We start from the raw sequence: 60,948 nt of genomic DNA, 5'->3' as shown, positions 1-60,948 counted from the left end.
CGATATTCCTTTATTCTCTATTATCAATCCTTTGTTACATCTGTATACCATTACATGGCCGGCTATAGCTCATACCATCTCAATTATCTATGATGACACTGTGATTATCCTTCACTCTATGCCGTCCTAAATAAGCTAACAGCTTATATGCACAGTGAAAGAGGATGAACTGTGATCCCCAAGTCTATAATTGTCCTTATAAAATTGTATTTTGAAGTAACTAAGCAGAGAAGTTGCTCCAAATATCTTGGAGAACTAGGCTAATGGAAATCCTTCTTGTAAATCTCATATAGACTCAATGATGTTGGGATCAGGGCTATGTGAGGCCATATCATCACTTCCAGGATTCCTTGTTCGTCTTTACACTGAAGAATGGTCTTAATGACATTGGCTGTACGTCTGGGGTCAGTATCCTGCTGCAGAATACATTTGGAGCAAATCAGATGTGCTTCAGTGTTTCCTGTACAATATTACACAACAGTACCTTGTATGATAAGATTAACCCCTTCATGACCATGGATATACTCATCAAAGTGGAATAAAACGCGATCAAAAAGACGAATGTAAATAAAAATGGTATCCATGAAAACTTCATCTTGCAAAAAAACAATCTGCCTTAGTGTATGTGCACACGTTACGGATTCTCTACGCACTGACGAGGGCCATCAGCCCGAAACACAGTGTCTGCGAATTGAGATATTGATTTAGCTTTAATCCTAAGTCATATTGCACTACTCGAGGGTTGATTCTGACTTGTAGGATCGCTACTTCCAACTGGTGGCGCTATAGAGTTTAAGTCGTCTTTTTCTCAGAAGAGGCAATTTGCATATTATATTTCCCAGAAGAGCATTGCACGGCGAATAAGCCTCCTTACCTTGACAAGCCAGAGATGGTATGTCACTCTCCATAAGGAGAAACGATACCCCTATGTGTAATATGCACCTTATCTATTAATCTTGTAATTACTGTAATTTCTAGGAAGGTTACCATTTGATCACATAGCTTACCCGAAGAGAAGCATATCAGAAATATATAGGAAGGAACAATTCAGTAAGGTAATGATATTTAATTGTATGTATATTGCGAGACCAATAACAGGATGAATTGAAAAACAAAAGTGTAGTATTACTTAAACTCTAATGTTTCCCACATTCCAGACATTAAATCAGGCTCATTAATGTGTGACTTCTGATGTCTACAAAGTTCTGATCTCCAGTTAAAACGTCTTCCACAGCTTGAACACAAAAATGGCTTGTTTCCTGTATGATTTCTCACATGTGTAACAAAAGACGATTTCTGGGCAAAGCATTTCCCACACTCTGAACATCTATATGGCTTCTCTCCTGTGTGAATTCTCTGATGTGTAATAAGATTTGATTCATCTCTGAAACATTTCCTACATTCTGTGCATGAAAATGGTTTTTCTCCTGTATGAGTCCTTTGATGTGAAATAAGAGTTCTTTTGTAGGAAAAACTTCTGCCACATTCTAGGCATAGAAATGGCTTCACTCCTGTGTGAATTCGCTGATGTATAACAAGTGCTGACTTAAGTATAAAACATTTCCCACATTCTAAACATGAAAAAGGCCTCTCACCTGTGTGAATTCTCCTATGTGCAACAAGATTTGATTTATTTGTAAAACATTTGCCACATTCTGAACATAAAAATGGTTTCTCCCCTGTGTGAATTCTTTGATGTGTGGCAAGGGTTGTTTTAAGGGCAAAACATTTCCCACATTCTGAACATGAAAAGGTCTTCTTGTTTGCATGCCTACTCTGCCCTGCAATAAGATTGGATTTTAGATGAAAAAAATTCTCACATTCTGAACATGAAAATAGTTTCTCATCACTTAGCCCAAGATACGATATATTTGTAAAACATTTTCCACATTTTGAACATGAAAATGGAATCACCTCTGTATGAATTTTATAATGTCTAACAAGATCTGATTTCTGATTAAAACATTTCCCACATTCCGAACATGAAAACGGCTTTTCTCCAGTGTGTCTGCTCAGATGTTTAATTAAATTAGATCTATCTGTAAAACTTCTCCCACATTCTGAACATGAATATGGCTTCTCCCCTGTGTGAGTTCTCTGATGTGTAGCAAAACTTGATTTATGACCAAAACATTTCCCACATTCTAAACATGAATATGGCTTTTTCACTGTGTGGGACCTTCGATGTTTAACACCAATTCTGTGATGTTTAATTTGTTTAACAGTATGTGATGAATCAGATCGGAAATGTGGAAAAAGATCTGATATCAGAAATTTGGTGTGAAGGGTTGAGTGTATATCTGGGATAATGGCATGATCTTCATATTTATCTTGTGTAATACCATCCTCTGCTTTAAATTCTAAACATACGAGATTTTCCTCTGGGTTCCATGCATAGTAATCTGTCAAGAATAAAACAACATTTTTAACAATTCTATTAAAATTTCCACACAAACTGCAAGGCATGTAACAAAATTCAATAATTACGAAGACAGTGACAAAACCGATCACAAGCTATCAGTAGACTTCAGAGCAAAGTAGGGTAGATCATAATAGGTCACTAGACTGTTCTCTTGTAGTTCCTATATTAAAGTCAGCACCTTTAGGCTTTATTCACACGTTGCGGTTTTTACCGCGGAACCGCAGCGATTTTGCCGCTGCGGGTCCGCTGCAGTTTCCACAGCGTTTACATTTACATGTAAACCTATGGAAACCGCAAACCGCTGTGCACATGCTGCGGGAAAAACCGCGCAGAAACGCAGCGGTTTTCATTCCGCAGCATGTCACTTCTTTTTGCGGAACTGCAGCGGTTCTGCACCCATTGACCTCCATTGTGAGGGTCAAACCCGCAGTAAAACCCGCAGATGAAAAAATATCTGCGGGTTTTCTGCGGTTTTGTGGTGCAGAAACCGCTACAGCCGGAAGTGCGGGGAAGCAGGAGGAAGTGCGTGGGCGGAAGTGCGTGGGCGGAGTGTGGCTGTCATGATGGAGGCATATCGTCGCATGGGGATCGATGTCGGTCGCTTGATCGATTTGGTATGTATGTGTATATGTGTGTAAAGTCTGTGTGTGTGTGTGTGTGTGTGTCCCCATGCGACGATAGTGCCACCCAATTGTGTTAAATCACCGTATGGGACTACTACTCCCATCCGATATTAGGATGGGAGAGTTGTCCCTGTGTCCGGCGACTTTAGCACAATTGTACGGTAAAACAAAACACAAAACACATCACACACAATACACACACAATAAACGTGACATACATGACACACAGTACATAAAACATAGAGTATATACTCACCAACACCACACTTGTAGGCGAAGCCCTCGTCCATAGAAAAAAATCCCAAAAAAATAAACCAAATTCATACTCCCTGTCCGCAGAATCCAAAACCGAGTGTCCCACGACGATCTCCTGCTCTCCGGTGATACACTGCCAGGAGCGAAGCTCCTAGCAGTGTATCGCGTACTGTTCCGGAGCTCAATGGCGCCGGCGTCTCGGTTAACGGCAGTACAGCTGCGTTGAACTTTCCCACGCAGCACTGCCGTTAAGCGAGAGTGCCGGGGTCAATGACCGCCGGTAAACTCGCTCGCGCATGCGCAGTGACACACCGACAGGAACTATGGCTCCTGTCAGTGTGTTGCTGCAGCCGTGGAGAGCAGACACATCTCTGGATGTGTCTGTTCTCCATGGAAGATCTTCGTGGGACCCTCGATGGATTTCTGCGGACAGGGCCAGGGAGTATGAATTTGTTTTTTTATTTTGCCTTTTTTTCAGGTCGAGGGTCTTCAGGATGGATTAAGCGTACAATAAAAAATGGTCAAAAAGTGGGTGTCTTTATTTCATTAAAATATTTTTTTCTAGTCTTTGTGGGTTTTTTTTAACCCTTTCATTGGCTTAATAATGGATAGGCGTCTCTGACGCCTCTCCATTATTAACCGGGCTTAATGCCACCTTACAATAGCAAGGTGGCATTAACCCCTCATTACCCCATATCCCACCGCTACACGGGAGTGGGAAGAGAGGGGCTAAGTGCCGGAATTGGCGCATCTTTTTGATGCGCCTTTTCCGGGGCGGCTGCGGGCTTATATTTGTAGCCAGGGGGGGGGGCAAATATCCATGGCCCCTTTCCTAGGCTATGAATATAAGCCCACGGCTGTCTGCGTAGCCTTTCTGGCCTAAAAATATAGGGGGACCCCAACACTTTTTTTTTTCGGGGCCCTCTATATTTTAGTGCCAGAAAGGCTACGCAGACAGCTGTGGGTTAATATTCATAGCCTGGGAACAGCCATGGGTATTTTAACCCCTTCCCGGGCCTCAAATATTGGCCCACGGCTGTCTGCCTAGCCTTTCTGGCCTAAAAATATAGGGGGACCCCAACACTTTTTTTTTTTCGGGGCCCCCTATATTTTAGGGCCAGAAAGGCTACGCAGACAGCTGTGGGTTAATATTCATAGCCTGGGAACAGCCATGGGTATTTTAACCCCTTCCCGGGCCTCAAATATTGGCCCACGGCTGTCTGCCTAGCCTTTCTGGCCTAAAAATATAGGGGGACCCTATGTATTTTTTTTTAGGGGGTCCACATATATTATAGTAACCCTTTAATAGGATTAATAATGGATAGGCGTCTTATTGACGCCTCTCCATTATTAACCGTGCTTAATGCCACCTTACAATAGCAACCCTATCATTAACCCTAGGATCCCTTTAGGGTTAGGGGTAGGGTTAGGATCCCTTTAGGGTTAGGGGTAGGGTTAGGAGTAGGATCCCTTTAGGGGTAGGGTTAGGGTTAGGATCCCTTTAGGATTAGGGTTAGGATCCCGTTAGGGGTAGGGTTAGGGGTAGGATCCCTTTAGGGTTAGGGGTAGGGTTAGGGGTAGGATCCCTTTAGGGGTAGGGTTAGGGGTAGGATCCCTTTAGGGGTAGGGTTAGGGTTAGGATCCCTTTAGGGTTAGGGGTAGGGTTAGGATCCCTTTAGGGTTAGGGGTAGGGTTAGGGGTAGGATCCCTTTAGGGTTAGGGGTAGGATCCCTTTAGGGTTAGGGGTAGGGTTAGGATCCCTGTAGGGGTAGGGTTAGGGCTAAGATCCCTTTAGGGTTAGGATCCCTTTAGGGTTAGGGGTAGGGTTAGGATCCCTTTAGGGGTAGGGCTAGGGTTAGGGCTAGGATCCCTTTAGGGTTAGGGGTAGGGTTAGGATCCCTTTAGGGTTAGGGGTAGGGTTAGGATCCCTTTAGGGGTAGGGGTAGGATCCCTTTAAGGTTAGGGGTAGGGTTAGGATCCCTTTAGGGTTAGGGGTAGGGTTAGGGTTAGGATCCCTTTAGGGTTAGGGGTAGGGTTAGGATCCCTTTAGGGTTAGGGGTAGGGTTAGGGGTAGGATCCCTTTAGGGTTAGGGTGCCCACGGCTGTCTGCCTAGCCTTTCAGGCCTAAAAATATAGGGGGACCCTACGTATTTTTATTTGGGAGGGATCCGTGTGATGTCCGTGTGTCTGCTTTTGTGTCTGTGTCCTTGCATTGCAACAATTTTTTCAATGTTAACACTATGACAGAAAAAATGCACGCGGATGGCACACAGACAACATCCGTGTGCGGTACGTGTTTACACGGACCCATTGACTTTAATGGGTCCGTGTAATCCGTGCGCTCCCACAAATACTGACATGTCTCCGTGTTTTGAAAACGGACACACGGTCCTTGAAAACACGCTGACATCTGTAGAGATACATTGATTTTAAAGTGTCTACGTGAGTCAGTGTCTCAGGTACGTGATAAAACTGTCACCTCACGTACCGGAGCCACTGACGTGTGAAATGCAATGTCAAATTTTTAAACATTTGTGCTGTAAGGAAACCTCTTAACTCCAACATGGAAGTTGAGCTAAGCCCACCGGCATCAGGGGCTTATCTACCCATTCTGGTATACTGTAGATAAGCCCCCGATGTATCCTCAAAGATGATTAAAAGAGGTTAGATTATACTCACCCAGGGTCGGTACCGGTCCAATGAGCGTGGCGGTCTGGTACAGCCCCTCCCATCTTCTTATGATGAAGTCCTCTTGTATTCACGCTGTGGCTCATCTCCCTGGTGAGGGCACAGCAACGTACTGCAGTAATGCAACGTAATGCCCTCAACAGGGCAGACAAAGTACGCCTGCGCAGGAGCCGCAGTGTGAATACAAGAGGACGTCATAACAACAAGATGGGAGAGGATGGACCGGACAGCAGCGCCCATCGGTCCGTTACCGCCCCTGTGTCACTATAATCTAACCTCTTTTGATCATCTTAGAGGAAACATCGAGGGCTTATCTACAGTTCCCATTTTGGGGGGTGACAGGTTCCCTTTTAGATTACTTATCATTTGGATATAGTATGTAATGACACTATTCTATTCATTGTAGGTTCGCGATATACCTTGTATATGGGATGCCGCTGATGTGTCCTACAAGGACAAATATTTCCGAGACCATTGCTGGACCAAGATTGTGAGGGACCTCTATCCGGAGTGGGATTCCCTGTCCATTGCAAACCAATTGGAAATTGGTAATTATATTGTTACCGATTATTATTAATATTATTATTATTAGAGTTTATGATACATTTACTTTGAAAATATATATATATATTTTTTTTTTCTTAGAAAAAAATGTCAAGCAGAGATGGAGGTCAGTTCGTGACCGGTACAATAAATTCATCAATACATGTGACCGGAGTGGATCTTCAAGTCGAATAACCTTTCCTTTTTACGATGAACTGCAGTTCCTGCTCACAAGCCGGACTTTGCGGAGGTAGGTTATAAACCACTAATATATATGTAGCCTCATCAATGTTGCCATGTGGTGTAGCACAGTTGACTGCGTATTGAACCCTGTGTCCTGCCGCAGCGTTCAATACACAGCATCCAGAATTTATACCATAGTGAAGAGAGCATTTTCCAAAATCCTGTCTGCGCTATCATTCCAAAGATGGAGTTGTGAGAGGTATGGCACTACACCGTGTCTATTTATCTTGTGTTGGCACTTTGACTGCGCAAGATAACTAGCACATTGTTTGGCTAGCATGTTGTGATAACGCATGTGTTAAATCAAAACATGCATTATCAGCACACATGCAAAAAAATAAACTGCGTTTAGGAGTAATCGGCCTTTATGCTGTTCCTAAAATGTTGCTCCTCCGCAGCGGTCATGATTAATAATTTTTTTCCTTTTCTCACACAGGACTGAGGGAAACCTTTCCAACCCGCCTCCTGTGGATGACCACTCCGAAGATGGAGCAGGCACTGATGGAGCAGGCACTTCCTCGGGAGCGGGAGGGACAATTTCTCCATCTCTTACCACAGCTTCTGCTGAAGCCGAATGTCCAGCAGCTGCTGCAGGCACATCAACTGCAGCAGCTGTTGGATCATCTGGTTCGTCAGAAGCTGTGGTAACAGAGAAGAGAGCTCCCTATCCGGTGGCAGGAGAGTCCATTAAAAAAAAAAAAAAAAAAAATGAGGATAAAACTGAGAAGATGGCCAGTGACACACTTGATTTACTGAAACAATCCTCAAGTGAGGACCAGTGTGACTTTTTTGCATTGACCATTGCCCGAAAGGCACGCTCACTGCCACCGGATAGGCAGTCTCTCTTCATGTCTCTGTGCCAAACATCCCTCACCGCTCTGGAGGACCCTGCTCCAATTGAGTCATATGAGAATGTTTTGACGGGGGTTTTCGGACTCTTTCGCCCACGACCGAAACCCAGTGAACCGCACTATAGAGCGTCTTCCTACACCCAACCGGCACAGAATTTTTCTGGAGGAGGAAACACAAGCCTGGGACCATCAGCAAGTCAATCTTTCATGACTGACATAAGTAGCTCATATGGGTGTTCCCAGGAATACACCTACTTGCATTAAGATGCAATTGTTTTTGAAAAAGTTAGTTCAGTTTTTCATATTGAAAAAATTTTTCTCAACTGTTTGGAAAAATTTAGTTGCTTGTTAAATAAATTAATGTTGATCAAATGTCATCTCTGATTTTTAGATACTTTACATACTTAGCTGACAGGTGTACGGTGTCATGGCTATATGGGGGCTGGACTATGGGATGGACATAGTGTGATGGCTGTATGCGCACTGGACAATGGGATGGAGAATAATCATTAGTTAAGAATTTTATATATACAATACTTATTCAATCCAAAAACAACCAAATTAAAATAAGAATTTTTTTATTAACCATAAATAAAAATTACAAATTATTTTGTTCCCCAAAAAAATACAACAAACAAAATTGAATATCGATGTTGATTTTGATTAATAGGGATCTTGACATCTTCTATCTTTTGGTATAGATCTTCCCATCTTGGTCAGTCAATGTTCTTCCATCCTTCTCTGCTGCTCAGGCTGCCCAACACCAGCACAGGAGTATTGCCAGTGCACGGCACCTTCTGGACTCATGAAGTAGTCAGTGAAGGATTCTCTCACACGCACACCCGAGTTGGACGGCCTTCCCAGACCCACGTTGACCACTGGATTAAATATTGGCTGCTGGTACTCCACATCTACGTCAGTGTTGTACTCACGAGCATAGTTGTGGAGCACACAGCAAGCCTTAATCACAGTGTCAACGGTGTCAGTATCCAGCTGGATGGGTGTGTGAAAGATCCTTCACTGACTACTCATGATCCCAAAGGTGCATTCCACATATCTGCGTGCACGACTCAGCCGATAATTAAAAATCCTTCGCCGGGCATTCAGTCCCCTTCGTGGGTATGGGTGCAGCAGGGTTGTCGTTAAGGGAAACGCCTCATCCGATACCATCACAAAGGGTACTGGATGTGTGGAACCCGGCAAAGGTCTTGGGGCTGGGAGCGTTCCGCCATCTTGAAGAATTTGCATCCCAATCTGTGACGTTCGCAACACCCGAGAATCCCCAGTACTACCATAGGCACCAACGTCAATGGCAACAAATTTGTAATGTGCATCAGCCACCGCCATCAGGACCACTGAAAAATACTTCTTATAATTAAAGAAGCGTGATCCTGATCGTGGTGGCTGCTGAACCCTTACATGTTTACCATCGACTGCACCTATGAAGTTTGGGAAATTGGCCACAGACTGAAAGCCTGCTGCAACCTGCAGCCAAGTCTCCTCGGTTGGGGAAGGCATCACTATAGGCTGCAACTTCTGCCAGATGACGGTACATGTGCACCTCACAATGTTAGAGATGGTGGATTTACCAACCCTAAATTGGAGGTGCAGGGATGTATAGCTCTCTCCTGTGGCCAAAAATCTGCAAAGAAACAAAAATGAATATTAGAAATGTCACACAAAAATACAATAAAACATGTCAGCAGTTATGGGCGCTATAATATGTGTTCAGCCCCTTTCATGTTTTATCTAAAGTATTCTATAATGCTGCCCTTAGTAACACGGCACAACACAAGGGTATCAATAAATAAACCACCAGTCACATCAGAAGGGACTTGCAGGTCCGTGTCCAGCCACTCCAATGTTTAGCCAACGACACCACCCTCCTACTTCCTTCAACGCACTAATCCGGCCTGTTGAGGGCAGAAGTCCTGCAGTGAGCGAAGGCAAGAAAAGGAGACAGGCCCAGCGCATGCACATCTGCGCACTTTGCTCTATCCTCATCAGGACCAGAAAGTACATCTGCGCAGAAGAGAGGTATCGCAAGAAGGGAGGCGCACAAACTGGACACAGCAAGATGGGATAACATTACAAAACACACACACGGGTATGATGTATCTCCACTGACCCAGGGCCCAAATTATAGAATTCTGCAGATAAGGCATAAAATACAGTGGGCACATCTGGTAGCACACAAAAATGTTTACAGTTTCCTGGCGTGTTCTAAACATGATATTTCCGGTAAAGCATTTGCCCGTAAAGTATTTGCCCGTAAAGCAGAGCACAGTGGTGATGTCACCGCTCTGCTTTCCGTCCAGCGCACTTACTGCAGGGAAGCTGACGCTGCGGGACGCGACAGGAATGGAAGTAGGTTTTTTTTTGTTTTTTTACAATTATACAATGGTAACTAGGGTAAACATCGGGTTACTAAGCATGGCCCTGCGCTTAGTAACCCGATGTTTACCCTGGTTACTCGGGGACTTCGGCATCATTGGTCACTGGAGAGCTGTCTGTGTGACAGCTCTCCAACGACCACACAGCGACGCTGCAGCGATGGACATCGTTGTCTAGATCGCTGCAGCGTCGCTTAATGTGACGGTACCTTTATTAGTTTGTCAGTGTCTCCGAGACATGTGAAAACTTTCATCACACATACCGGACACACGGACATGTGAAAGAGCCCTAATAACATTCAACCCAAAAATTATTTACTTACCGCAAGGTGATGAGCAGCCTTTCCTCAGCAGAGATGGCCTTCCTCATAAAAGTGTCTTGCAGTGTGAGATGGGGGGAAACTATTGCCAGAAGTCGGTCGAACGCCAGGATTGGCAGACGGCAAAATGAAACGAACTTTTCCGGGTATCTGAAAATGGAAAAAAAAAAAAATAAATAAAATTGTTACATAACATATCATAACATTTGTGGAAAAACATTACTTTGTATTTTCATGAATTTCTACTTACTTCCGCAAATCATTATAAAGCACATAAAAGTGGCCTTTTTGTGTACGTTCTGCAACAAGCGGGTGCACCCACAGTCTTTTCCGTCTTCTCTCCTGCTGCTGCCTCTAAAATAAAAAAAAATACATTTTTTTTACAACACAACACTGTGAAAATTAAGAAAAATCAAGATGTCGGTAAAGCGCTGTAGAATATGTTTAGCGTAAAAAAAAAAAAAAATGCACTTCAGCTTACCTGCTGTCTATGCATATTCAAGATTTGCAGCAGCAACCCCAGCATAAGTATCCGGTGCGGCCTGCGGACCTGTATCTGCGGCATATTTTGGTAACTTCCACTCATGTTTGCACAAAATGGAGGATGAAAGAAGAAGGGGATGGACAAGGAAATGACATCATTATTTTTTTTTTTTTGTAACTGAAGTTTGTCAAGTTTCCAGAGCTTTATTTAGGTAAAAAACGCAGACAATCTGCATAAAAAAACGCACTAAAAAACGCACTCAAAAACGCACCAAAAACGCACCTGCGTTTTCTGCCATGAGCTGCGGATTTTAGTGCAGAAAAAAAAGCTGGAAAATCTGCAATGTGTGAACATAGCCTTAGAATTCAGGTTACCAATCAGCAACATTTTCTAGTGAAATATTCAGCATAAACTCTCAAGGGACCAGTAAATTATGTGATTAGGTGATGTCACCAACACTTCCTGATAAGCACCTTAAGATAAAGCAGAAGGGGGAATGGTATGGCCATGTTCAAAAAATGTCATGACTTTGAGGCATCTGTAAAGCTGGGTTACCACATGCAGGGGACTCAAGAGAATTTGATAAGTAAAGTTGGTGTACAATAATGTATACCATGTTCCAACCAAGGCCAACATCGGCAAGGAGTTTATATGTTCTTGTGTTTAAATGGGTTTCCTATGGGTAATCCGGTTTCCTCTCACATTTCAAAGACATACAGATAGTGATTCTAGATTGTGAGTACCAATGGGGCCAATGATGTCAATGTCTGTACAGCGCTGTGGAATATGAAGGGGCTACATAAGTTAGCATAATAAATAAAAACTAGTCGAAGCTTGAAAGCCAGAATAAATGGTCGCCGAAATAAAACTATGTTTTAAGACTTAAACATGGACTTTTATTGAGATCATGTAATATCTATATACCGACTTAGGGCTAGCGGAAAGCACCGAATAAATATAGAGATAGTAAAAGGTGTGTTCGCAGCCCGGGGTCCACCATGCAGGGATGGAACCTGCTGCTAGGTAATGGCGGCACTATATGGCGGTACTACGCTGGAATAAACTCGGGTTCCATCACCCAGTATGAACTGATGCGAACTCTGTTGCTTCACAGAGTCGCAGGGAAACTAAGGAAACGCTGTGCCCTGTTAGAAGTCACAGGGTGCAGCAGATAAACGCTAGTGGGTTCCCTGAAATTCACCCCCACTGTGCTGGTGATTGATCCCGCTCTGACCCTCGGTGGCTTTTGAGCCCGCGCCTGAGGACGCCCTGAGTCAGATGCTGAGATCAAACGGAAGTTTCCACCCTACACTGACCGGTTGTCAGGACTAATCAAAGATTACTGCACAGAGTGCGTACAGCGCCGCTCTGGCGGACGCCACTAACCACCCTTACAAGGGTTAGGAAAGCACTCTATTTGCGCATGGCACCGCACTGGCGGTCATTGCTGGTTAGGCACAGTAAGTGCTCTTGTTTTAAGGATAGCACTGTCAGGCCCTAGGTAGCTCCAACATTCGCGGGCATTCAACAACTCTAGGAATGGAAATGATTAAGGAGCAATCACCAGAACAGGCATACATCCACACACACACACACACACACACACACAGTTACAGGCTTATACTAGAGCATGGCCGTGCGGCCATGTGAACCTTTTATAGCAGAAGCACTCCAGGACCTTCCTAGTGGTCCAATAGGAGCTGCCACAGGACCTGAGCATGTGACCCCCGACCTCCAATGAGAGGTCGTCCCTTGGGCATGCTCAGAAGAAAAGCAGTACCTAGTCCCAGGAGCACCTGCTCGCCGCTGATCAGTGCTGGTTACAATGACTGAGCCTGAAAGGGCCACAGTAACCAAACGCACAGTATCTGCCTGAGCCAGGCGCTGGGACCGACGTCTCTGCTGAGCAGGCGCCTCTGTGGCTGGAGGAGAATGGGAGACCGCAGCGGAGGTGGTTCGAGATTCCCCCTGTGCAGCGACGGGAACTCAACACCTAACTCCGACTATCTATATTAATGTTACTTCACCAAAATACCCTAAATAAATGTTAATCCCGGCAGTACCTAAATCCGCATCAGGGGAATCTGAACCCTGAAGCTGCAGCGGTGGTAACTGAGCCTGCCACTGCTCATGCAGTCCCTGTACCTGAAACTTTTCCTGCAGTATTTGAACTAGCACCAGTGTCAATTCTGACCAAACAACTGGACTATTACCATTTCTATATAGGAACTTTAATAGGTTACTATTGTTTAAGATCACACAAGCAAATATTCTAGCTCACATGTTGTCCATCACTGTTTATATAGTTGTTTGCCTTAGCGGGGTGAAGCATTACAGGCTTCTGTTCATGCATGTCTTACCTGGACTTTTAAGTGTTTTTAACTTTTTGTTTGCGGTTTGTTCTAATAAAATATATTTGTATTCATATTACTTATTTGCTGCATGAACGTTCTAGCTCTACTTCATGTTGTTTTAGTATTATCTACACACTTTCTTTGTGTTACATTTGTGTATTCGGCTGGAGCTGGAGTGTTTTATCTTTTTATGGATACCAATACACTGCACTATTACAAACTCCATGTAGCCATTTGATAACATTTTACAATGTCATGTGCACGAATTAAGTATTCTCCGGTCTTATACATAGGGCATATTGTGTGTCTTTGCCTGTGCAGATGGCTGACATCTCTATACATAGGCTTTAGTGTTTGTCCACGAGTGTGCAGTTGACTTATACCCCTGTGCACCTATACGACTTAAGGCCGGCGTCACACTAGCAGTAGTTGGTCAGTATTTTACATCAGTATTTGTAAGCCAAAACCAGGAGTGGAACAAATAGAGGAAAAGTATAATGGAAACATATGCACCACTTCTGTATTTATTACCCACTCCTGGTTTTGGCTTACAAATATTGATGTAAAATACTGACCAAATACTGCTAGTGTGATGGCAGCCTAATACACATGTGCCATCTTCATGAATTGGAGTGACCTTATACGCCTGCGGAGTTAGTGTGTGGTTTCCATGACTACAAGATGCCATGCGATTGCGTACTCACTCTTTTATGTCTTTGACTGCATGATGCTTTTGACGTAGGTGTTACCTGAAGTCAATTTGATCTACCGCTTTTAACCTATTGCTTGTCCACGAACGAGCAGTTGTCGTACATTGCTGTGCTTATATGACTCAATACGCCTGCACAGTGCTGTGAGGTCTCCATGACTACAGGATGCCAAGCAACTGCGCACTGATTTCGTTTGACTATGGCGCTTTTTTGTTTTGCGCCTGTGCACTTATTCTACATATGCACACACACCTGATTAATGCCCCTTTATCCTGGCTGTTTTTTTTGGTAAGCCCGAACAGCTGATATTTATTTCCTTCTTATCTGTCTACTACTTAAACGCTGGCACATACAGCTAACTTGCAGACCCCTGAGAAAGCCACTGTGCGTGGTGAAACACGTCTGGCACCTGGGCACTTTTTCCTCCCTTGCCAACTATTACATAGATAAGGTCAGCAGCAGTACCGGGGAGTGGTTCTTGGCAGCTACCTGCAGCTCAAGCCTAACAGCTCAAGCCTAACTCCACCATCAGGAGCTCCAGCAAAGACAAGGTAGCCGGTTTGGCCACGCCCCTCCTAGTTTAGCCCAGCTCATGGCACAGTGGGTCTATGACCACGAGTATGACAATTTACACTGCTAGATAATGGTGAATAAGCATTCGCGATTATCTAGCAGTGTAAAAAGACTACTGATAATTGACACTCATTCATTGTGTGAAACAACCTTTTAAAATAGCATAAAAGATTATTGTTCTCTATGGTGCATTGTCCTGTGTAAACAAGATTTGCACAGCCGAGAACAGTGTTAGCATATGCACACTGAGGGATCTTATTTGGATTGCTCAATGTTCATCGTTTACTTTAGGCCCCTTTCACACATCAGTTTTTCGCCATCAGTCGCAATCCGTCGAATGTTGAAAAAAACAGATTGTGAAAAACTGATGCGACGGATTTGTTTTTTTGACGGATCCGGCTAATTGGATCCTAAAAAAACTGGAGCATGCTCAGTTTAAAAAATCAATAATAAAGACAAAGGAAAGCTCACGTGGCAGTAGGGGAAAGATCCGTGCAAAGTAAATATAAAGTGACGTGTTAGTGCTTACTACCAAGAGGCAGGACCGGTATCAAATTCCGTGGACAGTCGGACAACTATTAACCATAACCTAAAAAGAGCACCACACACCGACCATATAGTCCAATATAATGTAGTTTTATGAATATATAATTACAGGAAAAAGTTATATAACGGGAAAACTTACAGGTAAAAATATATAGACCACAATGCCAAGTTAAAAATTAAATACAAAATTGTACCAGAAAGACAAAGGACACATACCCAGGAAAATAAAAAGACTGGGTTCAAAATATTACTGTGTAGAAAAAATCTGGATTACAACGGATCATATATGTATAAATAGCTGTTTGGGCTAATAAAATCCAGGTGAACTCCACAAATATTACCTTGGTATAAAAACAATCATGTGTAAAAGTGAAGCATACATAAAAATTAACCAAAACACAAAAATGTGTGGAACAATTGTTGTGGTACAGTGAATAAATCCAACATAATGGTAAAAATAAGAAGAATGTGAATGCTCAAATAAATGGTAATACGGTGAGGTGAAAGTGAAGGGAAGGCATAAATCACTGTAAAAATTATAGGATAAAGTATCACCAGTGAAAAATCACTTGCAGTGAGATAGTGAATCCCTGGCTCCTGGATGGCATACTCCCCAACGCACGTTTCGGCACTTTGCCTCTTTGGACTATATGGTTGGTGTGTGGTGCTCTTTTTAGGTTTCAGTTTAAAAAAAACGCATCCTGCGCCATAGGCTCCCATTCTAGCAAGCGACGGATTCATCGCTGTCCGTTTTTTTTCGAGGGAGACAAAAAACGTTACTTTGTCCATCGTCTCCAGCCACCGGATAAACAATTTTCGACGGATCCGGTTACCGACGAATGAAATGTGAGGCCATCTGTTGCAATCAATAATACAAGTCTATGAGAAAAAAAACGGATCCATCAGCATCAGTTGCAAGGATCCGTTTTTTTCAAAATTTGACGGATTGTGACTGATGGCAAAAAACTAATGTGTGAAAGGGGCCTTACCAGTGTAAACAGGATTTCAAATGACCACCGATAAGTAAAAGTTTACTGATCACCGGTCTTACCGTGCCACCGGTCAATCTGCATAAACAGACCCTAAATCAGCTACTATTGGACCCCAGCTATGCTTGCACTGATCCCTTATGACTTCAGCACTTTAGCGGCGCTCATATGTCTTGGTTTTCACTTAGTTATATGCACTCTACTTAATGATGACATCGGGTACTCACAGCATCGTCTCCACGTCACAATTGCTTGCCGCATTTTCTCACTACACTGGCACTTTATGCGCTCCAGCTTGGAGCGCACGCCGCTGTCTTTCTCCCCCACGTGGTGCGCTCCTAGGAGACGCGTCCTGTAGGTGGAGCTAAGCTCCGGCGATACCATGCATGATATAATAGACACGCTTCTTATCAGCTGTTTTCGGCTCATTCATTATTCACGCTCCCACCGATTGGCCCATTGTCAGTTAAATAGCAGTTCTCTGGTCTTCTATTCATTCCCTCATCAAAGCTCAGGCGAAACGCGCGTCAGGCGGGTGCGGGCCATCACAGGACCACTTAGACAGTTAAGTATTCCACTGCTTTATACAGTTGCTCCTTTGTCTGATTTATGGGCTCTAGGTGAATTGAGAGCACACTGTGCTGCTGTACCAGCGATTACACTGTGCCACTATCTATATCACATTGCTGTGCAAGGGGCTTTCTACCTACTGCCAGATGGATTTAATGTGCAATGTCTATGCTATGCTGCCATTTAAGTAATTTAAATCACTAAATGTCCAAATGAAAAAGGGCACTTCCCAAATATCAAAACACAAGGTCCCATTTCAATAATAATGGAGCCACGAAGAGATCCCACAATTGAAATATAAAATCATTTTTATTAGTAAATGAATATAAAAAGACAGAAAATAAATACAACAAAATACAGTACTAAGGGACGCCTAGCTAATATAGTGACACTGGGCGATAAATGCAACAATCACCTGCATAAATCATATGCTAGAGAAAGGCTAACAATAATAATGCCTTACAAGTGCTAATATCAATGCCCATACGTCTCAGAAGCTGAGCAGCACATGGAAAAAACAAACACCAACTTCTGGCGCGAAACGCGCGTCGGGGTGAAGGGACGCCTGGTGGGAAGCAGCGCAGCTGGTAATATACACCTGATTGTTTTTGTTATATGCCCCCCTTATTTCTTTGGAGGTGGTTTGCTTTGTCTACCTATTGTGGCTAGTGTAATTATACTGGGGAAGTATTATATTGGTCGGAAGACCTTTTACTTCCGGGTGTGTGTTTTTTCCATGTGCTGCTCAGCTTCTGAGACATATGGGCATTGATATTAGCACTTGTAAGGCATTATTATTGTTAGCCTTTCTCTAGCATATGGTTTATGCAGGTGATTGTTGCATTTATCGCCCAGTGTCACTATATTAGCTAGGCGTCCCTTAGTACTGTATTTTGTTGTATTTATTTTCTGTCTTTTTATATTTATTTACTAATAAAAATGATTTTATATTTCAATTGTGGGATCTCTTCGTGGCTCCATTATCATTTAAGTAATTTGCATTTTGCTGCTATAATAATGTGTGCACATAGCTTATGACTTTTATACGGTTTCTTATCTATATATCCTTGTCCACATTTATTAATACTCTGGTATTACCTAGTTCTCTGGAATAGTATACCCTGTGGCATTACTATTATTTATGTAGTTTTTGATAGTTGGTATTCCCGTTACAGACAAAACCGCTACTTTTACATTCTGTGGATACTAATGTTGAAATTATTATTTGCATTTATGTGGATATTTTTTGGAGATTTATTTATCTTCATTTGATTATAATATATGCTATTTTGGTCTCTGTGTTACCCCGTATCTTTTTTCCACCTGTTTTTGTTTCTCCCTTTTACTTATATCTTGTGACTTTTGTATGATTAATAAAATTACGTTTACTATATTTTTATGAGTTGTGCATTATGTTATAGGTTTGGTATTGGACCCCAGCTATGAGACAATATAGTAGTGTTTTTTACAGTGCCGCCACTGCACCTTTTAGTAATCAAGCGAAGATGCATACGATTACTCATTTTCATTCTTTCAGATATTTCATAATACGCAATATATACAGTATATCTCCTCTGTACACTATGAATGTGTTTTCTTGTCTTTTGTTCAGTCCGGCTTCTGTATCCTCCTGGTTATGAGACCCCAGGTGATGCCACCTTACTGGTCACTTGGACAGATTAGACGCTTTTATGTGATTTTTCCATACTGCTATAATTAGTTCAGCTAGCTGCCATTATACCGTTATCACCAGCTGTCCCTGAGCACATTTATGTTTTCATTCAATTTTATAATCTTCATTTTTACACACTCCTGTTATGGCCATCACAAATATCAGTTCCACCCATTTTTTATACCAATCTTTTCTATATTTATATCTGAATTTTTCCTACATCAGATGCATATATTTCAGTCAGGTATCTTGATAAAACTTTATATTCATTATTAGCACTATTTTTGATTTGATGAAATGGATTGCTAGTCTCTAATACTGTTGATATCACGTCAGTCTTATTAACTAAAGTACCATGTTTCTGTATAATATTAGTTGCTTCATAGCCAAGGTGAAATGTTTGTATCACTTGACATTTTTTATGATCACTAAATATAATAATTAGTAGGGCTGAGGGGACCGTGGATGTTCCGGTTTGTTGCGATCGGCCGAACTGTAGTTCAAAGTTCGGTACGGGCATCAGAAGTTGACCCCGAAACCAACAGCTGTCTGTTGTGAATTCTGCTTTTGGGCTTCCTCCGGTGGTTGTAGAGGGTAATGCAGTTGTGCCTGGATTGCAGGATTGGACAGGTGTATCTGCTAATTGCAAAGCTGACTGGGGTATATAGCTTTGCAGGACTCTTTAGTCCCTGCCAGTTGTCCATTGTTCCTTTGGAAGTGTTGGTCCTGCCTGGCCTCTCCTGCTTGCTGCCAATTCAGCAAAGTTAAGTGTTTGCTTCATTTTGTTTTAGACACACTGCTGTGTGTTTACTTTCTGTGCTATCTTGTTTCTATTTTGTTCCTGCTAGACTGTGCCTGATGTTTTTCTCAGTCTAGTTGGATTCGCTGGAGTCGCAGATATACTCTCCACATCTTTAGTTAGGTGGTGGAGTTTTTGTATTTTTCTGCTGTGGATATTTTGTAGTGTTTTATGCTGACCGCATAGTATCCTGTACTTTCCTTTCCTTTCTAGGTAGAAGTGGCCTCCTTTGCTTAGCCATATTTTCAGTCTGCGTGTGTCTTTTCCTCTCCTACTCACAGTCATTATTTGTGGGGGGCTGTCTATCCTTTGGAGGTCTACTCTGAGGCAAGAGAGTTTTCCCATTTCCATCTTTAGGGATATTTAGTTCTCCGGCTGTGTCGAGGTGTCTAGGTCTGGTTAGGCACACCCCACGGCTACTTCTAGTTGCGGTGATAGGATCAGGGTTTGCGGTCAGTATAGTTACCACTGCTCCAGCGAAGGTCATTTCATGCTGCTCCAAGGCCACCTGATCATAACAGCTGTCAATGGGGACCTGAACTTCAGTGTTTTGCTGAGTTGACAACTTCCACCTCCTCTTCCTTGTTCTTCAACTGAACCAGGATGCCAAGTGGGAATGCCATCAGTAGTGCGTCTACCAGCGTGTGCTTTTATTCCCGCATTTTCCGATCACGCTACAGTGACAGAAGGATGGAACGTTGTACTTGTAGCAGGGATCCAGCAATCAGCAGTAACAATATGGGAAGCTCTGTGGTTATTGCGCAGGCACAGCAGCATGTATTGGCTCATGTGTGCCAGGCTCCCCAAAGGCAACCGCAAGCTGTCCTCGGCGGGTGGTGTATGATCTAGGTCCTCTGTACCCCCCCAGTCACTCCAGTGATGCCCGTGAGCTGCTTTTAGTGCCACCCTGCTATGAAGATTGTTCCTTCTCCTCCTCCAAAACTGTCCCCTAGCTGGACAATTATGTGCCTGGCAGCTGTTGGTACACGATCCCACCATCTCAGCTGTATGTGGATAACTGGCCTAATAATGATGTGAATGGTACCTGTTCATCCTCCTCTTCCTCCTGTGCAACTACCTCATCCATCTTTGACTGAAAATTTTTTTCAACAATATATAGAAGTGGTATAGTAATGCTGATGATGGAGTCATCAGCGCTGGCACGTTGCTGGAGTACTTGAAGCAGCGCAACACGGCATACTCGTTGGTGGTGATGTGATGCTGTTCTGCAGAGTGAGTCACCCGTGCGTGCTGCAACTGATGCTCCACTATTGTCTGCCACTGATCGCACAGTCTTTCCAGCATATGCGAGGTGGAGTTTCACCTTATGGGTGACTCGAATATGAGGTGGTAATCAGGAAGACAGGAGTGACTATGGTGATTGGGAAAGCAGCAGCTCTAACAAATCAGGGTAGTTTTTAAGGAAGCTCTGTACCACCAAATTCACAATATGCACTATGCAAGGTATGTGTGTCAAACTGGCTAGGCCCAGAGCAGCTATGAGATTTCGCCCGTTATCACACACTACCAGGCCGGGCATAAGGTTCAGTGGCACCAACCACTCATCAGTCTGTTGTTTGATCCCCGTCCACAGCTCCTGTGCAGCTTGTGATCTTTGCCCCAAACAGATAAGTTTCAGAACAGCCTGTTTTTTTTTCCCTGGCTGTGCTGAAATTGATGGTGCAGGTGCTACGCTGACTGGATGAGGAGGCAGTGGAGGAAGCAGAATGCCAGAATGCTTCAGGCCCAGCTGCCATTACATTTACCCAGTGGGCAGATAGGGAGATATAATGGCCCTGCCTGTGCTTATTGGTCCACATATTGGTGGTTATGTGGATCTTGCCACTGATTTGAGTTGTGCAGTGCACACCTGATTTTGTCCACAACATGTGAGTGCAAGGCAGGGATGGCTTGCTTGGAAAAGTAGTGGCGGCTAGGCAACACATGCTGTGAGCCGGAGTGGCAGCATTTCAAAGGCCAGGAATTTTGAAATGTTGACATTCAGGATCATGGCTCGTGGGTCTGTACTTTCTCTCCAGTGTGTGGGGGATGGACAGTTGAACGCCTCCATGGGACGGTGTGGAGATGCTTGGTGACACTGCTGGTGGTGGTGGTGCTGTCACATCCATTCTTTGCAGTGAGCCAGGTGGCCTTGTTGATTGGGAGAGACCGCATCAAAAGAGGGAGCAGGAGGAGCCGCAGATCTTTCCTTGTACTTGTGTACTCCACTGCAGCTCATGCTTTGAATTCAAAAGCCTCGTCAAGCAGTTGCTGCTCAGGTTCAGAAAAATTATGCCTTGCTTCAGGCTCTTATGGCACAGCATGCAAACCAAATATCTCTTGTCGACAGCACATTGCCTGAAGAAATGCCATGCCAAGGAGGTCCTTTGAGCTGGTTTTGGTGTGCTCAGTTCATCGTAACAGGGGGCAGTAGCAGCCAATGTACTGGCTAGGGGTCGGACACTGTGCTTTTGCTTCCTGCTCCCTTTTTGATGTGCAGCTGGGGCAGCGTAGCCACCTCCTCTTCCTTCAAACATCACAAACATGGCCTTCACTCCATGTGGGGTCTAGGACATCATCATTCCCACATCATTTTCCACCCACTTCTCATCCCTGCCCTCCTTGCCGGTCTATACACTGCAGAAAGAAGCAGCAATTGACACCTGTGTTTCGTCATCATCAGAGATGTGCCAAAGTAGTCTGCTGACCGTGCGCACTAACTCTACCACGTATTCATTCCCCAACTGAACAAGTGGTTGGGCATCAGTATACTCCATCTTTTCCTCTTGTGGGATAGGGCCAGGTGGATTGCCCACAGCTAGAGGAGTCTTAAAAAAGCACAAGTGACAGCTGTATGACTTGGGGTTCAGACTGCTTGCCTAATTTGTAAGGGGGTGGGGTGGAAGCCAGATGACCATGGTCAGCAGGTGCCAACTCTGCGCTTTCAGCAGGTGACCGGGTGGAAGATAACGAAGAAATGGGAGGCACGCACAAGCATCACATCTATCACCGCCTCAACATGTTCTGGTTTCACCATTCATCCAGCGCTACTCGGGCCTACGAAAAGATGCAGAATGTCCTGTCACCTGTCACCACATGAAAGTGTTTCATTTGGGCAGACACTGAATGACCATGTTCTCTCCTTGCAGCAGCTACACCACCACAAGCAGCATCACAGCCACATCCCTTATTTGATGCTCTCCTCATTTTTGCATCCCGAAAAAGTGCACAATAGAGAAAAGAAAATGCCCAGCAGATTATTACACTCTAAGGGTACTCTGCACCAGGCTATTATGGCACTCCACACCAGGCTGTTAGGGCATGCTACACATACAGGCTTTTTGGCATAGCACTCCGCAGAGACAGGTGCAGAGTACACACAGAGGCTTAAATGCAGAGTACTCACACATACACGGGTGCAGAGTACATGCAGAGGCTTTTTGGCTCAGTTGTCCCACGACGACGGGTGAAGAGTTCACACACAGGATTTTTGGCTCAGTACACCCAAAAAAACGGGTGCAGAGTATACAAACAGGCTTTTTGGCCCAGAACGCCAGCAGGCACAGGTGCAGAGAACACACAGTGGTTAAAAGACACGGTACTCCCACTGCGACAGGTGCAGATTATACACAAAGGCTTAAAGGCAGAGTACCCAGAGACACAGGTGCAGAGTACACACAGAGGATTTTTGGCTCAGTACTGCCACAAAGACAGGTGCAGACTACACACGGGCTTAAAGGCACAGTACTCCCACAGAGATGCTTTCAGAGTACACACACAGAGGCTTTTTTGCAGAGTACACACATAGAACCTAACTCTGTCCCTCACTCCAGCTGCGTCCTGACCCTAGGCTAATCAGACATACATATTCTATTTTTTTCCATATCGAAAAAAATTGAAAGACAGCGGCACTCCCCAGTTTGCTGAAATAAACGTCTTTAATGTGCCTTCAGTCCATAATATGGATTATTTTAGACACACTTCAGGTTATAGAGAGGGAGCGGGGAGTGCAGGAGGACTACATATTCTATTTTTTTCATTATATATTCACTTCTTTATTCATATGTATTGTTCTAATACTTACCCAGTGGCTTGGTTTTAATTACATGGTTTTTATTGTGTTAATTCTTTTATTATAATGTGCGGGCACCTCTTTGTGTGTGGTCCTATCATATCCCCTTCTGTTAAATAAAAGGTATTTTATCCTTATATTAATTCATTTACATTTTTCCTTTGGATCACATGTTCGGTGCACTTCTTTTGGTCCTATGCTAAATCAGTGCAGAATGGTGGCGCCACCTGTGATCAGACATTTAGTCAGGCCGGGTCATGTGGTGTGCTGGACAATCACAGCCATGCCAATACTTGGCATTGCTGTGATGGCTCCGGAAATGCCCACAGCCTAACAGCTTGTTGGTTGGCTGGCTGTGCTGCAGTCTTTTAACAAACTGTATTCAGCACTGAATCCGAACAGTAAAACGGACTTCTGGTAAAAAGTCTGCGTTTGGGGTTCGGCACCGGTCATAGGAACATAGGAATATATAATGTCCCTATTCCATATTTTATATGCGTAGCATGCGTTATCACCTGTTAAGGTATCACTTTTCCATTCCTATTTTAAGTGCATTTTTGGCTGAGGGGAGAAATATACAGCTGGAAAAAAACTGACAGTACACAGAGCATAAAGAATAAATGCAAATAGTTTGCTATTGGTAACGAACTAGATTTGATTTCTAATTTACAAATTACTTCTCACCTGGGTAGTCATCTGTGGGAATTTCCTCTTTACACCGCACATCATCACTAACATATGTCTCTGTATTATTATCGGTTAGATCTTTATCCTGAAACAAAAATTGTAAAAAAAATTGTAAAAGTCACAGGGAGATGAAGATGTCACATGAAATTTTAGGTAACCAGAAAAGTATTAGCAAGATGGCCAAAAGTGAGACAACATCAGCAGTTAGTGGGTGTGAATAAATAAGTTTACAAAGAAATTTCAGCTATTTTTGAGGGGATTTCTAGTCTCTCTTGAGGTTCTTTCATAAGACCGTATTTTCAGTCTGAGTGCTGTCTGTGAAAAAAATGGTCAGCACTTGGACCAGTGTTATTCAATGGGGCAGTGAAGATGAGCAATTTGTTTTACTTTCATGTGAAAAAAAAATTGCAGCCTGCACTAGTTTTGTCACAATTCCGCCATTCACTGTGTCCTAGGGATGCTGTGATGTATAGCTCAGCAGCCATATGGATTGCAAGTGTGTGTTGGGCTGTCAGTGCTGTGAGTGACAGCTCAACCGCCCTATGGATAGCAGGGGCATGTCTGGCTGTTAGTATTGTATTTCCTCCAGGTGATTTCCTTTCCATATAATTGCCAGGCTATTTAACTAGCTGGCAATGTAAGATCATTGCCAATTGCAGCTTTAGCTCAGTGGTGAGCTTACTCTTTATTTTGATCTTTTTGTTGCCGGACCTTGGATTTGCCTTTCAACTACCCGTTTGTATAACCCCTTTTGCCTTTGACGTATCCTGACTTAAGTTACCAGACCTCGGACTTTACTCCTGACTATCCGTTTGTCTTATCCCTCTGTCTTTGAGGTACTTTCCTTGTTTTTGACCTTGGACCTCTTGAACACTTTGCGTCATAGCTAGTCCTTGAGTAGTGAATAGCGTCACAAGTTTCTTCAGTAAATTGTCTAATGACTTTCCCTTTCAAGTCTATGGGTGCACAATAAAAAGTTGGATGCTGTATGGAGCAACAATTTAGCATCCGTTTTTTAAGGATACGTTTCAAGTCTGTAACATAGGAAAATGTAAACGAAATTGTAAATGATTAATAGCTGCTGCTGTAAAAAACGGATTATATACAGATCACAAGTGAAAAAAAATCATCCCACTTTTCTGGATGAAACACTGACCAATTTGTTTTATAAGCTTATGTGAATAAGTCTTCAGGATTCACTGACACTGTTAAAGGGAACCTGTCACCTCCAAAATCGAAGGTGAGCTAAGCCAACCGGCATCAGGGGCTTATCTACAGCATTCTGGAATGCTGTAGATAAGCCCCCGATGCAACCTGAAAGATGAGAAAAAGAGGTTAGATTATACTCACCTGGGTGGGCGGTCCAATCCGATGGGCGTCACGGTTCTGTCCGGGGCATCCCATCTTCTTACGATGACGTCCTCTTCTTGTCTTCACGCTGTGGCTCCGGCACAGGTGTACTTTGCAAAGTACTGCAGTGCACAGGCGCCGGGAAAGGTCAGAGAGGCCCGGCGCCTGCGCACTGCAGACAGGGCAGACAAAGTACGCCTGCGCCGGAGCCGAAGCGTGAAGAGAAGAAGAGGACTTCATCGTAAAAAGATGGGAGGCCCCGGACCGGACCGCGACACCCTTTGGACCGGACCGCAGCTGGACCGCCCCTGGGTGAGTATAATCTAACCTCTTTTTCTCATCTTTCAGGATACATCGGGGGCTTATCTACAGCATTACAGAATTACTGTGTATTACTATCACAAGGAGGTTTTTGCATGTATCACCAACTGTCATGGCGGTGCCAGGGACATTCACATCATCCACAGATTCTTACATTCTTCCTTTTAACTTTTTTGATAGCTATGATCAGTGCAGGGTGACTCAGGCGTCTAAGCAAAGACCTGAAGTTCCAATGCAGATTAGCAAGGTTGTTAATCTCCTTTAGGCCAGGGTCACACTTGCAAATGTGATGCGAGAAACTCGTGCGAGTCTCTCGCATCAATACCCGGCACTGCCGCAGGAACTCGGACCGGAGGGTTCAACTGCATAGAAATACATGGCTGTATTACATGTTACATGTAATACATAGCTGTATTAGTGTGGTGGGAATTTGTGGTGTGTGTGTTTTGGGGAATTATCATTTTACATTAATTAATGTTTTTATGAATATAAATTTCCTTTAGTCACCTTATCTTATCTCACTTGATTTTATTAATTTTACAAATACAATTCTTATTAACCCTAATTTTTACTAAATTCACACAGATATTTGTATATGCCCATTTTCATATATTTTAAAATTACTATCAAACTACTTGGTTTTATACTAACTTTCTCTTTTCCCAATCTATACAGTTTGTTTTTTCTCCTACACACTTTCTTCCATTGTCTTTGATGTGGAATATGGCTATTAACCATATCAGAAAGCACTTTATATCATAGATTGAATCGACATTTGTTCATCATCATTATATATTGTGTATCAGACCGTATGTGTATCTCTTATCCCTCATATTTACATCCATCCATAATTATAGATATAATTGTTATCAATATATATCACACAACAATTCAATTCCTCACCTACTGTATCCTCACCCATCCCTTGTAGATTGTGAGCCCTCGCGGGCAGGGTCCTCTCTCCTCCTGTACCAGCTGTGACTTGTATTGTCCAAGATTATTGTACTTTTTTTATTATGTATACCCCTCCTCACATGTAAAGCGCCATGGAATAAATGGCGCTATAATAATAATGGTGTTCAAATAATTCTACTTCAGCTCAGAATGCTAAATTTAACATGCATAGTGAGATACTATTCTATCCGGTGACCAGGCATCATTGCACAAGCAGTTAGTAGGGCGTGAGGCTTGAGTGGGTATATAAGGACGGGTTAGGTGATGGGGCCGTAACCCTGATGAAGGACCGCATCCTTCGAAACGCGTTGGTTGTTTGACCCTATCGCGCACCCGTCGTTCAGTTCTCGTGATGCCACGTTACACCACGCCCCTCGCTGACCTTGCAACAGCATCGGCGGCGCTTCCGGCCGGAGCACACCACGAGCTGGCATCTGTGCACCCGTGAGGGCCGTAGCAACGGGAGGACGCTCCCCAGCCCTCACCTCCCTGCACATGAGTGTGCTGCAACTTTTGACCTACTGTACGATACATCGTAAACCTACCTCAAAAGTAAGTGTTACCAGAACCCATTACCTAATTGCTTTAATACTTGCACTTACAGTACTGGGATGTTGACACATTAGGTGATTTTACCAGTACTGTTTTCTTGTAGCGCGGTGATCACATCACTTTGGATATTCTGTAGGTTATTCAGACAGGAATAAGCACATAACCTGTCCGATCAGCAGCAGCTTCATCCCCTCCTGACATTTGTGTGTACTTCTTTCTCATTTCTTCAGAGAATAGAAGCTATTTGAATTAGCACTGAAAAGAGCTGTTGCTTTAACTTAGCAACACCAAGGACTTTTATGCAATAAAGCCTGCTCTAAGTGCCCTTAATCCTCTCTTCCTACTACAGCAGTAGGTAGATAAACGCTGTCCAGCACACTGTCACTTCTCCTTCAACTCTCCCTACGCTATGTCCGTGAATAATGATAGGAAAATGGGGGCACCCATCTTATATAGACCCAGTGACACTATGCCGCCGGTCAATCACAGTAATGCTAGTAGGCAACATGGCTACGACATTACTGGGATTGGCAGGCAATCACCGCATGTTCAGTGGCTCAAAATCAGACGTCAAACATGTGAGGCAGGGTGTCGAGCATGGCGAGCATGTACCCAGATACTCTAAGGAGTGCCAAACTCATTAGGCAGCCAGATACTAGAATGAGCCTCGAGTAGTACCGAGCATGCTGGTCCATTACTACTTATTACTAGTGATGAGCGAATATACTCGTTACTCGAGATTTCCCGAGCATGCTCGGGTGTCCTCCAAGTATTTTTTAGTGCTTGGAGATTTAGTTTTCATCGCCACAGCTAAATGATTTACATCTGTTAGCCAGCATAAGCACATGTGGGGGTTGCCTGTTTGCTAGGGAATCCCCACATGTAATCAAGCTGGCTAAGAGATGTAAATCATTCAGCTGAGGTGAGGAAAACTAAATCTCCGAGCACTAAAAAATACTTGGAGGTCACCCGAGCGTGCTCGGGAAATTTCGAGTAACGAGTATATTCGCTCATCACTGCTCATTACACAAGTATAAAACATACAATACTGGTAGATAAAACAAGACTGAACATAAGATCTTCACAGCCATCTACACCTTATAGGAGAGATCTCATGAAACCTCTCCATTTACCTGATGATCCTGAGGAACACCGAAATTTTCCTCCGAATTGTCTTGTAGAAGAGGCTGGGAACATCTTTCTGATGTGGTTCTCTTACTTGATACAGCTGGAGGAAACATATACAGGTTTTGAATTCATTCTTTATGTATAGATAATTAGATTTAGTCAAGTCTATTACCTGATGATGTGATTGGCTGGGGAACTTCCATCAAGACGTCCTTGTACAGATCTTTGTGTCCTTCTAAATACTCCCACTCCTCCATAGACAAATAGACGGTGACATCCTGACACCTTATAGGAACCTGACACATACAATGATACCGTCATCTCCTCGATCCCTTTATAGCATTACTGTATAATGTCCCAGCATTCCCAGCATTGTCACCTCTCCAGTCAGCAGCTCAATCATCTTGTAGGCGAGTTCTAGAATCTTCTGCTCGTTGACGTCCTCATGTATCAGGGGGTGAGGTGGAGGCCCTGTGATTGGGTTCAGGGGTCTTCCCAATGCCTCAGACACAGGGGCCTTACAGCGCTCACTAAAGGTGTAATCCTGGTTATGGAGAGACACATTAATAAATCTCACTACAGACATTTCCAGAGTCCTCACCTCTCCAGTTCTGTCATCTGTTAATCCCATAGATAAGAATGATGTAATGTGATGCCATCATAATCACTCACCTTTCCAGTAAGCTGGAAGAGGATCTCTAGGGTGAGGTGTAATATCCTTTCCACCATCTTGTCCCTGTCTCTATCCATCCTTTAAGGGTCGACCAGAAAAATTATCTTACATAGAAGATGTCTACTGAGAGGATCCAATAATGTGGGGACCTTAACAAGGAGAAGATGAGCCGATGGAAGATCATAAAGAAATCATACATAATAATACGGGGAAACATATTAGGGGATATAGAGTGTAATAGTGTAAAGTTTAACCCCTTCACCCCAAAGCCTGTTTTCAACTTCCTGACCAGGCCATTTTTTTCAAATTCTGACCACTGTCACTTTATGAGGTCATAACTCTGAAACGCTTCAACGGATCCTGGTGATTCTGAGACTGTTTTCTCGTGACAAATTGTCTATATACATAATTGTCTAAGGGGTACTTCCGTCTGTCTGTCTGTCCTTCTGTCACGGATATTCATTGGTCCTGGCCTCTGTCTATCATGGAAATCCAAGTCGCTGATTGGTCGCCGCAAAACAGCCACGACCAATCAGTGACGGGCACAGTCCGGAAGAAAATGGCCGCTCCATACTCCCCGCAGTCAGTGGCCGGCGCCTGCTCCCCACAGTCACTGTCCCCGGCGCTCCGCTCCCCGCATTCAGTGACCGGCGCCCGCTCCCCACAGTCACTGTCCCCGGCGCTCTGCTCCCCGCAGTCAGTGTCCCCGGCGCTCTACTCCCCGCAGCCACTGTCCCCGGCGCTCCGCTCCCCGCACTGTGTCCCCGGCGCTCCGCTCCCCGCACGCTCCATACTCCCCTCCGGTCACCGCTAACACAGGATTAATGCAGGCGGTAACGCATTCCGTTACCGCCGCTATTAACCCTGTGTCCCCAACCTTTTACTATTGATGCTGCCTATGCGGCATCAATAGTAAAAGAAAGTAATGTTAAAAATAATACAAAAACAAAAAACCTACTATACTCACCCTCCGTTGTCCGCTGAACCGCTCGCGCCTGCCGCCATCTTCCTTTCCCAGCGATGCTTTGCAAAATTACCCATAAGACCTAGCGGTCTCGTGAGACCGCTAAGTCATATGGGTAATTTCGCAAAGTATCCTGGGAACGCAAGATGGCGGCAGCTGCTCGCCCATCTGCACAGGATCCCAGGAGGCGGAGAGACGGGACGCTGAGGAGCAGCGACAAGAATGGTGAGTATGTTCAACTACAAGGGGCCCTCGGATCGTTAGGTGAGTATGTTTATTTTTTATTTTTTTAACCTGTGACATACGTGGCTCGGTAATATAGTACGTCACTGGGCAATATCCTACGTGCCTCTGCGCTGTATGCTCGGCAATATACTACGTGGCTCTGTGCTGTATACTACGTGGCTGGGCAATATACTACGTAAATGGCCAATATACTACGTAACTGGGGCAATATACTACGTGGACATGCATACTCTAGAATACCCGATGCGTTAGAATCGGGCCACCATCTAGTACTTTATGATATTGGTAAAATTTCTTCAATATGACTTGCGTTTATTTGTGAAAAAAAATGGAAATTTGGGGAAAATGTAGAAAATTTTGCAATTTTTAAACTTTTAGTTTTTATACCCTTAGAGAGTCATATCATACAAAATAGTTAATAAATAACATTACCCATATGTCTGCTTTACATTAGCTCAATTTTGGAAACATAATTTTTTGTTAGGAAGTTATAAGGGTTAAAAGTTGACCAGCGCTTTCTCATTTTTACAACAAAATTTGCAAAACCATTTTTTTTTAGGGACCACCTTGGTCCGTCACTTTGCGTTTGCATAGCCCCTGATGTACCTAAACAGTAGAAACCCCCACAAGTGACCCCATATTGAAAACTAGACCCCCCCCCAAGGAACTTATCTAGATGTGTTGCCAGAACTTTGAACCCCTAAGGCCATGTTCACACCATCCTTTTTTTAATGCGGAACCGCCGCGATTTTCCCGCTGCGGGTCCGCAGCTGTTTTCCATGCAGGGTACATTACAATGTACCCTATGGGAAACAGGAACTGCTGTGCCCACATTGCGGAAAATCCCAAAAAAAGCCGCACTGAATAGCTGCGGTAAAAAAGAAGTACCATGTCACTTCTTTTTGCGGAACTGCAGCGGTTCTGCACCCATTGACCTCCATTGTGAGGTCAAACCCGCAGTAAAACCCGCAGACGAAAAAAATATCTGCGGGTTTTCTGCGGTTTGTGGTGCAGAACCGCTGCAGTGTGGCTGCCCCCCCTGCTCCAATTCCACCCCCCCATGCTCCGATGCCACCCCCGTGCTTCGACGCCCCCCCCCGTGCCCTAATCTCCCCCCCGTGCCCTAATCTCCCCCCCTTATACTTACCGGGCCTCCCGGTGTCCGTACGGTCGTCTTCTCCCTGGGCGCCACCATCTTCCAAAATGGCGGGCGCATGCGCAGTGCGCCCGCCGAATCTGATGGCCGGCAGATTCGTTCCAGGCACATTTTGATCACTGTGATAACTTCACAGTGATCAAAATAAAAAAAGGTAAATGCCCCCCCCCCTTTATCACCCCCATAGGTAGTAACAATAATAAAATAAAAATATTTTTTTTTTCCCCCACTACAGTTAGAACTAGGGTTAGGGTTAGGGTTAGGGGTAGGGTTAGGGTATTTTCAGCCATTTTAACCCTAAAAAAAACATCCTAGAAAACACACAGAAACTGCACTAAAAACCGCATCAAAAACCGCATCAAAAAAACACACCAAAAAACGCACCTGCGTTTTCTGCCAAGAGCTGCGGTTTTTAGTGCAGAAAAAACAGCAGGGAAATCAGGAACGTGTGAACATGGCCTAAGTGTTTCGCTAAAGTTTATAATGCAAAGCCGTGAAAATAAAAAATATTTTTTTTCCACGAAAATGATATTTTAGCCCCCCAATTTTTATTTTCACAAGAGTAACAGGAGAAATTGGACTCAAAAAGTTGTTTTCCAATTTGTCCTGAGTACGCTGATACCCCATATATGTTGGGGAACCACTGTTTGGGCGCACGGCAGAGCTTGGAAGGGAAGCAGCACCATTTTACTTTTTCAACGCAGAATTGGCTGGAATTGAGATTGGACGCCATGTCGTGTTTGGAGAGCCCCTGATGTGCCTAAACAATGGAAACCCCCCCCCCCCAATTCTAACTCCAACCCTAACCCCTACGCACCCCTAAGCCTAATCCCAAACATAACGCTAACCTGAACAAACCCCTTACCCTAATCCCAACCCTAACCATTACCCTGACCAGACCCCTAACCCCAACACACCCCTAACCCTAATACCAGCCCTAATCTCAACCCTAACCATAACCCTAACCACACCCCTAACCCTAATCCCAACCCTAAACATAATCCATAACAATCCCAACCCTAACCCTAATTTTAGCCCCCACCCTAACCCTATCTTTAGCCCCAGCCCTAACCCTAACTTTAGCCCCAACCCGAACCCTAATGTGAAAATAGAAATAAATACATTTTTTTAATTTTATTATTTTTCCCTAACTAAAGGAGGTGATAAAGGGGGGTTTGATTTACTATTTATAGCGGGTTTTTGTTTGGCAGCTGTCACACGCTAAGAGACTCTTTTTATTGCAAAAAAATAAGTTTTTTTGCATCACCACATTTTGAGAGCTATGATTTATCCATATTTTGGCCCACAGAGTCATGTGAGGTCTTGTTTTTTGCAGGACGAGTTGACGTTTTTATTGGTACAATTTTCGATCACATGACATTTTTTGATCGCTTTTTATTCCGATTTTTGGGAGGCAGAATGAAGAAAAACCAGCAATTCCTGAATTTCTTTAAGGGGGGGCGTTTATACTGTTCAACGTTTGGTAAAATTGATAAAGCAGCTTTATTCTTAGGGTTAGTATGATTATAGCGATACCTCAATTATATCTTTTTTTATCCAAGAACAAAAAAGTCTGCGGCACTCACCCTGTTGTTGCTGTGTGAACGTGTTCTTTATTGAAGCATTACGTTATGGAAGTATATACATCCAACTAGGCAGCAGGTTTTACAGGAGGGTGCGGTGATGGAGGGTGGACGACGGCCGTTTCGCACTGAATGTGCTTCGACGGGTCCAGGTGCACCTGGACCCGTCGAAGCACATTCAGTGCGAAACGGCCGTCGTCCACCTGGAACCGTCGAAGCACATTCAGTGCGAAACGGCCGTCGTCCACCCTCCATCACCGCACCCTCCTGTAAAACCTGCTGCCTAGTTGGATGTATATACTTCCATAACGTAATGCTTCAATAAAGAACACGTTCACACAGCAACAACGGGGTGAGTGCCGCAGACTTTTTTGTTCTTGGATATTTACTGAGCTATATGCTTTTCTGCTAGAGCACCTGATACCCATAAGCTGTATGGGACGATTTGTTCAGTGAGTTCTATATAAGTCCTGAGGAGTACACACCTATAAAACTCTAGTGCCGTCCATTTCTTGCTTTCTTTATACTTGGAATATCTTTTTTTATGCTTTGGTGCTTTTCTACAATAAAAACTATTTTATATGAAAAATAATTGTTTTTGCATCGCTTTATTCTGAGAGCTATAACTTATATTCTGCTGATGACGCTGTATGGCAGTTTTTTTTTGCGGGACAAGATGACGTTTTCAGCGGTACCATGTTTATTTATATCCGTCTTTTTGATCACATTTTATTGCACTTTTTGTTCGGCAGTATGATGATAAACCGTTGTTTTTTGCCTCGTTTTTTATTTATTTTTTTGCGGAGTTCACGAAAGGGGATAACTAGGGGGATAGTTTTATAGAGTGGGTCGTTACGGACGCGGCGATACCAAATATGTGTACTTTTTATTGTTTTTTTTTTATTATTTACATAAATAAATGGATTTATTGGAAAATATTTATTTATTTTTTTCTTTATTTGGGCATTTTTTTTATTTTTTTTTTTACTTTATAACATTGTCCCTGGGTGGGACATCACTATGTTACATCAGATCGCTGATCTGACACTTTGCATAGCACTGTGTCAGATCACCGATCTGACAGGCAGTGAAGGAGGCTTTCCGGCGCCTGCTCTCACCAGGCGCTGGCAAGCCACCTCAGCTAAGGACCCGAAAGGAGCCCCGCGGCCATTTTGGATCCAGAGACTCCTTCCAGAACATCAGAACAATGCGATCGCATCGCATTGTTCCGGTGGGAGAGCGCAGGGAGCCCCCGTCCCTGCGCGATGCCCCTCTATTTCGCTGTCACCACTGACAGCGGCATCATAGGGGTTAAATGCCCACGATCGGCGCTAGTGCCGATCGTGGGCATTGCTGCGGGGTGTCAGCTGTCACATACAGCTGACACCCGCACGTGATCGCTGCAATGCTCACTGTGAGACCGCGCGATCGTGCCGCTGTACTAGTACAGCGGTATGCGGGAACTCAGTTCCCGCAGAGCAATACTAGTACGGCGCATGTCGGGAAAGGGTTAAAACTACACTGAATATCAAGGTTGCTCCTCAGAGGTTGAACTAGGTCGTGCCATCAAATTACAGCTACAATATCTGGAAATGTCATTCCTCTTATATGGAAAACTGAAACTTGGATATTACAACAGGACAATGGACCCCAAGCACACACAGCAAAATCCTGCAAAACTCAAACATATTTGTGAACAAGAGGTCATTGGCCACAAGTAATGGACTAAGAATTCCTCATGACCACTGCTATGAGCTGGTGTCTCGCTATCCATAACACATTATGTTTCCAGGAGGTCATAATAGCCAGAGGGGTTCTACTAAGCACTAAATACGCTTTACATGAAGGGGTGAATAATTCTGTGACCACAGTAGTCAGCAAAAAAAAAGGCATTTTATGTTGAAACCACTTGTTATATTTTTTACTAATGAAAATGGTCGAGTCGCTACAGAGATACTGCACCTCACCAAGAGGTGTGGTATCCCACTCAGGAAAGCAGGGAGCACCACCCGGGACTCTCACATCCAACACACACCAGTTGGGTTGGGACACCTGGTTGTACCCTTAGGCTGGCGTCACACTGGCGTATTGCATCCAATGCGAGAGCATCGGATGCGATATGCTAATGACACTCGGCTCCTGTTCGCTGTCTCACTCGCACCCATAGGCTTATATGGGTGCGAGTAGCTTAAAATTGGTCCGAGTGCAATGCGATTTTTAAAACGCCAGTGTGACGCCGGCCTTAGGGAGGAAAGCCTCATCCCAGGCTTGATAGGATTTGGTGTTGGAGGAGTGGGTGGGGTAGGTAGAGTAAGGGAGGAGCTAATTAGGAGGGAAAGTTAGATGGTGTGAGGATGCAAAAGCAGAAAGTTGTGATAAGAAGCAGCTCCCTGTCAGAGGGGGCTAGAGAGAGATTGTGGAGAGAAGTGGAGCTGAGCAGATGAGCAGGTATGCAGCTCCTAACAGACAGAACAGAGAATTGAGAGGGAGAGACAATTTTCAAACTTTGAATTTTTATGCAATTAAATCACAGAGATATGTCACACAAAATACTTAATAAGTAACATTTCCCACATGTCTACTTTACATCAGCATAATTTTGGAACCAATTTTTTTTTTTGTTAGGGAGTTATAAGGGTTAAAAGTTGACCAGCAATTTCTCATTTTTACAACACCATTTTTTTTTAGGGACCACGTCTCATTTGAAGTCATTTTGAGGGGTCTATATGATAGAAAATGCCCAAGTGTGACACCATTCTAAAAACTGCACCCCTCAAGGTGCTCAAAACCACATTCAAGAAGTTTATTAACCCTTCAGGTGTTTCACAGTAATTTTTGGAATGTTTAAATAAAAATGAACATTTAACTTTTTTACATAAAAAATTTACTTCAGCTCCAATTTGTTTTATTTTACCAAGGGTAACAGGAGAAATTGGACCCAAAAAGTTGTTGTCCAATTTGTCCTGAGTACGCTGATACCCCATATGTGGCAGTAAACCACTGTTTGGGCGCATGGGAGAGCTCGGAAGGGAAGGAGCGCTATTTGACTTTTCAATGCAAAATTGACAGGAATTGAGATGGGACGCCATGTTGCGTTTGGAGAGCCACTGATGTGCCTAAACATTGAAACCCCCCACAAGTGACACCATTTTGGAAAGTAGACCCCCTAAGGAACTTATCTGGATGTGTGGTGAGCACTTTGACCCACCAAGTGCTTCACAGAAGTTTATAATGCAGAACCGTAAAAATAAAAAATCATATTTTTTCACAAAAATTATATTTTTGCCCCCAATTTTTTATTTTTCCAAGGGTAAGAGAAGAAATTGGACCTCAAAAGTTGTTGTCCAATTTGTCCCGAGTACGCTGATACCCCATATGTGGCAGTAAACCACTGTTTGGGCGCATGGGAGAGCTCGGAAGGGAAGGAGCGCCGTTTGACTTTTCAATGCAAAATTGACAGGAATTGAGATGGGACGCCATGTTGCGTTTGGAGAGCCACTGATGTGCCTAAACATTGAAACCCCCCACAAGTGACACCATTTTGGAAAGTAGACCCCCTAAGGAACTTATCTGGATGTGTGGTGAGCACTTTGACCCACCAAGGGCTTCACAGAAGTTTATAATGCAGAGCCATAAAAATAAAACAAAATTTTTTTCCCACAAAAATTATTTTTTAGCCCCCAGTTTTGTATTTTCCCTAGGGTAACAGGAGAAATTGGACCCCAAAAGTTGTTGTCCAATTTGTCCTGAGTACGCTGATACCCCATATGTGGGGGGGAACCACCGTTTGGGCGCATGGGAGGGTTCGGAAGGGAAGGAGCGCCATTTGGAATGCAGACTTAGATGGAATGGTCTGCAGGCGTCACATTGCGTTTGCAGAGCCCCTAATGTACCTAAACAGTAGAAACCCCCCACAAGTGACACCATTTTGGAAAGTAGACCCCCTAAGGAACTCATCTTGATGTGTTGTGAGAGCTTTGAACCCCCAAGTATTTCACTACAGTTTATAACGCAGAGCCATGCAAATAAAAAATATTTTTTTTTCCACAAAAATTATATTTTAGCCCCCAGTTTTGTATTTTTCCAAGGTTAGCAGGAGAAATTGGACCCTAAATGTTGTTGTCCAATTTGTCCTGAGTACGCTGATACCCGATATGTGGGGGGGAACCACCGTTTGGGCGCATGGGAGGGCTCGGAAGGGAAGGAGCATCATTTGGAATGCAGACTTAGATGGATTGGTCTGCAGGCGTCACATTGCGTTTGCAGAGCCCCTAATGTACCTAAACAGTAGAAACCCCCCACAAGTGACCCCATATTGGAAACTAGACCCCTCAATGAACTTATCTAGATGTGTTGTGAGAACTTTGAACCCCCAAGTGTTTCACTACAGTTTATAACGCAGAGCCGTGAAAATAAAAAATCTTTTTGTTTTCCCACAAAAATTATTTTTTAGCCCCCAGTTTTGTATTTTCCCAAGGGTAACAGGAGAAATTGGTCCACAAAAGTTGTTGTCCAATTTGTCCTGAGTACGCTGATACCCCATATGTTGGGGTAAACCCCTGTTTGGGCACACAGGACAGCTCGGAAGGGAAGGAGCACTGTTTTACTTTTTCAACGCAGAATTGGCTGGAATTGAGATCGGACGCCATGTCGTGTTTGGAGAGCCCCTGATGTGCCGAAACAGTGGAAACCCCCCAATTATAACTGAAACCCTAATCTAAACACACCCCTAACCCTAATTCCAACGGTAACCCTAACCACACCTCTAACCCTGACACACCCCTAACCCTAATCCCAACCCTATTCCCAACTGTAAATGTAATCTAAACCCTAACCCTAACTTTAGCCCCAACCCTAACTGTAGCCCCAACCCTAACCCTAACCCTAGCCCTAACCCTAGCCCTAACCCTAACCCTAGCCCTAACCCTAGCCCTAGCCCTAACCCTAACCTTAACCCTAGCCCTAACCCTAGCCCTAGCCCTAACCCTAGCCCTAGCCCTAACCCTAATCCTAGCCCTAATGGGAAAATGGAAATAAATACATTTTTTTTTATTTTTCCCTAACTAAGGGGGTGATGAAGGGGGGTTTGATTTACTTTTATAGCGAGTTTTTTAGCGGATTTTTATGATTGGCAGCCGTCACACACTGAAAGACCCTTTTTATTGCAAAAAATATTTTTTGCAATACCACATTTTGAGAGCTATAATTTTTCCATATTTTGGTCCACAGAGTCATGTGAGGTCTTGTTTTTTGCGGGACGAGTTGACGTTTTTATTGAAAACATTTTTGGGCACGTGACATTTTTTGATCGCTTTTTATTCCGATTTTTGTGAGGAAGAATGACCAAAAGCCAGCTATTCATGAATTTCTATTGGGGGAGGCGTTTATACCGTTCCGCGTTTGGTAAAATTGATAAATCAGTTTTATTCTTCGGGTCAGTACGATTACAGCGATACCTCATTTATATCATTTTTTTATGGTTTGGTGCTTTTATACGATAAAAACTATTTTACAGAAAAAATAATTATTTTTGCATCGCTTTATTCTCAGGACTATAACTTTTTTATTTTTTTGCTGATGATGCTGTATGGCGGCTCTTTTTTTGCGGGACAATATGACGCTTTCAGCGGTACCATGGTTATTTATATCTGTCCTTTTGATCGCGTGTTATTCCACTTTTTGTTCGGCGGTATGATAATAAAGCGTTGTTTTTTGCCTCGTTTTTTTTTTTTTTTTCTTACGGTGTTTACTGAAGGGGTTAACTAGTGGGACAGTTTTATAGGTCGGGTCGTTACGGACGCGGCGATACTAAATATGTGTACTTTTATTGGTTTTTTTTTTTTTTATTTAGATGAAGAAATGTATTTATGGGAATAATTTTTTTTTTTTTTTCATTATTTTGGAATATTTTTTTTTATTTTTTTTACACATTTGGAAATTTTTTTTTTTACTTTTTTACTTTGTCCCAGGGGGGGACATCACAGATCAGTGATCTGACAGTTTGCACAGCACTCTGTCAGATCACTGATCTGACATGCAGCGCTGCAGCCTTCACAGTGCCTGCTCTAAGCAGGCTCTGTGAAGCCACCTCCCTCCCTGCAGGACCCGGATCCGCGGCCATCTTGGATCCGGGGCTCGAGCAGGGAGGGAGGTGAGGAGACCCTCGCAGCAACGCGATCACATCGCGTTGCTGCGGGGGGCTCAGGGAAGCCCGCAGGGAGCCCCCTCCCTGCGCGGTGCTTCCCTGCACCGCCGGCACATCGCGATCATCTTTGATCGCGGTGTGCCAGGGGTTAATGTGCCGGGGGCGGTCCGTGACCGCTCCTGGCACATAGTGCCGGATGTCAGCTGCGATAAGCAGCTGACACCCGGCCGCGATCGGCCGCGCTCCCCCCGTGAGCGCGGCCGATCGGCTATGACGTACTATCCCGTCCAGGGTCAGATAAGCCCAGGGCACCTCGACGGGATAGTACGTCTAAGGTCACAGAGGGGTTAATTCAATTTGAAAACAGGTACCCTTGACCACTACTACTCAAAATGACCAAATCAATGTCCTGAATAATATTTACCCAAAAAAATATTAACTCTATGTGTAGTTCTGAAGTTATTCACGTAAATCGCTTATGTCGCGAATAAACAAACGCACTTAATCGTACGTAAGTTCATTTTGAAAACAGGTACCCTTGACCACTACTACTCAAAATGAACATATCAATGTCCTGAATAATATTTACCAAAAAAATATCAACTCTATGTGTAGTTCAGAAGTTATTCACGTAAATCGCCTATGTCACGAATAAACAAACGCACTTAATCGTACGTAAGTTCAATTTGAAAACAGGTACCGTTGACCACTAGTTCTCAAAACGAACATATCAATGTCCTGAACAATATTTACCAAAAAAAATATCAACTCTATGTGTAGTTCTGAAGTTATTCACGTAAATCGCTTATGTCACGAATAAACAAACGCACTTAATCGTACGTAAGTTCAATTTGAAAACAGGCACCCTTGACAACTAGTACTCAAAATGACCAGATCAATGTCCTGAATAATATTTACCAAAAAAAATATCAACTCTATGTGTAGTTCTGCAGTTATTCACGTAAATCGCTTATGTCGCGAATAAACAAACGCACTTAATCGTACGTAAGTTCAATTTGAAAACAGGCACCCTTGACAACTAGTACTCAAAATGAACATATCAATGTCCTTAACAATATTTCCCCCAAAAAATATCAACTCTATGTGTAGTTCAGAAGTTATTCACGTAAATTGCTTATGTCGCGAAAAAACAAATGCACTTAATCGTACGTAAGTTCAATTTGAAAACAGGTACCCTGGACCACTAGCACTCAAAATGAACATATCAATGTCCTGAATAATATTTACCCACAAAAATATCAACTCTATGTGTAGTTCTGAAGTTATTCACGTAAATCGCTTATGTCGCGAATAAACAAACGCACTTAATCGTACGTAAGTTCAATTTGAAAAGAGGTACCCTTGACCACTACTACTCAAAATGACCAAATCAATGTCCTGAATAATATTTACAAAAAAAAAAAATCAACTCTATTTGTAGTTCAGAAGTTATTCACGTAAATCGCTTATGTCGCACATAATCAATCGTACTCAATCTAACAAATTTTGTCCCAAAAATTCAGAACTCTATGTATTTTTGAAGAATTATACAAAATATGCTAACTCCACATGTGAAACATTTTATAGGTACCTCACTGTTTGCTATCACAACTTACTTGAAGTTTCCATAAGGGCTTAACCCACTAATCTATGTTCAATTCAAGGGTTGTTGAACAGATGCTAAGTTTGTGTGTGAAATTACACTTAATAAAGTTTTATGTCATCAAATTATTTATATGTAATTGTATCGTCATTCTTAACCTTTTTTAACTTTACATAGTGGTTCTTGTGTAGACATGGGGGTCAGTGGGTGCTCTCGTCCGCTGTCCCGACCGCCTTTACAAAGACAGCATGGACCATGGCTCATCCCAACTGAACGCCCAACCTCCTCAACAGTGGGTGGAACACTACTCAGACAACAGAGGGTGAGGGAATCACAATATTAGGTCTTTCTTGGATCTCCAAACAATTAATGGCATATTTAACACAACCAGCAAAACACAAAATGTAACAGGCAACAGTTTCTCACCCTTCCACTGGCTCCCCAGGGATTATAATATCCATTCATCAGAGCTTCCAGGGCTACTTACTCCAAGCCAGCAGCACCCCGCTTTCGGCGGGCACCCACCGAGAACGGAATAATGCCAGATTTAGGAAGCTGACTGAGTACCGCAAATTCTGTAGTCAGGTGACTGGATTGTCCCAAGCTGTATACCATCCTTATATAGTCTTTGATATCTCAGCCGAATCCTTGCATTCGATGCTGAAGTCCATGTAGTCTTATAATCCATGTTCGGTTATGGCCTGCCAATCGGATCCGCAGATCAAAAATTGGTACCATGCAGCAAGAGAGACTTGGTCACTGGACAGTCCTTCTATACCCGTCACACACGCCGATTCAGCGATGTCTGCAGGGAGTCCAGCGACGAAATAAAGTTCTGGACTTTCTGCACCGACCAACGATGTCACAGCAGGATCCTGATCGCTGCTGCCTGTCAAACTCAACGATATCGCTAGCCAGGACGCTGCAACGTCACGGATCGCTAGCGATATCGTTCAGTGTGACGGTACCTTTAGGCATGAAAATATGTGTGGTCTGTTGTCATGTTCATAGTCTTTGTGATAGGGAATGTTGTCCATTGTAAAGGTGACGTAATAACATTACATGCACTTACATTTAAATTATAACCCTAATGTGGCACACTGAGCACTTAAAAAAAACATTACATACACTTACATTAAAATATTACACACCTATGCCACTCTGAACACGTAATAAAAATATAAATCACCTGGTTAGCTTGGTAATACAAAATTGAGATTTCATGAAAACAAATTAAGTGTTGTGTCTGTCATTGTCCATTACAATGTTTTTTTAATTTCCTAAGTAACCCAAGTATGTTTCCATGAAAATGATAAATGGCACAGAATAATAATCTTTGGGTCTCAATTGGTCATTTGTGAAATTAATTAATTTGACTTATTTCATAGGGGAAGATAGTTCAATCTGCTTTCTATGTTTATTACTTTGTTTGTTGAATATGTTAAAGGATATACCTTAAATCACAGGTTATAAATTTGCACAAAGAGGAGAGTGTTAGGCTGCAGTCACACTAGCGAGTTTTACGGACGTAAGAGCGCAGAAAATACGTCCGTAAAACTCGCCAAACAAACGGCACAATTATTCTCTATGCCCCTGCTCCTATCTGCCGTATTTTACTGATCCGTATTATATTGGCTTCTACGGCCGTAGAAAATCGCAGCATGCTGCGTTTGTCACCGTACTGCGCAAAAAATACGCCAATGAAAGTCTATGGAAGCCAGAAAAATACGGATCACACACGGACCAGCAGTGTGACTTGCGAGAAATACGCAGCGGTGTTAGAGAGAAAAGCCGGCAATTCAGTGCGGTGTACAGTAAAATCACACTGACAGCTTACAATAGAATAGGTAGAATAAATGTGGACACATAGAATAGGTATATATATATATATATATATATATATATATATATATGTCATTGAGACACATATATGTATATATATTATTACTTCATACAGCGCTAGATAGCTTTAAAGCCGGTAATTCAATTATCGGCTTTTGCTATCTCCTTCCTAAACCCGACATGATATGAGACATGGTTTACTGTATGGTTATTGCCCCCCCCCCCCCTGACTAAAAACATCTGCCCCCAGCCACCCCAGAAAAGGCACATCTGGAAGATGCGCCTATTCTGGCACTTGGCCACTCTCTTCCCATTCCCGTGTAGCGGTGGGATATGGGGTAATGAAGGGTTAATGTCACCTTGCTATTGTAAGGTGACATTAAGCCAAATTAATAATGTAGAGGCGTCAATTATGACACCTATCCATTATTAATCCAATACTAGTAAAGGGTTAAAAAAAACACACACACATTATTAAAAATTATTTTAATGAAATAAACACAAAGGTTGTTGTAATATTTTATTCAACGCCCAATCCAGTCACTGAAGACCCTCGATCTGTAACAAAAAACAAAACAAAACAACAATATCCTTACCTTCCGAAGATCTGTAATGTCCAACGACGTAAATCCATCTGAAGGAGTTAAAATATTTTGCAGCCACGAGCTTTGCTAATGCAACGTTGTTTGTGGCTGCAAAACCCCGGGGAATGAAGGTAAAGTAGGTCAATGACCTATATTTACCTTCATTTGCGGTGAGGCGCCCTCTGCTGGTTGTCCCTAGATCGTGGGAACTTTCCTAGAAAGCTCCCAGGCTCGAGTTCATAAGAGGCGCCCTCTGCTGGTTGTCCTCATATGAACTCGAGCCTGGGAGGTTTCTAGGAAAGTTCCCACGATCTAGGGACAACCAGCAGAGGGCGCCTCACCGCAAATGAAGGTAAATATAGGTCATTGACCTACTTTACCTTCATTCTCTGGGGTTTTGCAGCAAGGAGCAGCGCTGCATTAGCAGAGTTCGTGGCTGCAAAATATTTTAACCCCTTTAGATGGATTTACATCGTTGGACGTTACAGATCTGCGGAAGGTATGGATATTGTTGGTTTATTATTTTTTTGTTACAGAGTGAGGGTCTTCAGTGATTGGATTGAGCGTAGAATAAAATATTACAGCAACCTTTGTTTTTATTTCATTAAAATATTTTTTAATAATGTGTTTGTGTTTTTTAACCCTTTACTAGTATTGGATTAATAATGGATAGGTGTCATAACTGACGCCTCTCCATTATTAATTTGGCTTAATGTCACCTTACAATAGCAAGGTGACATTAACCCTTCATTACCCCATATCCCACCGCTACACGGGAATGGGAAGAGAGTGGCTAAGTGCCAGAATAGGCGCATCTTCTGCCCTCAGTCACTGGCTTTACTACTCTGGCGGAGAAAATTGCGCGGGAGTCCACGCCAATTTTTTCCGCCATTTAACCCTTTAATTTAATAGCTAGAACGGCCAAATTTTGCATATACACACTACTAACATTAGTAGTGTGGAATATGCCAAAAAAATGGGGATATGAGATGGTTTACTGTATGTAACCATGTCTCATATCATGTCGGGTTTAGGAAGGAGAAAGCAAAAGCCGGCAATTGAATTACCGGCTTACAAGCTATCTAGCGCTGTATGAAGTAATAATATATATACATATATGTGTCTACTGACACATATATATATATATATATATATATATATATATAGTATATATGTTTTTTTTTTGTTTTTATACATGGATCCCTTGTATAGCCGTATGTCGGTTTTGCAAGCCTGCGAGAAAAACACGCAGTACGGATGCCATACGGATTACATACGGAGGATGCCATGCGCAAAAAACGCTGAAACACCCTGCCTACGGAGGAGCTACGGACCACTATTTTGGGGACTTTTCAGCGTATTACGGCCGTAATATACGGACCGTATTGTATTACGCCGAGTGTGACTCCAGCCTTATTCATTTGGAAACATACTTGTTTTTGTTTTCTATCAATGTTAAATGTAAAAATAACCACACCACGCCATGACATCTAATGTCTTCTTATAGACAAATAAGCTCACTGTCCATTGCACTTCAGACAGTGATCTTTGTTTCCAGCATTCCGATACTGCAATATCGTGTATCGGCCGATATTCGCTGTATCGGAGTTCCCATAATGCAATGAGCCAGTTTTATTCTATTCAGCCAATGAGGATCCTAAGAAGTGTGGGCACATCCTGTTAGGCATGTTAGCCATGTTAACTAATGGCATGGCTGAGATTGGCTGCTCAAATGATGTCATGATGCACTATAATGGAAAGTGGGCGGAGACTGCGTGTCTGTGTGTGTGGGCGGGGTCTGTATGTGACCGTCGGGGGTCTGTGCGGGCCTGCCGGGGGTCTGTACGGGCCTCTCGGGGGTCTTTGTGGGCCTCCCAGGGGTCTGTACAGGCCTCTCGGGGGGTCTGTACGGGCCTCTCGGGGGTCTGTGCGGGCCTGCCGGGAGTCTTTGTTCAGCCATCGTCCGATGGTACGACAAGTCCCATCAGCTATGCCTGCTACAATGACAGTGATTGACACATTAGCCAATGATGGGACAGTAGTAGTCCCATCATCCAGTTAATGTGTGGATTGTAAAAAAAAAACACAAACATACATACTACATACATACAACATACTACATACATACATACTACATACATGCATACCACATACTACATACATACAACATACATACAACATATCACATACATACAACATACATACAACATACATACAACATCCCACATTCATACAACATACATACTACATACAACATACTATATACTACAAACATATTACATACATACAACATACTACATACATCATACATACAACATACTACATACATACAACATACCACATACATACAACATACATACTAGATACATACTACATACATACAATACATTCATACATTACATACATATAGGCATACAGTACATATAACATAGAGTACATACTCACCATCACTTGTCACTTTGTTCCCCGAAGCCAGTGTCATCTGTAAAAAAATATTAAAATAACAAACTAACAATATACTCCCTGTCCGCAGAAATCCACGAGTGTCCCACGACGATCTCCCGTGGAGAGCAGCAGCATCAGCTGATGAGACCGCTCTCTAAGGGCTCCAGGAATACAATGACGGGAGGAAGGTATCCTTCCGCACTGTATTCCTCCGCCACTGTAAAATATAGTCCCTAGTCTCACTTTTGGCATTGATGTGAGAAAGTTCCCACGCAGCTTTTGGAAAAAGGGAAACCAGTGAACTACAGTAATCTCTCAGTGATGCACTGCAGGAGCCATTGTCTCCTGTCAGTGTGTCACTGGAGGTCCTCTAGAGCAGTGACATCACCAGATGTCACTGTTCTATGGGGGAGATCATCGTGGGACACTTAATTAATTGGACTGCATCGGGCAGGGAGTATATGGTTTATTATTTTACGTTTTTTGCAGGCGCTGAAGTATGGTAAGTATGGTTAAATTAATAATACTAAAATACTTTTTTCTCGCTGTGTCTTTATTTTGTTTTTAACTCTTTCACTACTCTAGGATTAATAATGGATAGGCGTCTTATTGACGCCTCTCCATTATTAATCCGATTTAATGTCACCTTACAATAGCAAGGTGACATTAACCCCTTATTACCCCATATCCAACCGCTACTCGGGAGTGGGAAGAGAGAGGCTAAGCACCGGAACTGGTGCATCTTACAGATGCGTCATTTATGGGGCAGCTGCGGGCTGGTATTTGCAGCCAGGAGGGACCAATATCCATGGCCCCTCTCTAGGCTATGAATATCAGCCCGCAGCTGTCTGCGTAGCCTTTCTGGCTATAAATTATAGGGGGACCCCAACGTCATTTTTTTGGGGGGGTCCCCCTATTTTTATAGCCAGTAAAGGCTAAATATACAGCTGCGGGCTGATATTAATAGCCTGGAAAGATATATGGGTATTAACCCCTTCCCAGGTAACAAACATTGGTCCCCCAGTCGCTGGCTTTCCCTCACTGGCGCCATTTTTTTTTTTCATTTTTTTTTTTAAATTAAACATATTTCTTTCAAGGCCGGGGTCCCACTTGCGAGAAACTCACACGAGTCTCTCGCCTCAATACCCTTCACTACCGCCGGCACTCGGGCCTGGAGCGTTCAGCTACATAGAAATACATGCAGCCGCACACTCCGGTCCCGAGTGCCGGCGGCAGTGCCGGGTATTGAGGTGCGAGACTCATGCGAGTTTCTTGCAAGTGTTACCCTGGCCTAATGCAGATTTTGTGTGTGTGTGTCTTTATTTAAGTCTCGCATCTTCATACCCGGTACTGTCGCCGGCACTCAGGAGTGGAGCATGCGGATGCATAGACATACATGCAACAGCACGCTCTGTTCACGAGTGCTGTCAGCAGTGCCGGGTATTAAGATGCGAGGCTCGTCCGAGTTTCTCGCATGTGTGATCCTGGCCTAACTCTTTATATACCATTTTATTATATTTATTACTAAACATTGGGCTTGGTATTATCTATCTATTATCTATCTATAGATCTATCTATCTATTATCTATCATCTATCTCTGTGTGTAAACATTATTCTTCAATGGATTATGTAAATGAAGAGGTTGGACAAGAAATGACATCACAATTTTTTTTTTGGGTATATCTTTATGTAGCTTAGGCTGTGTTTCCACAGTCAGGAAACGCTGCAGGTTTGACGCTGCATAGAGCAGCAGCATCAAACCGGCAGCGTCCAGATGTTTAACGCATAGTGTAGACGTCACACGCCGATTCAGCGATGTCTGCGGGAGATCCAGCGACGAAATAAAGTTCTGGCCCTTCTGCTCCGACCAGCGATGTCACAGCAGGATCCAGATCGCTGCTACGTGTCAAACACAAAGAGATCGCTATCCAGGGCTGCACCTCAATGGGTGCAGCTGTGTTGGGGGAGAAAATGGCTAGAAGGTTGGAGGAGTGTTTAAACTAGGAATTGGGGGGGAGGGTATTCATTTTATAGGAGGGGAAGATAGTGCAGACAGAGACCTGGGCACAAAAAAGGAAGTTGGGGTGGCGGTAGCATGGGGGGGTGGGGTTAGAACAGTTAATAATTTAAGAATGAATAGAGGTGCAGAGAGATGCATAAAGTGCATGTATACTAATGCCAGAAGCCTCGCCAACAAAATGGACGAATTAGAACTAGTGTTGTTGGAGCATAATTATGACATGTTGGGGATATCTGAAACGTGGCTGGATGAGAGCCATGACTGGGCTGTTAACTTGCAGGGCTATAGCCTGTTCAGAAATGACCGTACAGATAAGCGAGGGGGTGGGGTGTGTCTGTATGTAAAATCGTCCTTAAAACCCATCCTGCGTGATAATATAGGTGAATTTAATGAAAATGTAGAATCCCTGTGGGTGGAGATAAGGGGAGGGGGAAAAAATAATAAATTACTGATATGGGTTTGTTATAAATCTCCAAAAATAATGGAAGCAATGGAGAATATCCTTGTAAAGCAAATAGATGAAGCTGCGACTCAAGGAGAAGTCATTATTATGGGGGACTTCAACTACCCTGAAATAGATTGGGGAACAGAAACCTGCAGTTCCAGCAAAGGTGATCGGGGTCTGACAACTATGAGAGACAATTACCTCTGACAACTGGTTCAGGACCCAACAAGAAGGAAGGCACTGCTAGACCTAATATTAACCAACAGGCCAGACCGCATATCAAATATAAGGGTTGGGGGTCACTTGGGAAATAGCGATCACAAAATAATACGTTTTCATGTATCCTTTAAAAAGATGTGTAATAGAGGGGTTACAAGGACACTAAACTTCAGGAGGGCAAATTTCCAACGGATGAGAGAGGATCTTGGTGCAATTAACTGGAACGATATCCTGAGACACAAAAATACACAAAGAAAATGGGAGACGTTTATTAGCATCCTGGATAGGACCTGTGCACAGTATATACCGTATGGGAATAAACATACTAGAAATAGGAGGAAACCAATATGGCTAAATAGAGCTGTAAGAGGCGCAATAAGTGACAAAAAAAAAGCATTTAGAGAATTAAAGGAAGTAGGTAGTGATGAGGCATTAAATAAATACAGAAAATTAAATAAATTCTGTAAAAAGCAAATCAAGGCAGCAAAGATTGAGTCAGAGAGACTCATTGCCAGAGAGAGTAAAAATAATCCTAAAATATTCTTTAACTACATAAATAGTAAGAAACTAAAAAATGATAGTGTTGGCCCCCTTAAAAATAGTCTGGGTGAAATGGTGGATGAGGATGAGGAAAAAGCCAATATGCTAAATGACTTTTTTTCATCAGTATTTACACAAGAAAATCCCATGGCAGACAAAATGACTAGTGATAAAAATTCCCAATTAAATGTCACCTGCTTAACCCAGCAGGAAGTGCGGCGGCGTCTAAAAATCACTAAAATTGACAAATCTCCCAGCCCGGATGGGATACACCCTCGAGTACTGCAGGAATTAAGTACAGTCATTGATAGACCATTATTTTTAATCTTTAAAGACTCCATAATAACAGGGTCTGTACCACAGGACTGGCGTATAGCAAATGTGGTGCCAATATTCAAAAAGGGCACAAAAACTGAACTCGGAAATTATAGGCCAGTAAGCTTAACCTCTACTGTGGGTAAAATCCTGGAGGGCATTCAAAGGGATGCTATACTGGAGTATCTGAAGAGGAATAACCTCATGACCCGGTATCAGCACGGGTTTACTAGGGACCGTTCATGTCAGACTAATTTGATCAGTTTCTATGAAGAGGTAAGTTCCGGATTGGACCAAGGGAACCCAGTGGATGTAGTGTATATGGACTTTTCAAAAGCTTTTGATACAGTGCCACACAAAAGGTTGATACATAAAATGAGAATAATGGGGATAGGGGAAAATATGTGCAAGTGGGTTGAGAGCTGGCTCAGGGATAGGAAACAAAGGGTGTTTATTAATGGAGCACACTCGGACTGGGTAGCGGATAGCAGTGGGGTACCACAGGGGTCAGTATTGGGCCCTCTTCTTTTTAACATATTTATTAATGACCTTGTAGGGGGCATTCAGAGTAGAATTTCAATATTTGCAGATGACACTAAACTCTGCAGGGTAATCAATACAGAGGAGGACAATTTTATATTACAGGATGATTTATGTAAACTAGAAGCTTGGGCTGATAAATGGCAAATGAGCTTTAATGGGGATAAATGTAAGGTCATGCACTTGGGTAGAAGTAATAAGATGTATAATTACCGTATATACTCGAGTATAAGCCGACCCGAGTATAAGCCGACCCCCCTAATTTTGCCACAAAAAACTGGGAAAACGTATTGACTTGAGTATAAGCCTAGGGTGGAAAATGCAGCAGCTACCAGTGAATTTCAAAAATAAAAATAGATGCTCCATACCGTTCATTATGGCCCCATAGCTGTGCCATATAGTGCTCTGCACCGTTCATTATTGCCCCGTAGATATACCATAGAAAGCTGTGCCATATAGTGCTCTGCACAGTTCATTATTGCCCCATAGCTGTGCCATATAGTGCTCTGCACAGTTCATTATTGCCCCATAGCTGTGCCATATAGTGCTCTGCACCGTTCATTATTGCCCCATAGCTGTGCCATATAGTGCTCTGCACCGTTCAGTATTGCCCCATAGCTGTGCCATATAGTGCTCTGCACCATTCATTATTGCCCCATAGCTGTGCCATATAGTGCTCTGCACCATTCAGTATTGCCCCATAGCTCCGCCATATAGTGCTCTGCACAGTTCATTATTGCCCCATAGCTGTGCCATATAGTGCTCTGCACCGTTCAGTATTGCCCCATAGGTGTGCCATATAGTGCTCTGCATCGTTCATTCCTGCCCCATAGCTGTGCCATATAGTGCTCTGCACCGTTCATTATTGCCCCATAGCTGTGCCATATAGTGCTCTGCACCGTTCAGTATTGCCCCATAGATGTGCCATATAGTGCTCTGCACCGTTCATTATTGCCCCATAGCTGCCATATAGTGCTCTGCGCCGTTCATTATTGCCCCATAGCTGCCATATAGTGCTCTGCACCGTTCATTATTGCCCCATAGCTGTGTCACATAGTACTCTGCACCGTTCATTATTGCCCCATAGCTGTGTCACATAGTACTCTGCACCGTTCATTATTGCCCCATAGCTGTGCCATATAGTGCTCTGCACCGTTCATTATTGCCCCATAGCTGCCATATAGTGCTCTGCACCGTTCATCATTGCCCCATAGCTGCCATATAGTGCTTGCGCCGTTCATTATTGCCCCATAGCTACCATATAGTGCTCTGCGCCATTCATTATTGCCCCATAGCTGCCATATAGTGCCCTGCGCCATTCATTATTGCCCCATAGCTGCCATATAGTGCTCTGCGCCGTTCATTATTGCCCCATAGCTGCCATATAGTGCTCTGCGCTGTTCATTATTGCCCCATAGCTGCCATATAGTGCTCTGCGCCGTTCATTATTGCCCCATTGATGTGCCATATAGTGCTCTGCACCGTTCATTATTGCCCCATAGCTGCCATATAGTGCTCTGCGCCATTCATTATTGCCCCATAGCTGTGCCATATAGTGCTCTGCGCCATTCATTATTGCCCCAGAGCTGCCATATAGTGCTCTGCGCCGTTCATTATTGCCCCATAGCTGCCATATAGTGCTCTGCGCCGTTCATTATTGCCCCATAGCTGTGCCATATAGTGCTCTGCACCGTTCATTATTGCCCCATAGCTGTGCCATATAGTGCTCTGCGCAATTCATTATTGCCCCATAGCTGTGCCATATAGTGCTCTGCGCCATTCATTATTGCCCCATAGCTGTGCCATATAGTGCTCTGCACCGTTCATTATTGCCCCATAGCTGTGCCATATAGTGCTCTACGCAATTCATTATTGCCCCATAGCTGTGCCATATAGTGCTCTGCGCCGTTCATTATTGCCCCATAGCTGCCATATAGTGCTCTGCGCCATTCATTATTGCCCCATTGATGTGCCATAGAAAGCTCTGCCATTGCTGCTGCTGCAATAAATATAGTAGTGCTCTGCGCCGTTCATTATTGCCCCATAGCTGTGCCATATAGTGCTCTGCACAGTTCATTATTGCCCCATAGCTGTGCCATATAGTGCTCTGCACCGTTCATTATTGCCCCATAGCTGTGCCATATAGTGCTCTGCACCGTTCAGTATTGCCCCATAGCTGTGCCATATAGTGCTCTGCACCATTCATTATTGCCCCATAGCTGTGCCATATAGTGCTCTGCACCATTCAGTATTGCCCCATAGCTCCGCCATATAGTGCTCTGCACAGTTCATTATTGCCCCATAGCTGTGCCATATAGTGCTCTGCACCGTTCAGTATTGCCCCATAGGTGTGCCATATAGTGCTCTGCATCGTTCATTCCTGCCCCATAGCTGTGCCATATAGTGCTCTGCACCGTTCATTATTGCCCCATAGCTGTGCCATATAGTGCTCTGCACCGTTCAGTATTGCCCCATAGATGTGCCATATAGTGCTCTGCACCGGTCATTATTGCCCCATAGCTGCCTTATAGTGCTCTGCGCCGTTCATTATTGCCCCATAGCTGCCATATAGTGCTCTGCACCGTTCATTATTGCCCCATAGCTGTGCCATATAGTGCTCTGCACCGTTCATTATTGCCCCATAGCTGTGTCACATAGTGCTCTGCACCGTTCATTATTGCCCCATAGCTGTGCCATATAGTGCTCTGCACCGTTCATTATTGCCCCATAGCTGCCATATAGTGCTCTGCACCGTTCATTATTGCCCCATAGCTGCCATATAGTGCTTGCGCCGTTCATTATTGCCCCATAGCTACCATATAGTGCTCTGCGCCATTCATTATTGCCCCATAGCTGCCATATAGTGCCCTGCGCCATTCATTATTGCCCCATAGCTGCCATATAGTGCCCTGCGCCGTTCATTATTGCCCCATAGCTGCCATATAGTGCTCTGCGCTGTTCATTATTGCCCCATAGCTGCCATATAGTGCTCTGCGCCGTTCATTATTGCCCCATTGATGTGCCATATAGTGCTCTGCACCGTTCATTATTGCCCCATAGCTGCCATATAGTGCTCTGCACCATTCATTATTGCCCCATAGCTGTGCCATATAGTGCTCTGCGCCATTCATTATTGCCCCAGAGCTGCCATATAGTGCTCTGCGCTGTTCATTATTGCCCCATAGCTGCCATATAGTGCTCTGCGCCGTTCATTATTGCCCCATAGCTGTGCCATATAGTGCTCTGCACCGTTCATTATTGCCCCATAGCTGTGCCATATAGTGCTCTGCGCCATTCATTATTGCCCCATAGCTGTGCCATATAGTGCTCTGCGCCATTCATTATTGCCCCATAGCTGTGCCATATAGTGCTCTGCACCGTTCATTATTGCCCCATAGCTGTGCCATATAGTGCTCTACGCAATTCATTATTGCCCCATAGCTGTGCCATATAGTGCTCTGCGCCGTTCATTATTGCCCCATAGCTGCCATATAGTGCTCTGCGCCATTCATTATTGCCCCATTGATGTGCCATAGAAAGCTCTGCCATTGCTGCTGCTGCAATAAAAAAAAAAGCCATACTCACCTCTCTTGCTTGCAGCTCCCGCTGTCCAGTCCCGGCGTCTCTCCGCTCTGACTGATCAGGTGACCGCTGAACAGGGGAAGAGCTACAGCACCGAAGACCGTGTGACAGGCAGGGGGAGCGCCAGGACCGCTGGGACTAGGTAAGTATGCCTCAGCGCCCTCTCCCCCTCACCCGCCGACCCCACCGCTACCGTGACTCGAGTATAAGCCGAGAGGGGCACTTTCAGTCCAAAATTTTGGGCTGAAAATCTCGGCTTATACTCGAGTATATACGGTATGTGCTTAATTCTAAAACTCTGGGCAAAAACGTCAATGAAAAAGACCTGGGTGTATGGGTGGATGACAAACTCATATTTAGTGGCCAGTGTCAGGCAGCTGCTACAAAGGCAAATAAAATAATGGGATGCAGTAAAAGAGGCATAGATGCTCATGAGGAGAACATAATTTTACCTCTATACAAGTCAATAGTTCGACCACACTTAGAATACTGTGCACAGTTCTGGACTCCGGTGTATAAGAAAGACATAGCTGAACTGGAGCGGGTGCAGAGAAGAGCGACCAAGGTTATTAGAGGACTGGGGGGTCTGCAATACCAAGATAGGTTATTACACTTGGGGCTATTTAGTTTGGAAAATCGAAGACTAAGGGGTGATCTTATTTTAAAGTATAAATATATGAGGGGACAGTACAAAGACCTTTCTGATGATCTTTTTAATCATAGACCTGAAACCGGGACAAGGGGGCATCCTCTGCGTTTGGAGGAAAAAAGGTTTAAGCATAATAATAGACGTGGATTCTTTACTGTAAGAGCAGTGAGACTATGGAACTCTCTGCCGTATGATGTTGTAATGAGTGATTCATTACTTAAATGTAAGAGGGGACTGGATGCCTTTCTTGAAAAGTATAATGTTACAGGGTATATACACTAGATTCCTTGATAGGGCGTTGATCCAGGGAACTAGTCTGATTGCCGTATGTGGAGTCGGGAAGGAATTTTTTTCCCCAATGTGGAGCTTACTCTTTGCCACATGGGTTTTTTTGCCTTCCTCTGGATCAACATGTTGGGGCATGTTAGGTTAGGCTATGGGCTTTACTAGATGGACTAAAGGTACCTTCACACATAACGATATCGTTAACGATATCGTTGCTTTTGGTGACGTTGCAACGATATCGTTAAGGAAATCGCTATGTGTGACAGCGACCAACGATCAGGCCCCTGCTGTGCCATCGTTGGTCGCTGAACAAAGTCCAGAACTTTATTTCGTCGCTGGATCTCCCGAGGACATCGCTGGATTGGCGTGTGTGACACCGATCCAGCGATGTCTTCACTGGTAACCAGGGTAAACATCGGGTAACTAAGCGCAGGGCCGCGCTTAGTAACCCGATGTTTACCATCCTAAAAGTAAAAAAAACAAACACTACATACTTACCTACCGCTGTCTGTCCCCGGCGCTGTGCTCTGCACTCCTCCTGTACTGGCTGTGAGCGTCGGTCAGCCGGAAAGCAGAGCGGTGACATCACCGCTCTGCTTTCCGGCCGCTGTGCTCACAGCCAGTACAGGAGGAGTGCAGAGAAGCCCAGCGCCGGGGACAGACAGCGTTAGGTAAGTACGTACTGTTTGTTTTTTTTTACTTTTAGGATGGTAACCAGGGTAAACATCGGGTTACTATGCGCGGCCCTGCGCTTAGTTACCCGATGTTTACCCTGGTTACCGGCATCGTTGGTCGCTGGAGAGCGGTCTGTGTGACAGCTCTCCAGCGACCAAACAGCGACGCTGCAGCGATCCGGATCGTTGTCGGTATCGCTGCAGCGTCGCTTAATGTGAAGGGGCCTTTATAGTCTTCCTTCAACCTTAATAACTATGTAACGTCACGGATCGCTGTCATTCTCATTCAAAAGTTGCTCAGTGTGAAGGTACCTTAAAGGTACCGTCACACTTAGCGACGCTGCAGCGATACCGACAACGATCCGGATCGCTGCAGCGTCGCTGTTTGGTCGCTGGAGAGCTGTCACACAGACCGCTCTCCAGCGACCAACGATGCCGGTAACCAGGGTAAACATCGGGTAACTAAGCGCAGGGCCGCGCTTAGTAACCCGATGTTTACCCTGGTTACCATCCTAAAAGTAAAAAAAAACAAACAGTACATACTTACCTACCGCTGTCTGTCCTCCAGCGCTGTGCTCTGCACTCCTCCTGTACTGCCTGTGTGAGCACAGCGGCCGGAAAGCAGAGCGGTGACGTCACCGCTCTGCTTTCCGGCTGACCGACGCTCACAGCCAGTACAGGAGGAGAGCAGAGCACAGCGCTGGAGGACAGACGGCTGTAGGTAAGTATGTACTGTTTGTTTTTTTTACTTTTAGGATGGTAACCAGGGTAAACATCGGGTTACTAAGCGCGGCCCTGCGCTTAGTTACCCGATGTTTACCCTGGTTACCAGTGAAGACATCGCTGAATCGGTGTCACACACGCCGATTCAGCGATGTCTGCGGGGAGTCCAGCGACGAAATAAAGTTCTGGACTTTCTTCCCCGACCAGCGACAGCACAGCAGGGGCCTGATCGCTGCTGCCTGTCACACTGGACGATATCGCTAGCGAGGACGCTGCAACGTCACGGATCGTTAGCGATATCGTCTAGTGTGACGGTACCTTTAGGAGTGTAGGTTTACAGTTCCTGTTGACTCATGTAATTACCTTTGCTAGGGAAGGTCACAGACTCAGATAAATCAATTATGATAACCTTTCATTGTATTGCTCGATTCTATGTAAATTAGCTGACTCTATCTCATCTCTGTTAGGGTACCGTCACACTATACGATTTACCTACGATCACGACCAGCGATATGACCTGGCCGTGATCGTAGGTAAATCGTAGTGTGGTCGCTGGGGAGCTGTCACACAGACAGCTCTCCAGCGACCAACGATGCCGAGGTCCCTGGGTAACCAGGGTAAACATCGGGTAACTAAGCGCAGGACCGCGCTTAGTTACCCAATGTTTACCCTGGTTACAAGCGTAAAACTAAAAAAAAACAAACAGCACATACTTACATTCTGGTGTCCGTCAGGTCCCTTGCAGTCTCTGCTTCCCGCACTGTGACTGCCGGCCGTAAAGTGAAAGTGAAAGCACAGCCGCTGTGCTCTGCTTTCACTTTACGGCCGGCAGTCACAGTGCTGGAAGCAGACGGCAAGGGACCTGACGGACACCAGAATGTAAGTATGTGCTGTTTGTTTTTTTTTAGTTTAACGCTTGTAACCAGGGTAAACATCGGGTAACTAAGCGCGGTCCTGCGCTTAGTTACCCGATGTTTACCCTGGTTACAAGCGAACGCATCGCTGGATCGCATCGCTAGATCGGTGTCACACACACCGATCTAGCGATGACAGCGGGAGATCCAGCGATGAAAGAAAGTTCTAAACGATCTGCTACGACGTACGATTCTCAGCAGGATCCCTGATCGCTGCTGCGTGTCAGACACAGCGATATCGTAACGATATCGCTGGAACGTCACGAATCGTACCGTCGTAGCGATCGAAATGTTATAGTGTGACGGTACCCTTAGACACCATTAGTACTAAGGATATTATGTTTGCGGCTTGGAATCTAGCACACTCTTATTCCACCAATCATGAAGCCCCAAGTCTGAATTGAGAGCTCAGGGGTATAGAAGGACTGTGCAGTGACCAAGTCTCTCTTGCTGCATGGTACCAATTTTTGATCTGCGGATCCGATTGGCAGGCCATAACCGAACATGGATTATAAGACTACATGGACTTCAGCATCGAATGCAAGGATTCGGCTGAGATATCAAAGACTATATAAGGATGGTATACAGCTTGGGACAATCCAGTCACCTGACTACAGAATTTGCGGTACTCAGTCAGCTTCCTAAATCTGGCATTATTCCGTTCTCGGTGGGTGCCCGCCGAAAGCGGGGTGCTGCTAGCTTGGAGTAAGTAGCCCTGGAAGCTCTGATGAACGGATATTATAATCCCTGGGGAGCCAGTGGAAGGGTGAGAAACTGTTGCCTGTTACATTTTGTGTTTTGCTGGCTGTGTGATATATGCCATTAATTGTTTGGAGATCCAAGAAAGTCCTAAAATTGTGATTCCCTCACCCTCTGTTGTCTGAGTAGTGTTCCACCCACTGTTGAGGAGGTTGGGCGTTCAGTCTTTGCTGTCTTTGTAAAGGCGGTCGGGACAGCGGACGAGAGCACCCACTGACCCCCATGTCTACACAAGAACCACTATGTAAAGTTAAAAAAGGTTAAAGGCCCCTTCACATTTAGCGACGCTGCAGCGATACCGACAACGATCCGGATCGCTGCAGCGTCGGTTTGGTCGCTGGAGAGCTGTCACACAGACCGCTCTCCAGCGACCAACGATGCCGGTAACCAGGGTAAACATCGGGTAACTAAGCGCAGGGCTGCGCTTAGTAACCCGATGTTTACCCTGGTTACCATCCTAAAAGTAAAAAAAAACAAACAGTACATACTTACCTACAGCCGTCTGTCCTCCAGCGCTGTGCTCTGCTCTCCTCCTGTACTGTCTGTGAGCACAGCGGCCGGAGAGCAGAGCGGTGACGTCACCGCTCTGCTTTCCGGCTGACCGACGCTCACAGACAGTACAGGAGGAGTGCAGAGCACAGCGCTGGAGGACAGACGTCTGTAGGTAAGTATGTAGCGTTTGTTTTTTTTTTACTTTTAGGATGGTAACCAGGGTAAACATCGGGTTACTAAGCGCGGCCCTGCGCTTAGTTACCCGATGTTTACCCTGGTTACCAGTGAAGACATCGCTGGATCGGTGTCACACACGCCGATTCAGCGATGTCTCCAGGGAGTCCAGCGACGAAATAAAGTTCTGGACTTTATTCAGCGACCAACGATCTCCCAACAGGGGCCTGATCGTTGGTCGCTGTCACACATAACGATTTCATTAACGATATCGTTGCTACGTCACAAAAAGCAACGATATCGTTAACAATATCGTTATGTGTGAAGGTACCTTTAGAATGACGATACAATTACATATAAATAATTTGATGACATAAAACTTTATTAAGTGTAATTTCACACACAAACTTAGCATCTGTTCAACAACCCTTGAATTGAACATAGATTAGTGGGTTAAGCCCTTATGGAAACTTCAAGTAAGTTGTGATAGCAAACAGTGAGGTACCTATAAAATGTTTCACATGTGGAGTTAGCATATTTTGTATAATTCTTCAAAAATACATAGAGTTCTGAATTTTTGGGACAAAATTTGTTAGATTGAGTACGATTGATTATGTGCGACATAAGCGATTTACGTGAATAACTTCTGAACTACACATAGAGTTGATATTTTTTTTGGTAAATATTGTTCAGGACATTGATATGTTCGTTTTGAGTACTAGTGGTCAAGGGTACCTGTTTTCAAATTGAACTTACGTACGATTAAGTGCGTTTGTTTATTCGCGACATAAGCGAATTACGTGAATAACTTCAGAACTACACATAAAGTTGATATTTTTTTGGGTAAATATTATTCAGGACATTGATATGTTCATTTTGAGTAGTAGTGGTCAAGGGTACCTGTTTTCAAATTGATCTTACGTACGATTAAGTGCGTTTGTTTATTCCCGACATAAGCGATTTACTTGAATAACCCAGGACCACAAGTAGTCAAAATAAACGTCTCAAAGTCCTGATCAAAATTTTATCCAAACAATATCCACTCTATGTATAATTCACCATTCATGGAAAATCGAATAGCTAACTAATAACTAATAGCCAGCTGCAGACTAACGTGAATCCGGTCTTCAGCACCTACCTCCGCCTGCAGAGCCGCACACCACATATATGGCTGTTCTGTGCGCACAGGACCTGTGATGAGGTCACAGGAGGGGAGGAGTCAGGGGGTCACATGATCAGGGGCCTCAGTGTATGCAGGACTCTGCTGTGCTGGTTGTCATGGTGCTGGATGAGGGGAAGTTTCTGTGTGGGGTCAGGAGGGGTTTACAGTGTGAATGTAGCAGAGCCGTGTGTGTACGAGGTGTACGGAGCGGAGCCGTGTGTGTACGAGGTGTACGGAGCGGAGCCGTGTGTGTGCGAGGTGTATGGAGCGGGACCGTGTGTGTGCGAGGTGTACGGAGCGGGACCGTGTGTGTGCGAGGTGTACGGAGCGGAGCAGTGTGACTGGAGCAGAGCCGTGTGTGTACGAGGTGTACGGAGCGGAGCCGTGTGTGAACGGGGTGTACAGATCGGAGCCGCGTGTGTACGAGGTGTACAGAGAGGAGCCGTGTGTGTACGAGGTGTACGGAGCGGAGCCGTGTGTGTACGAGGTGTACGGAGCGGAGCCGTGTGTGTACGAGGTGTACGGAGCGGAGCTGTGTGTACGAGGTGTACGGAGCGGAGCTGGGTGTGCAGGAGGTGTATGGAGTGGACCTCTGTATGGAAGGTCTCTCATATCATATCGTTGCTGCCGCCTCCCCAGTCAGTGTCTCTCTCTCCGCGCTCGCTCCCGGTCTCTGCTTCTCGTGCGTGCGCGCATACCAGGTTCAGTGCTGCGCGTGTGCACTTCTGATCTTCTGTCGGTCCTCCTCTTTGTCTCCTCTATGGTCCTGGAGGACTAGTACCCGGTTGTCGGTTCTCCTTATTATCCTCTCTATGGTTCTGGAGGTCTGTTACCTGGAAGTGCTACCCTGCCTATAGGTATTTAAACTGCTTCCTGCCGTCCCTCTGTGCCTGGTTATCATTTGTTCCTTCAGGTGTTCCTGGCCGCTCTTAGTCTCTGTGAAATTCGTTTTCCCTCTGACTTTGGGTTTATCCTGTCTTTCCTGTATCCTGCTAGCCTCTGCGTTTCCTCAGTTCCTCCGCCAGTCCCTGTACTGCTGCAGTTTACCCATCAGTCCTGTTTCTCTGCAGTTCCTGTCTTTCCTATATCCTGCTAGCCTCTGCGTTTCCTCAGTTCCTCCACCAGTCCCTGTACTGCTGCAGTTTACCCATCAGTCCTGTGTCTCTGCAGTACTCTCTATAGGACTGCACTCGGGTGTCATCTGAGTGCAGCCTGATTCTATAGCATAACTCTGTGGTCCTACTATCTCCGCCTCTTCTTGGTCTTCTCCCGTCCTGGTCCTCCAGCTTCCGTGGTAATAGTCCCTCACGGGCCTGCCCCTAACTCTCCCTGTATAGGGGGCGGTCCATCTGGTCAGCTCGTCCATGAGGGGTTCGTCGTCGCGGTCTAGAGGGTCCACTTTCTGTTTTCCTTCTTTGAATCGTCATACTCACTATAGGACTGCACTCGGGTGACATCTGAGTGCAGCCTGATTCTTACAGCATAACAGTATAACCAGGCCATGGACCCCACTGGTGTCTCTGCCACTCAAAAGGAGTTACTTTTTTTGCGGGAGAACCAGACTAGAATCATGTCCTTTCTCAAGAACATGGAGTCTCGTCCTGCGACGTTACAGTCTACCGACCCTATTAACGCTACTCAGTTGGTGTCTTTTCAGCAAGAGTTAAGTCAATAACGGGACACTCAGTCCCATATTTTGAATTTTATGGCCTCTGTCGATAATCGACTTCTCTCTCTTCAGACTGCGGCTTCTGCTCCTGTACAGGCGTCCGCTCCACAGCCATCGCCCCATCTTGCCAGGCCACCTCAGTATGGTGGGGAACCTAAATTATGTCGCGGGTTTCTCAACCAGTGTCAACTACACTTTGAATTATCCCCGCCACTGTACCCAACTGACCGTGCTAAGGTGGCTTTTGTGGTGTCCCATTTGGAGGGCGAGGCTTTGGCTTGGGTGAACCCTCTTTGGGAGCGAGATGATCCTGTGGTTTCTCAACTTGCTCTCTTTTTAGACACCTTCCGCAAGGTGTGTGATGAACCTGGTCGTCTGGTATCAACTACTGAGTCCCTTTTCAACCTTTGTCAGGGGACCCTTTCTGTAGCTCAATATGCCATCC

The 60,948-nt window shown here is 44.3% G+C and overlaps 1 protein-coding gene across 2 annotated transcripts; it reads right to left on the bottom strand.

Annotated features, from left to right (window-relative positions):
* Positions 1-1,030: 1,030 nt before the first annotated feature.
* LOC138664014 (zinc finger protein ZFP2-like) lies at positions 1,031-58,855 on the bottom strand. Of its 2 annotated transcripts, XM_069750415.1 has the most exons (7): positions 58,811-58,855; positions 28,772-28,921; positions 28,479-28,643; positions 28,272-28,395; positions 28,105-28,199; positions 23,792-23,879; positions 1,031-2,402 (listed from the first exon to the last, which is right to left on the bottom strand). In XM_069750415.1, exons 2-7 carry the CDS (start codon positions 28,847-28,849, stop codon positions 1,126-1,128), a joined length of 1,827 nt encoding a protein of 608 aa, XP_069606516.1. In that variant the 5' UTR covers positions 28,850-28,921; positions 58,811-58,855; the 3' UTR covers positions 1,031-1,125. The 2 variants fall into 2 exon arrangements, with proteins under 2 accessions (XP_069606516.1, XP_069606517.1); XM_069750416.1 differs by lacking the exon at positions 58,811-58,855 and having other exon boundaries at positions 28,772-28,949.
* Positions 58,856-60,948: the final 2,093 nt, after the last annotated feature.

This window comes from Ranitomeya imitator, chromosome 2, assembly GCF_032444005.1.
Source record: "Ranitomeya imitator isolate aRanImi1 chromosome 2, aRanImi1.pri, whole genome shotgun sequence".
In the NCBI taxonomy this organism is placed as follows: domain Eukaryota; kingdom Metazoa; phylum Chordata; class Amphibia; order Anura; family Dendrobatidae; genus Ranitomeya; species Ranitomeya imitator.
This window is presented reverse-complemented; position numbering and strand designations above follow the sequence as displayed.

Coding starts and splice junctions, on each gene's coding strand:
- LOC138664014 (XM_069750415.1), bottom strand. CDS start 28,849: ATGGATAGAGACAGGGACAAGATGGTGGAAAGGATATTACACCTCACC. Junction 28,396..28,478: donor TTGAGCTGCTGACTGGAGAG/GTGACAATGCTG, acceptor TGTATGTGTCAG/GTTCCTATAAGGTGTCAGGA. Junction 28,200..28,271: donor CCAGCCAATCACATCATCAG/GTAATAGACTTG, acceptor TGTTTCCTCCAG/CTGTATCAAGTAAGAGAACC.